Below are 66207 nucleotides of genomic sequence, written 5' to 3' on the forward strand. Positions count from 1 at the left end.
ACTTTCTGCATATATAGGTGTCTACTCTAAAGTCTAAACTGTAAGGTAAAAGTAAAATATAACAACAAAACAAACAAACAGACAGTTACATTGCCCTTAATTGGTCGTTACTTAATAGATTTTAAAATCTTGCAGGCAGCAAAGGAGTTTGAGTCCGAGATTAAAAAGGAACCTGATTCTACAGAAGAGAACCCTACTGCTGCTGAGAAACCAATTGCTGCGAGTAAACAGGAGGAGCAAGAGACTAAGGTGTCTACTAAAGATAATGTATGAGATGTAGTAGAGCAGACATATTTTGGTAAAAACCCTGGTGGACTTATACATTTAAAAGAAACATTATTCTAAAATTGACATTTAATAGTTTTGCTTTTCCAGAGTGGAATCAAGTCGTGTTTTCTGTAGTGCAAGTATTCTTTAATTTTCTTTCTTTCTAACTATCAATCGGAAACAACCATGGGATAGCTGCACTTTTACAAATGAAGGAGGAAGAACAGAGTTGTATGACTTGTGAATATGACCATGCTTCTTAGAATTTGTGTTTAAACTTAATTCAAACCTAAAAACTAGCTTACCGGGGAATAGGGATTGTGATTGTGACACTTAACTGAGACACGTGACAAATCATGAAAATCAGAAATTGAAGGATCTAAAAGCGAAGAACTGTCCATTTCAAGCATTAGACAGTTCTACCTTGAAGACAATCATAAGTAAATAAAGACACATCAATGAAAATTTGAGACTCTGAATCAGAAATATCGAGGTACAATACGAGTCAAATGTGCTCATTTGCAAGCATTACAAAAGGAGTTTGAAGTGCTCTGCTTGCACTTGTTATCGTCAACAAGATGAAAGCCATGGGTCTTAATGAGGGAGTGTTAGCCCATATTTTCGACGGGCTAAAATATGCTCTAAGTATGCATGGGATATCGTCTCGAGGTTCGAAGCGTATTACAGAGCAAGAGTATGGTCAGGACCTGCTCGAATCGAAAAGAGAGGAGAGTCTTTAAGAAGGAATTCCCAGGTTCAAAGGAGTATTTACGAAGTACAAAGCTAAGACAAGAAAGAGGACTTCGAGTTATTGGGCAATTCGAACTGGTGTATGGACGAGTCGAAGTCGAGGCAGCAAGAGTTCTGGACTTAGCGTAATTTCTGAACAAATCTTCACCGAATCAGTTCGATCTCGAGCAATGTGGATAACCGTTCTAAGGAGCAGTTATGTGCATGTGAAATGTACGTGGCAGGACACTTGGCATTAGGATAGTGTTCGACCGTTAGGGCAGTTTATTTTCGAATGCCTATATATAGCAATTTTTAGTTAGATTTCAAGGTCGCAAATCATTTCTACAGAATCCTTACACTCAAAGTACCCAGCGCAGAGAGAAACGAGTACACAAGGAGAATGTATGTTTGTTTGTGAACCATTTTAAATTTCTGTAAACTTTACGTTTCGAATGCAATGCAATTTACGCTTCACTTTAGAATTCCTCTTTTAAATGGTTCATTCGATCGAGTGAACTAACTGCTCCTTTACATTCTGCAATTTTCCTCCCTTGTTAATTTACTTCCAGCATTTCGATTCTGTCAAAGAATTTTCCTTTCCTTGCCTAGTTATTTCCAGCATTTCGATTTCTGTTAAACAATTTTACTTTCTGCAAATTTCGAACCAGTGAGTGTTTGTTGCAATGATGAACATTAACGGTTTTATGTTTAAAGCAAACACGCAAATGACATGCTCCTGAGATTCACTAGTTGGTCTCGCAAGCAATTAACTTAGACTAGCGGTTGTTTACCAAATTCCAGTGTAAACAAATTGGCACGCCCAGTGGGACGGGTCAATTGTGTGTTTTGGTTTTAAATTATTTTTAAAGTTTTGTTTGTTGCAGTTGGTTTATTGCCTTCTTAATTGTTTTGATTTTGTATGCATTTAAGAAGTGGGAAATCTGTTCCACACTTAACAGAATTCAAAACTCGTACAAGGATGGCTAGACCACCCCCAAGCAATCGAAACAATGACCTTCCAAATATGGAGGGGCAACCAACGCAAACATCTGTCAGTAATGCCAATATAAATTCTGGTATAGGAGCAATTCCTGACCAAACTGTTGGCACGATTAGTTCAACCGCTTCGACGGTTATGAATCAAACAGGGGTAACCTCTCCCATGACCAACATGACGTTGGCAAGTTCGACCACGTCAGCATCTGCTTTTGCCCCTTGGAACAACCCTAGTTTAGGGAATCCCAGTGGAAGTCCCTTTCGACCGCCTCAAAACCCTCTATATGGCATGCCTACATCTTTGATGGTAGGGTTGCAAAATTCTCAACCAAACATAGAGAATCTTAATATGTCCTCTCCATCAGGATCTGTAGCGGGCAATCAAGGTAGGGTAATTCCGCAACATTTAACTAATACATCCGTTTTGTCACTCAGACAACAAATGGATGAAAGTAACCATGATATGGTTAACATGTTAACACAACAAATAGGAACTGTTATTAACCCTTTAATTCAAAATACAAATGACAGTTACCAAACGTTAACAAATCAAATAAGTCGAATTGCTGACTTTTTTGGGGCACCACCCATACAACAACCACCAATTCGACAGATCCAAATACAGGCGCCTGTCCAAGAGATACAGATGCCTAATAACCCCGGGATGCAAATGGCTCAAGCACCACAACCAGCGGCACGCATAGAGCCACCAGTCCAACAGGTCGAACCAAACCCTGGTATAGTATTGGTAAATAGGAACCAAAATGCTGATGAAGTAATAGGGAATATTCAACAAAACCGTTTCGATATGCAGAATAACCTAGCCCAAATGGTCGAAACGATTTTGGTGCAGAATGGTTTGAACTTAGGCTTACACAGGCCTAATTTTGTGTCTCCATTATCTGAGTATGTGTTACAGACAGAATTACCAAGGGGTGTGAAAATCCCTAAGTTTACCAAGTTTGCGGGAGAGACAAATGAGTCCACTGTCGAACACGTTGCTAGATATTTGGTTGAAGCAGGGGATTTGGCTAATAATGAAAATTTAAGAATGAAATTTTTCCCTAGTTCCTTGACTAAAAATGCTTTTACATGGTTTACAACCCTTCCTCCTCATTCCATACATAATTGGAACCAATTGGAAAGGATTTTCCATGAGCAATTTTATATGGGACAGTCTAAGATCAGCCTTAAAGAGTTAGCCAGCGTTCGACGCAAGGCACTTGAATCAATTGATGATTATTTGAACAGATTCAGACTCTTAAAGGCAAGGTGTTTCACCCAAGTCCCTGAACATGAATTAGTCGAAATGGCTGCTGGTGGCCTAGACTATTCGATTAGAAAGAAATTAGATACCCAGTATTTAAGGGATATGGCTCAATTGGCTGATAGAGTTCGACAACTCGAACGGTTGAAGGCCGAAAAGGCTAGAAATTCTAAATTCCACAAGAAGGAAAAGGTTGCTTATATCGAAACCAATGACAGTGACCAGGAGTTCGATATTATATATGAAGATATCGAAGACAGTGAGGTTGATTTAGCAGAATTAAAACCTGGACCTCCTTATGTTTGTAAACTCCTTAGACCTTCCAATGGAAAAAACCCTGTTGAACCTAAAAATGATAAATTTATGTCTAAAACTTATACATTTGACATAACTAAATGTGATGAAATATTTGATTTATTAGTCACAGATGGCCAGATTGTTGTTCCTAAGGGCTTGAAAGTACCCCCAATCGAACAACAGAAAAAAAGGGGTTATTGTAAATTTCATAATTTCCTTGGCCATAAAACCTCACGTTGTGTTCTTTTCAGGGATTTGGTTCAAAAGGCTCTTGACGAAGGAAGGCTAAAATTTGGTGAGAAACCAAAGGTTGTTCAGGCAAATGCTGAAACATCCAAAGCTGCCGAAACTCTCTATGCGGAGCCCCAAGAAATAATGATGGTCGAAACAATGGAGGTGTCCCATGTGCAAGTTCAGGATGTATCTGAAGAGGATTACAACGAACAGATGAAGGTTGTTTATCCTCAGGCTGAGGAGGAGTTAATTGATTTCTTGAACAGATGCAAACTCGAAAACAAGATTGTGATGCTCTGCCCTCGCTGCAGTGCAGTATGTGATAAGGAGGCTACTGAGGGCCTCAAGAAATACCAAGTTGTTAACAAGGGGGCAAGGCAGAACCAACGTTTCGATAAAGGCAAAAGAGTTATGGTGCAGTCGAATACTAATCAGAAGTCGGGTCGAAGGAATACTTTCGCTCCTCCTGGTTCAGTGCCGGTCGAAAAATGGATGCACCAGGGACTCATAAGGTTCAACAAAGGGATTATGGAAGTAGGTGGTTCGAGTGGAACGAAGCAAATTGGCCCACAGGAGGCCAATAGGTACTCGTATAGGAACAATTACAAAGGAAAGAATCCTATGACGAGGACCCAATGGCGTAGGTTCCAGCGTCAGAAGAAATTGGCCCAGCAGAACCCGCAAATGGGCCAATATAAAGAAGTATCTAGGAGGCCAGTAAAGGAGAGACTCCTGCCTCCAGTGGATGAAGACAAGATGGAGGATGAGGATCTACTGGATTCTGAGCCAGATTTCGATGTCATCTGTGTGGTATCTATCTTGCCATCTGAATATGATGTCCAATCTGAAGTTACTGAGATCGAAAGTGAGTTCGATCATTTTGATATGGCTGACCCAAAGCCAGTATGTTACTATGTTATGAATAATGGCTGTGTGGAAGAGCAGTTAGCTTATTTCGAAAAGCCAGATTTTCAGATGAAAAGTCATCTCAAACCTCTTTTCATCAGAGCAAAAGTTGAGAATGTTGGAATCAACAAAGTGCTCATTGATGGAGGAGCGGCTGTCAACTTAATGCCTCGATCTATGCTCTACAAGATCGGGAAACATGACACTGATCTATCTGCCCACAACATTGTGCTTTCGAATTATGAGGGCAAAACTGGCTATTCTTTGGGAGCCATTCAAGTAGATGTTGCTGTAGGCAGTATAGTTCGACCAACTCTTTTCCTGGTGATACAGTCTAAGGCTAATTTTAACTTGCTACTAGGAAGGGAGTGGATTCATGGAGTTGGAGCTGTGCCATCTACCCTTCACCAGAAGCTCATTATCTGGAGGGAGGATGGGATTGTGGAAAATATAGAGGCGGATCAAAGCTTCTATAAGTCAGAGGTCGATAATGTTACTGCACAAACCTTTGACAAAAAGTTGGCTAACATAGCGCCTTGTGGTGACAAGGAGGCTGTTGTCGAATTGAGTGACAATGTTGTCCACTCTGTCAAACTCCATCCTACCTATGGGTTTATATGGGAGAGGGAGGAAATTAATGCTGTTCCTTCTGAAGATGGAGTCATTCCACCAACTGGGTGGAATATATATGAAGATTAATATGACTGAGGCCACTGCATGGGCCAGAATTACGGCTTATATGGCCGAAAATAGACTAAATACGGCCTTTGAGGCTGAATTTCAACAAAATATGGCAGATGAAGCCAAGATCGAAGATCATGAAAACAAAGAAACAAAGGATCGAAGATTGGATTGTATTTATGATGATGAGCCGCTGGGTTTTGAGAAAAATCCCATAAGTGAGGCGCCAAAGATGCAGGCTCAAGATCCTTTGGAAGAGGTCGATATTGGAGATGGCTCGATTAAAAGGCCAACTTATATCAGTGCCAATATCACCTCAAGTTTAAAAGAAAAGCTGGTGCCTCTTCTTAGAGAGTTTAAAGACTGTTTTGCTTGGGATTACCACGAAATGCCTGGGTTAAGCAGAGAAATGGTCGAAATGAAGTTACCTATTAAGGAAGGAAAAAGACCAGTAAAACAACTACCGAGAAGATTCGCACCAGAAATCATGTCCAAGATCAAGGAAGAGATCGAAAGGCTGCTGAGGTGTAAATTCATCAGGGCTGCCAGGTATGTCGAATGGTTAGCAAATATAGTCCCTGTCATTAAAAAGAATGGAACTCTTAGAGTATGCATAGATTTTAGGGATCTAAATAATGCTACACCTAAAGATGAATATGCTATGCCAGTAGCAGAAATGTTGGTAGATTCAGCAGCTGGTTTCGAATATTTAAGCATGTTAGATGGTTATTCTGGTTATAACCAAATATTTATTGCTGAAAACGATGTGTCGAAAACAGCATTTCGATGCCCTGGTGCTTTAGGCACTTATGAATGGGTGGTTATGCCCTTTGGGTTAAAAAATGCTGGGGCCACTTATCAAAGGGCCATGAATTCCATGTTTCATGATTTTATTGACACATTTATGCAAATTTATATTGATGATATAATCATCAAATCCTCCTCAGAAGATAGCCATTTGGATTACCTTAGGCAATCTTTCGAACGAATGAGGAAACATGGATTAAAAATGAATCCATTGAAGTGTGCTTTTTGTGTGCGTGCAGGAGATTTCCTAGGTTTTGTGGTGCATAAAAAAGGCATTGAGATAAATCAAAATAAGACAAAGGCTATTCTTGAGACGAAGCCTCCTTCGACCAAAAAACAGCTTCAGTCTTTGCTAGGAAAAATCAACTTCTTGAGGCGATTCATTTCGAATCTAAGTGGCAAAGCTCAAATTTTTTCGCCATTACTTCGACTCAAGAAAGATGAACCATTCAAATGGAATGAAGAGCATCAAAAGGCTTTCGATGAAATTAAAGAATATCTGATCAAGCCTCCCGTGTTAATGCCTCCTAGTCGAAACAAGTCCATGAAGTTGTATATTGCTGCGTCTGACAAGACCATTGGTAGCATGTTGGCTCAGGAAGATGATGATAGCATAGAACATGCAATTTATTATCTTAGTCGTGTACTAAATGATGCAGAAACTAGATATACTGCCATAGAAAAACTTTGTCTTTGTCTGTATTTCTCTTGTGCAAAACTTAAGCAATATATAAAGCCTGTTGATGTTTATGTGTATTCTCATTATGATGTTATTAAGCACATGTTGTCAAAACCGATTTTACACAGTAGAATTGGAAAATGGGCTTTAGCATTAACAGAATATTCTTTAACGTACAAGCCTTTGAAATCTGTTAAGGGTCAAATTGTGGCAGATTTTATTGTAGATCACTCAGTGGTCGAAATGTCGCAAGACTATGTCGATACAGAGCCATGGATTTTGTATTTCGATGGTTCGAAACACAAACATGGAACTGGAATTGGAGTTTTAATAATATCCCCCAATAAAATTCCAACTAAATTCAAGTATAAAATCAAAGGGCTTTGTTCTAATAATGAGGCTGAGTATGAAGCTCTAATTACAGGCCTTGAAATTTTAATTAGCCTGGGGGCAAGAAATGTTAATATAAGAGGTGATTCAGAATTAGTGTTGAGGCAATTAACACAAGAATACAAATGTGTTAATGAACACTTAGCAAAATATTTTGTTATAGCAAGTTCTCTTCTGAATCATTTCGATTATATTAACATTGAGCATGTACCTCGACAAGAAAACCGAGAAGCAAATGATTTAGCCCAAATAGCTTCAGGGTACAAAATGTCGAAGGAAAAGTTAACTCAGTTGATCGAAATAAAAGATAAACTGGTGTTACCAGAGCCATTAAGCACTAAATTGCCAATGCCAAAACTTGTGGGGGCAAGTATACCACAAAATAATGAAGATGAAAGTATGAATGATCTTCAGGAAAAAATTCAAATTTTGGCCATTGACAATATGTTAGATAATGATTGGAGAAAGTCCATTATTGAATATTTGGAAAATCCAATAGGCAATGTGGCTCGAAAGATTAAATATAGGGCCTTAAATTACGTGATTATGGGAAATGATTTGTTTAAAAAGACTGCAGAAGGAGTGTTGTTAAAATGTCTAAATGAATCAGAAGCATACTTAGCAGTTTCCCATGTTCACAGTGGGGCTTGTGGATCACATCAAGCAGGCCATAAAATGAAATGGCTTTTATTTCGACAAGGTTTGTATTGGCCTTCGATGTTAAAAGACTGCATAGAATTTGCTAAAGGCTGTCAGGAATGCCAAAAGCATGCAGGGATACAGCATGTACCTGCTAGTGAGTTACATTCCATAATCAAACCTTGGCCTTTCAGAGGATGGGCTTTGGACCTAATTGGTGAAATCAAGCCTGCCTCTTCGAAGAACCAGCGTTATATTATAGTTGGTATCGATTACTTTACAAAATGGATCGAAGCAGTCCCTTTGCCAAATGTTGATCAGGAAGCAGTAATTAGTTTCATTCAAAATTATATTATTTATAGGTTTGGTATTCCCGAAACAATTACCACTGATCAAGGTTCAGTTTTTACTGGACGAAAAATGAAAGAATTTGCCCAAAAAACTGGCTTTCGATTATTAACCTCGACACCATATTATGCGCAAGCAAATGGTCAGGTCGAAGCAGCCAATAAGATTGTAATCAACTTGATTAAAAAACACATTGCCCAAAAGCCAAGAAATTGGAATAAAACGTTAGATCAAGTTCTATGGGCATGTAGAAATTCTCCTAAGGAATCAACTAATACTACCCCATTTCGACTGACTTATGGGCACGATGCTATACTTCCGGTCGAAATACATTTGCAATCAGCTAGAGTACAAAAACAAATGGACATTCCGATCGACCATTATTGGAAAATGATGTCAGATGAGTTAGTTGATTTAGACGAGGAGAGATTAAGAGCATTAGAAGTCTTGACTAAACAAAAAGAAAGAGTTGCTAAAGCTTATAATAAGAAAGTGAAGTCGAAAACTTTTAATGTTGGAGATTTAGTTTGGAAGGTTATCCTGCCCATGGATAGTAAGGATCGAGCTTTGGGCAAATGGTCCCCAAATTGGGAAGGACCGTTTAAAATAATTCAGATCTATTCGAATGGTGCTTATGAATTAGAGGAATTAACCCCTCAGAAACGTACTTTGAGTATAAATGGTAAATATTTGAAAAAATATAAACCAACATTGCTCGAAGTTAAAATAAGCATAGAATAGACAGAAATAATGGAAACATAAAAATGGCGATAACAGTAAAATTGCCACAAAAGGGCATGTGTCAATATTACATCAAAAGTAGAATCGAAATACAGAATTCGAAATAAAGAAATTATAAATTCTACTAATGCAGGACTAAGTCCTCATATAGTTTCTTCAAGGTGGCCATCTCTTTGCTCAAAACCTGGTCAGCACTCTCCATAGCTCTCGCCTCATCTGCTACCGCTTGAGATGCACTAAAGGCCTTCAGGCCTTCCCTCCCTTTTTCGGCAACCAGCTTCTGAATCGAATCAGCAGCCTTCTCCTGGAGTTCTTTGCGTTTGTCCTGCTCTGTTACAATTTTCTGCCTTAGATCATCGACCTGAGACAGCAAATTTGTAATAGTTGCCTCCCAGGAGGAGATGTTATCATCACAGGCTTTGATCTCAGAAGATCCTTCTTTCGCCTCTTTGGTGAGACGCTCGACTTCACGTTGAGCCGCTCGGGCTTTCTCGAGCAGAAGGATATGTGCTTGTTTCTGGGCATCGAGTCTGGCGCCATTTTCGCGTTTTTTCTGCACAGTATTTGCAAATTGATCGATAATGGACTCGATTTGTATAACTTTGCCCAGAATCTCATCAGAAGTAAGGGGGTTATGCAATTTCTTCAAAAAGTTCAGGTGCCCAAAAGCAGCAGAAGGGTTCTCTTCAATGGATTTAAGTACGTCTGCCCGTGCGTATTCCATTGATAACTTCAAAAGCAGGCAATCTTGGCGTACTGTAGAGGTTATATCAGCATCAGATGAGGACGAAGCACCAGGATTCTTTTCACTTGAGGTGTTGGCTTGACTGGTGTTCAGCAGGAGTCGAAGGGCTGCAGCAGGGTCTTCGTCTTGCATTTGAATGAATGTATCCTCTGCGATCCCTATGCTAGCGGAAAGCTTAGATGTCGAAGACGCTGGGAAAATGTCTGAACCTCCAGCTTCAGCCTCTTGTATGGCCTCTTCATCGGAAAAGTGTTCTTCAGATGAACTTCTCTGACTCGATCCCTGAGGACTGCTGGGTCCAATACCTTGACCTTCACCCTGTTCCTCAACATTCACTGCATCCGTCTCAGAAGCAGGAGAGGTGCGAGTACAAGAGGGTATTTCTTCTACAGAAACATTTTGTTGTACCTAATTCGAATTGTCATAGAAAAGGTTAACAAATAGTTTCGTATTAGTTATGATTAAAATCATATTAAGAATGATACCTCGACGGTAGGGTGTTCTTGTGGTAAGTCCGGTTGTTCGACAAGGTTGCCCATCTCAGCAATAGAGGGAGTAGTTTCTGTTTCAGCGCCGCCAACATCAGTCGAAGGTGGTTGGACGTCAACAGGTTGATTCTCACCTTGTTCTTTTGAAGACTTGGTCTTCTTCTTTTTCTTCCTGACTGGCTCACCACCCTCGACCGTCACAGAAGGTTCAGGCTCGATCTGCTTCACTTTCTTTTTCTTCTTAGGCATTTGAGCCTGGGAATCGCCTGCCTCTGTTTGGTCAGCAGATTTGGTCGAAGTCTCAGGTGATTTTCTTTTTCTTACAAGAGGTCTTTCCTCTTCTTCCTGTGTTATGAGGGTAAAGAAATGTCAGAATATAGACTTAAAAGAGTTATAATATTGACATTAGGAATAAAACTTGCATCTTTTTCTTCGTCGAATTCGATGACCACACGCTTCGAGCGTTTTGAGGTCGTGGTAGTCTCGGTGCTATCATCTTTCTTATGATTCTGAAAAAATAAAGAAATATGAGGCAAAGACGTTAAGAGTAAAAGATAAGTTCAGAAGAGTTACCTTCTCTTCTTGTTTCCATTCTTGGATCTTCACCCCAGTGGGTTTCTTGGGTCTCACATCAGCTCGAGATGTTTCAGCAATTTTCTTTGTCATGATTGTTTTGCCTGAAAGTAAGAATATTAGAAAAGGCAAAAATACATATCAATTTAGAAAAATCAAAAGTTAGTACCTCGAGCTTGAAGGTTTGAGCGGATATTCTCGACCGTTGGTTGTGTAAAACCACTCTCAAGTCTGGAGATCATGATAGTTGTGTCTCCAACCGAACGGCCCGAATAATATTTCTCCCACCAGGTAACAAATCCCATGGTGCAGAAGTGGGAATGGTTGAACTCAAAAGGATGCAGGTTATAGTTTTCATCAAGAGAAATCTTCAAAAATTTCTTGAAAGTCTTTTCTGAAAGATTGGCCCCTCTTATGACGTCTCTAGGATCTTCGAACAAGCTTTTGGGACGGATCTGCGAGAGGCCAAATTGTCTTGAAACCAAATTAGGCTGGTATCCAACCAGGCCTAAATAGTTCGATTGAACACCTGTACGACAGGACAGGATCTGTGGATTCAAGTAAAATGACCATATTTCATTCACTTCTTCTTCATTGTCCGGATCGACAGCAGGAAAATCGTCAGTGAACCAGGCCGGGCCGACCTCTCGACTAATGAATGGAGCATGTTGGGGAAGAAACTTGTCAAAACTCAGAAAAATCTTCATGTACTTGAGGAACAGCTTTTGTGGGTTTTGATCGAAGGTCTTGGGTGTTAATCGAAGTGCTCTCTGGCCTTCGATCGAGCGATTGGCAACTTCTTCAGCATAATCTTGTGGGATTATTAATCCCATTTCTTGTTCGAAAGTGGCATTAAGCCACAACTGGAGAAGCCACATAGGCCCAGAAACTAAGAAGGAAGACCCATCCTTCGATTTCTTCAGGTCATCGCATGCCTCACCAAGCGATTCGTATAGTACTGCTAACAAGAGGCGTCCAAATCCAAAGCTTTGACCTTCATGAATTTGTATTGCCATTGGAATAAATCTTTTGGCTACTTGCAAGGATTTTGTGCAAAAGACGTAGTGAGATAGCCATAGGGTCAAGAAGGCTACGTGCTCTTCATCAGAAACTTCCTCTTCGACCGATCCTTTGTGTTCAGCTATATATTTGGAAAAGGTGTTCTCCTTATATACTAGTTTAATATTATCACTAGATTTAGTGGGATCATAAGTTTCTCCGTTAGGCCTAAGGCCTGTGAGAGCGGCTACGTCTAAGAGAGTGGGGGTCATCATACCACATTTAAATTGAAAGGTGTTGGTAGAAGACTCGAAAAAATGCATAGCTGCTATCAGCATTTCTGGTCGATATTCAGGACCAAATCGAGAGAATTGTATTAAGTCAAATATGCCATATGTCTTCCAGAAATCCTCATACGCTTGTTCGACTCGATCAAGCCAAGGTATGTAATCCCTATGGGCTATTGACGGGGCGGATCGAAAGAGTTTGTGGGGTTTGCTTAAACAGTTGAAGTTGTAAGGCTCACTATCAAAAATCCTAGGTTCGCAAGTTGGGTAGCAGGGGAATACCTTGTTCATTGAACTCGAGAGTGACTCTTGGTCTGGCAGAGGTCCACCGAAAGAGTAAACTGTCCTTTCCACTACGAAAGGGATCATCACCTCCGATTCCCAGATTTCTGTGTGTTCGGCGTCGCCTTGTGGTTCTGGAACCACCTTCTCTCCGTCGTTCCTGACTGTAAAACGGTGCCATTTCCCAGCAAACGGAACTGCTTGGCCTTGCGACATTGTGAGAAATCTGAAAAAGGATGATTTTCTCGTGAAGGGTTGGGTAGCTGATAGAATCAGTGAGTAAGAGCTTGGGTTCACGGAGAACAAAGGCAGAACTCAGAGATTCGGTGAGTTTGATGATGAGAGGAATAACGATTATCTGGAAATAGGAAGGTTTCGCCGGAAATAATGGAAGCAAGGAAGAAGAAGAAGGGTTTCAGAAGCAGAGAAGAAGAAGGGTTTCGGGGTTTAGGAAGCAAAGAAGATGAAGGGGTTTCTCTGAGGTTTTTTGGTGCTATTTATGGAGGTTTTACTTTAAAAAAGGGAAAATAATATAATAAGAATCAAGGGTCAGAAATCAATCACATCAGATTTCCCTTTTTACTCCCCAGCGTGACACGTGTCCCACTCTACCTAGAAAGGTGGAATTAATGATGGGTAATGGAGATCGAGGCGACGGTTACACAGTGAACGTGCGATCGTGACGACATTTCAGGAAAGCTGGTAGAAGAAGAGAAAAAATGTCAACTTCTCATCTTCCTTCGATCTCGAATCGAAGCAGACATTTTTTGGGGGCAATTTGTTAGCCCATATTTTCGACGGGCTAAAATATGCTCTAAGTATGCATGGGATATCGTCTCGAGGTTCGAAGCGTATTACAGAGCAAGAGTATGGTCAGGACCTGCTCGAATCGAAAAGAGAGGAGAGTCTTTAAGAAGGAATTCCCAGGTTCAAAGGAGTATTTACGAAGTACAAAGCTAAGACAAGAAAGAGGACTTCGAGTTATTGGGCAATTCGAACTGGTGTATGGACGAGTCGAAGTCGAGGCAGCAAGAGTTCTGGACTTAGCGTAATTTCTGAACAAATCTTCACCGAATCAGTTCGATCTCGAGCAATGTGGATAACCGTTCTAAGGAGCAGTTATGTGCATGTGAAATGTACGTGGCAGGACACTTGGCATTAGGATAGTGTTCGACCGTTAGGGCAGTTTATTTTCGAATGCCTATATATAGCAATTTTAGTTAGATTTCAAGGTCGCAAATCATTTCTACAGAATCCTTACACTCAAAGTACCCAGCGCAGAGAGAAACGAGTACACAAGGAGAATGTATGTTTGTTTGTGAACCATTTTAAATTTCTGTAAACTTTACGTTTCGAATGCAATGCAATTTACGCTTCACTTTAGAATTCCTCTTTTAAATGGTTCATTCGATCGAGTGAACTAACTGCTCCTTTACATTCTGCAATTTTCCTCCCTTGTTAATTTACTTCCAGCATTTCGATTCTGTCAAAGAATTTTCCTTTCCTTGCCTAGTTATTTCCAGCATTTCGATTTCTGTTAAACAATTTTACTTTCTGCAAATTTCGAACCAGTGAGTGTTTGTTGCAATGATGAACATTAACGGTTTTATGTTTAAAGCAAACACGCAAATGACATGCTCCTGAGATTCACTAGTTGGTCTCGCAAGCAATTAACTTAGACTAGCGGTTGTTTACCAAATTCCAGTGTAAACAGGGAGAAACTGCTGTTGTGAAAAAGATTCTAAGGTTAATGTCTCCCAAGTTCAATTATGCTGTGTGCTTCATTGAATAATCCAAGCATATAACTTTAAGTACTGTATCAATCAATGAATTGCAGAGCAGTTTACTTGTGCATGACCAATACATAAGTTACAATGTTGAAGAAAATCTGCTTTGAAGGTGATTCATGAACACCAATCTACAGGACGAGGCAAGGACGAAGGTTGGAAGTTACAGAGGTAGACAAAGCTTCAACAAACAAACGGTAGAATGCTATTCTCGTCATGAGCTTGGGCATTTTCACCAGGAATGTCCAGCTAAGCAAGAAGGAGAGGCTAACTATACAGGAAGTCAAGAACAGGTGTTATTAATGGCATGTTGAAGAAAAAGTGGTCCATTCAACATATGTATGGTTTCTTGACTCAGGTTGTAGTAATCATATGTGCGGAATAATTGAGTATTTTGATGTCACATTCATAGATTCAGTAAAGCTTGACATTCAACAATAACTACAATACGGTGGTTAATGGGAAAGGCAACATCAGGGTGGAGATGAATATCAGCATCATCACATAAGCCTTTTATGTGTCAGAATGGAAGAACAATCTACAGAGTTTTAGACCATTGCAAGAGAAGGTACTGACAGTAATGTTTCAGCACAGGCAATATAAAGTGTATCATCCTGAGAAAGACTTGATTATGAAATAAAATATGTCTGCAAATCAGTTGTTTATTTTATATGCTCTATCTTTGCTTATAGCTCCTACTTGTTTCAACACATTTACTACTTTACAGTTGAGCTTTAAAGTCTTGCACACATTGGGCAGAAAAAAAATGGTGGATGGTTTGTCATTGCTGGAATCTTCCTCAAAGCTATGCAAGGATTGCCTTGTGGGAAGCAACATAGATATCCATTTTTAATAAAAGCACTTGGGAGAGCTTCACGAATGCTGCAATTGGTTCATGTTGAAATATGTGAGCTGATTAAGCCAACCACCAATAGTAAAAAAAGGCATTACAGTTGGTTATAGCATAAAAACATGTTTTTCTTTTTTTTTTTTTTACAGAAAAATCAGAATCCTTTGCTATTTTTATGAGATTCACGATGCACGTTGAGAAAGCAACAAATTCTTCACTAAAAACCTAAAATACAATTCGTGGGGGAGAGTTTGCATCAGATGAATTTGATAGTTTCTGTGATGAACATAGAATACGGAGTCAACTAATTAACAACAACATATTAGCCAATTGCCACAACATAACGGAGTAATAGATAAAAGGAATTGAACCATTAATCGCAGTATCCTATCTGTAAAGAACAGCCAGGAACGTTTTGGCCGGAAGCAGTAAATTGATGTCTTGAATCACAACCCAACATTGGCTGTGAAAGATAAGACACTTAAATTAAAGAAGCTTGGAGAGGACTCAAGCATTTAGTTCATTATTTCAAAATCTTTGGTCGGATGGCTTTATGTTAATGTGCATGACAATACAAGGATTATGCTAGATGGGAAGAATTAAAGAGTTCAAAATTATTATTTATGTTATAGTTTTGGTAATTCCCGAAACAAACCACTAGATCAAAGGTTCAGTTTTAACTTGAACGAAAAATGAAAGAATTTGCCAAAAAACTGCTTTCGATTATTAACCCGACACCACAAATTAAGAACCAGTACAAAGAATGCAGCGGAGCTGTTAGTTACACCCAGCATATTCTCCGTTGTTGTCACGTTCTCTCTGACTCGCGTAGCAATATTGCCGAGTATCATCTTCAGTACACGCAGCGTAAAGCACTGTTCATAACTCAGGTCGCATCTGTCCTGATCAGACTATGTATAATCGCTTCGGCTACATATCATAACACGAAGTAATAACATGCTATTGGTGACACGCTCGTCACAAACGCCACCACCTGGCCTTCTTAGCTCAAATAAGCTACCACTATCGGAATACCGACAGGCTATGCAGGCCGCGTTCAACATCATGCGCTGGCACTAAGGTTACCTAGTCCACCCTCGCAAGCTCCTTCTACTATTAACTCCAACCTTCAGGAACTTCCGGCGGTGATCTAGTCAGTGGCGCCGGGTACACATGTTGGCTAGCGCGTCTCGGCTCGAATCAGACTTTCCGCAAAGCCAACATGGTTCAGGTCATAAGCAGCCAATAAGATTGTAATCAACTTGATTAAAAAACACATTGCCCAAAAGCCAAGAAATTGGAATAAAACGTTAGATCAAGTTCTATGGGCATGTAGAAATTCTCCTAAGGAATCAACTAATACTACCCCATTTCGACTGACTTATGGCACGATGCTATACTTCCGGTCGAAATACATTTGCAATCAGCTAGAGTACAAAAACAAATGGACATTCCGATCGACCATTATTGGAAAATGATGTCAGATGAGTTAGTTGATTTAGACGAGGAGAGATTAAGAGCATTAGAAGTCTTGACTAAACAAAAAGAAAGAGTTGCTAAAGCTTATAATAAGAAAGTGAAGTCGAAAACTTTTAATGTTGGAGATTAGTTTGAAGGTATCCTGCCCATGGATAGTAAGGATCGAGCTTTGGGCAAATGGTCCCCAAATTGGGAGGACCTTTAAAATAATTCAGATCTATTCGAATGGTGCTTATGAATTAGAGGAATTAACCCCTCAGGAAACGTACTTTGAGTATAAATGGTAAATATTTGAAAAAATATAAACCAACATTGCTCGAAGTTAAAATAAGCATAGAATAGACAGAAATAATGGAAACATAAAAATGGCGATAACAGTAAAATTGCCACAAAAGGGCATGTGTCAATATTACATCAAAAGTAGAATCGAAATACAGAATTCGAAATAAAGAAATTATAAATTCTACTAATGCAGGACTAAGTCCTCATATAGTTTCTTCAAGTGGCCATCTCTTTGCTCAAAACCTGGTCAGCACTCTCCATAGCTCTCGCCTCATCTGCTACCGCTTGAGATGCACTAAAGGCCTTCAGGCCTTCCCTCCCTTTTTCGGCAACCAGCTTCTGAATCGAATCAGCAGCCTTCTCCTGGAGTTCTTTGCGTTTGTCCTGCTCTGTTACAATTTTCTGCCTTAGATCATCGACCTGAGACAGCAAATTTGTAATAGTTGCCTCCCAGGAGGAGATGTTATCATCACAGGCTTTGATCTCAGAAGATCCTTCTTTCGCCTCTTTGGTGAGACGCTCGACTTCACGTTGAGCCGCTCGGGCTTTCTCGAGCAGAAGGATATGTGCTTGTTCTGGGCATCGAGTCTGGCGCCATTTTCGCTTTTTTCTGCACAGTATTTGCAAATTGATCGATAATGGACTCGATTTGTTAACTTTGCCCAGAATCTCATCAGAAGTAAGGGGTTATGCAATTTCTTTCAAAAAGTTCAGGTGCCCAAAAGCAGCAGAAGGGTTCTCTTCAATGGATTTAAGTACGTCTCCGTGCGTATTCCATTGATAACTTCAAAAGCAGGCAATCTTGGCGTACTGTAGAGTTATATCAGCATCAGATGAGGACGAAGCACCAGGATTCTTTTCACTTGAGGTGTTGGCTTGACTGGTGTTCAGCAGGAGTCGAAGGGCTGCAGCAGGGTCTTCGTCTTGCATTTGAATGAATGTATCCTCTGCGATCCCTATGCTAGCGGAAAGCTTAGATGTCGAAGACGCTGGGAAAATGTCTGAACCTCCAGCTTCAGCCTCTTGTATGGCCTCTTCATCGGAAAAGTGTTCTTCAGATGAACTTCTCTGACCGATCCCTGAGGACTGCTGGGTCCAATACCTTGACCTTCACCCTGTTCCTCAACATTCACTGCATCCGTCTCAGAAGCAGGAGAGGTGCGAGTACAAGAGGGTATTTCTTCTACAGAAACATTTTGTTGTACCTAATTCGAATTGTCATAGAAAAGGTTAACAAATAGTTTCGTATAGTTATGATTAAAATCATATTAAGAATGATACCTCGACGGTAGGGTGTTCTTGTGGGTAAGTCCGGTTGTTCGACAAGGTTGCCCATCTCAGCAATAGAGGAGTAGTTTTCTGTTTCAGCGCCGCCAACATCAGTCGAAGGTGGTGGACGTCAACAGGTTGATTCTCACCTTGTTTCTTTTGAAGACCTTGGTCTTCTTCTTTTTCTTCCTGACTGGCTCACCACCCTCGACCGTCACAGAAGGTTCAGCTCGATCTGCTTCACTTTCTTTTTCTTCTTAGGCATTTGAGCCTGGGAATCGCCTGCCTCTGTTGTGTCAGCAGATTTGTCGAAGTCTCAGGTGATTTTCTTTTTCTTACAAGAGGTCTTTCCTCTTCTTCCTGTGTTATGAGGGTAAAGAAATGTCAGAATATAGACTTAAAAGAGTTATAATATTGACATTAGGAATAAACTTGCATCTTTTCTTCGTCGAATTCGATGACCACACGCTTCGAGCGTTTTGAGGTCGTGGTAGTCTCGGTGCTATTCATCTTTCTTATGATTCTGAAAAAATAAAGAAATATGAGGCAAAGACGTTAAGAGTAAAAGATAAGTTCAGAAGAGTTACCTTCTCTTCTTGTTTCCATTCTTGGATCTTCACCCCAGTGGGTTTCTTGGGTCTCACATCAGCTCGAGATGTTTCAGCAATTTTCTTTGTCATGATTGTTTTGCCTGAAAGTAAGAATATTAGAAAAGGCAAAAATACATATCAATTTAGAAAATCAAAAGTTAGTACCTCGAGCTTGAAGGTTTGAGCGGATATTCTCGACGTTGGTTGTGTAAAACCACTCTCAAGTCTGGAGATCATGATAGTTGTGTTCTCCAACCGAACGGCCCGAATAATATTTTCTCCCACCAGGTAACAAATCCCATGGTGCAGAAGTGGGAATGGTTGAACTCAAAAGGATGCAGGTTATAGTTTTCATCAAGAGAAATCTTCAAAAATTTCTTGAAAGTCTTTCTGAAAGATTGGCCCCTCTTATGACGTCTCTAGGATCTTCGAACAAGCTTTTGGGACGGATCTGCGAGAGGGCCAAATTGTCTTGAAACCAAATTAGGCTGGTATCCAACCAGGCCTAAATAGTTCGATTGAACACCTGTACGACAGGACAGGATCTGTGGATTCAAGTAAAATGACCATATTTCATTCACTTTTCTTCATTGTCCGGATCGACAGCAGGAAAATCGTCAGTGAACCAGGCCGGGCCGACCTCTCGACTAATGAATGGAGCATGTTGGGGAAGAAACTTGTCAAAACTCAGAAAAATCTTCATGTACTTGAGGAACAGCTTTTGTGGGTTTTGATCGAAGGTCTTGGTGTTAATCGAAGTGCTCTCGGCCTTCGATCGAGCGATTGGCAACTTCTTCAGCATAATCTTGTGGGATTATTAATCCCATTTCTTGTTCGAAAGTGGCATTAAGCCACAACTGGAGAAGCCACATAGGCCCAGAAACTAAGAAGGAAGACCCATCCTTCGATTTCTTCAGGTCATCGCATGCCTCACCAAGCGATTCGTATAGTACTGCTAACAAGAGGCGTCCAAATCCAAAGCTTTGACCTTCATGAATTTGTATTGCCATTGAATAAATCTTTTGGCTACTTGCAAGGATTTTGTGCAAAAGACGTAGTGAGATAGCCATAGGTCAAGAAGGCTACGTGCTCTCATCAGAAACTTCCTCTTCGACCGATCCTTTGTGTTCAGCTATATATTTGGAAAAGGTGTTCTCCTTATATACTAGTTTAATATTATCACTAGATTTAGTGGGATCATAAGTTTCTCCGTTAGGCCTAAGGCCTGTGAGAGCCGGCTACGTCTAAGAGAGTGGGGGTCATCATACCACATTTAAATTGAAAGGTGTTGGTAGAAGACTCGAAAAAATGCATAGCTGCTATCAGCATTTCTGGTCGATATTCAGGACCAAATCGAGAGAATTGTATTAAGTCAAATATGCCATATGTCTTCCAGAAATCCTCATACGCTTTGTTCGACTCGATCAAGCCAAGGTATGTAATCCCTATGGGCTATTGACGGGGCGGATCGAAAGAGTTTGTGGGGTTTGCTTAAACAGTTTAAGTTGTAAGGCTCACTATCAAAAATCCTAGGTTCGCAAGTTGGGTAGCAGGGGAATACCTTGTTCATTGAACTCGAGAGTGACTCTTGGTCTGGCAGAGGTCCACCGAAAGAGTAAACTGTCCTTTCCACTACGAAAGGATCATCACCTCCGATTCCCAGATTTCTGTTGTGGTTCGGCGTCGCCTTGTGGTTCTGGAACCACCTTCTCTCCGTCGTTCCTGACTGTATAAACGGTGCCATTTCCCAGCAAACGGAACTGCTTGGCCTTGCGACATTGTAGAAATCTGAAAAAGGATGATTTTCTCGTGAAGGGTTGGGTAGCTGATAGAATCAGTGAGTAAGAGCTTGGGTTCACGGAGAACAAAGGCAGAACTCAGAGATTCGGTGAGTTTGATGATGAGAGGATAACGATTATCTGGAAATAGGAAGGTTTCGCCGGAAATAATGGAAGCAAGGAAGAAGAAGAAGGGTTTCAGAAGCAGAGAAGAAGAAGGGTTTCGGGGTTTAGGAAGCAAAGAAGATGAAGGGGTTTCTCTGAGGTTTTTTGGTGCTATTTATGGAGGTTTTACTTTAAAAAAGGGAAAATAATATAATAAGAATCAAGGGTCAGAAATCAATCACATCAGATTTCCCTTTTTACTCCCAGCGTGACACGTGTCCCACTCTACCTAGAAAGGTGGAATTAATGATGGGTAATGGAGATCGAGGCGACGGTTACACAGTGAACGTGCGATCGTGACGACATTTCAGGAAAGCTGGTAGAAGAGAGAAAAAATGTCAACTTCTCATCTTCCTTCGATATTACCACGAAATGCCTGGGTTAAGCAGAGAAATGGTCGAAATGAAGTTACCTATTAAGGAAGGAAAAAGACCAGTAAAACAACTACCGAGAAGATTCGCACCAGAAATCATGTCCAAGATCAAGGAAGAGATCGAAAGGCTGCTGAGGTGTAAATTCATCAGGGCTGCCAGGTATGTCGAATGGTTAGCAAATATAGTCCCTGTCATTAAAAAGAATGGAACTCTTAGAGTATGCATAGATTTTAGGGATCTAAATAATGCTACACCTAAAGATGAATATGCTATGCCAGTAGCAGAAATGTTGGTAGATTCAGCAGCTGGTTTCGAATATTTAAGCATGTTAGATGGTTATTCTGGTTATAACCAAATATTTATTGCTGAAAACGATGTGTCGAAAACAGCATTTCGATGCCCTGGTGCTTTAGGCACTTATGAATGGGTGGTTATGCCCTTTGGGTTAAAAAATGCTGGGGCCACTTATCAAAGGGCCATGAATTCCATGTTTCATGATTTTATTGACACATTTATGCAAATTTATATTGATGATATAATCATCAAATCCTCCTCAGAAGATAGCCATTTGGATTACCTTAGGCAATCTTTCGAACGAATGAGGAAACATGGATTAAAAATGAATCCATTGAAGTGTGCTTTTTGTGTGCGTGCAGGAGATTTCCTAGGTTTTGTGGTGCATAAAAAAGGCATTGAGATAAATCAAAATAAGACAAAGGCTATTCTTGAGACGAAGCCTCCTTCGACCAAAAAACAGCTTCAGTCTTTGCTAGGAAAAATCAACTTCTTGAGGCGATTCATTTCGAATCTAAGTGGCAAAGCTCAAATTTTTTCGCCATTACTTCGACTCAAGAAAGATGAACCATTCAAATGGAATGAAGAGCATCAAAAGGCTTTCGATGAAATTAAAGAATATCTGATCAAGCCTCCCGTGTTAATGCCTCCTAGTCGAAACAAGTCCATGAAGTTGTATATTGCTGCGTCTGACAAGACCATTGGTAGCATGTTGGCTCAGGAAGATGATGATAGCATAGAACATGCAATTTATTATCTTAGTCGTGTACTAAATGATGCAGAAACTAGATATACTGCCATAGAAAAACTTTGTCTTTGTCTGTATTTCTCTTGTGCAAAACTTAAGCAATATATAAAGCCTGTTGATGTTTATGTGTATTCTCATTATGATGTTATTAAGCACATGTTGTCAAAACCGATTTTACACAGTAGAATTGGAAAATGGGCTTTAGCATTAACAGAATATTCTTTAACGTACAAGCCTTTGAAATCTGTTAAGGGTCAAATTGTGGCAGATTTTATTGTAGATCACTCAGTGGTCGAAATGTCGCAAGACTATGTCGATACAGAGCCATGGATTTTGTATTTCGATGGTTCGAAACACAAACATGGAACTGGAATTGGAGTTTTAATAATATCCCCCAATAAAATTCCAACTAAATTCAAGTATAAAATCAAAGGGCTTTGTTCTAATAATGAGGCTGAGTATGAAGCTCTAATTACAGGCCTTGAAATTTTAATTAGCCTGGGGGCAAGAAATGTTAATATAAGAGGTGATTCAGAATTAGTGTTGAGGCAATTAACACAAGAATACAAATGTGTTAATGAACACTTAGCAAAATATTTTGTTATAGCAAGTTCTCTTCTGAATCATTTCGATTATATTAACATTGAGCATGTACCTCGACAAGAAAACCGAGAAGCAAATGATTTAGCCCAAATAGCTTCAGGGTACAAAATGTCGAAGGAAAAGTTAACTCAGTTGATCGAAATAAAAGATAAACTGGTGTTACCAGAGCCATTAAGCACTAAATTGCCAATGCCAAAACTTGTGGGGGCAAGTATACCACAAAATAATGAAGATGAAAGTATGAATGATCTTCAGGAAAAAATTCAAATTTTGGCCATTGACAATATGTTAGATAATGATTGGAGAAAGTCCATTATTGAATATTTGGAAAATCCAATAGGCAATGTGGCTCGAAAGATTAAATATAGGGCCTTAAATTACGTGATTATGGGAAATGATTTGTTTAAAAAGACTGCAGAAGGAGTGTTGTTAAAATGTCTAAATGAATCAGAAGCATACTTAGCAGTTTCCCATGTTCACAGTGGGGCTTGTGGATCACATCAAGCAGGCCATAAAATGAAATGGCTTTTATTTCGACAAGGTTTGTATTGGCCTTCGATGTTAAAAGACTGCATAGAATTTGCTAAAGGCTGTCAGGAATGCCAAAAGCATGCAGGGATACAGCATGTACCTGCTAGTGAGTTACATTCCATAATCAAACCTTGGCCTTTCAGAGGATGGGCTTTGGACCTAATTGGTGAAATCAAGCCTGCCTCTTCGAAGAACCAGCGTTATATTATAGTTGGTATCGATTACTTTACAAAATGGATCGAAGCAGTCCCTTTGCCAAATGTTGATCAGGAAGCAGTAATTAGTTTCATTCAAAATTATATTATTTATAGGTTTGGTATTCCCGAAACAATTACCACTGATCAAGGTTCAGTTTTTACTGGACGAAAAATGAAAGAATTTGCCCAAAAAACTGGCTTTCGATTATTAACCTCGACACCATATTATGCGCAAGCAAATGGTCAGGTCGAAGCAGCCAATAAGATTGTAATCAACTTGATTAAAAAACACATTGCCCAAAAGCCAAGAAATTGGAATAAAACGTTAGATCAAGTTCTATGGGCATGTAGAAATTCTCCTAAGGAATCAACTAATACTACCCCATTTCGACTGACTTATGGGCACGATGCTATACTTCCGGTCGAAATACATTTGCAATCAGCTAGAGTACAAAAACAAATGGACATTCCGATCGACCATTATTGGAAAATGATGTCAGATGAGTTAGTTGATTTAGACGAGGAGAGATTAAGAGCATTAGAAGTCTTGACTAAACAAAAAGAAAGAGTTGCTAAAGCTTATAATAAGAAAGTGAAGTCGAAAACTTTTAATGTTGGAGATTTAGTTTGGAAGGTTATCCTGCCCATGGATAGTAAGGATCGAGCTTTGGGCAAATGGTCCCCAAATTGGGAAGGACCGTTTAAAATAATTCAGATCTATTCGAATGGTGCTTATGAATTAGAGGAATTAACCCCTCAGAAACGTACTTTGAGTATAAATGGTAAATATTTGAAAAAATATAAACCAACATTGCTCGAAGTTAAAATAAGCATAGAATAGACAGAAATAATGGAAACATAAAAATGGCGATAACAGTAAAATTGCCACAAAAGGGCATGTGTCAATATTACATCAAAAGTAGAATCGAAATACAGAATTCGAAATAAAGAAATTATAAATTCTACTAATGCAGGACTAAGTCCTCATATAGTTTCTTCAAGGTGGCCATCTCTTTGCTCAAAACCTGGTCAGCACTCTCCATAGCTCTCGCCTCATCTGCTACCGCTTGAGATGCACTAAAGGCCTTCAGGCCTTCCCTCCCTTTTTCGGCAACCAGCTTCTGAATCGAATCAGCAGCCTTCTCCTGGAGTTCTTTGCGTTTGTCCTGCTCTGTTACAATTTTCTGCCTTAGATCATCGACCTGAGACAGCAAATTTGTAATAGTTGCCTCCCAGGAGGAGATGTTATCATCACAGGCTTTGATCTCAGAAGATCCTTCTTTCGCCTCTTTGGTGAGACGCTCGACTTCACGTTGAGCCGCTCGGGCTTTCTCGAGCAGAAGGATATGTGCTTGTTTCTGGGCATCGAGTCTGGCGCCATTTTCGCGTTTTTTCTGCACAGTATTTGCAAATTGATCGATAATGGACTCGATTTGTATAACTTTGCCCAGAATCTCATCAGAAGTAAGGGGGTTATGCAATTTCTTCAAAAAGTTCAGGTGCCCAAAAGCAGCAGAAGGGTTCTCTTCAATGGATTTAAGTACGTCTGCCCGTGCGTATTCCATTGATAACTTCAAAAGCAGGCAATCTTGGCGTACTGTAGAGGTTATATCAGCATCAGATGAGGACGAAGCACCAGGATTCTTTTCACTTGAGGTGTTGGCTTGACTGGTGTTCAGCAGGAGTCGAAGGGCTGCAGCAGGGTCTTCGTCTTGCATTTGAATGAATGTATCCTCTGCGATCCCTATGCTAGCGGAAAGCTTAGATGTCGAAGACGCTGGGAAAATGTCTGAACCTCCAGCTTCAGCCTCTTGTATGGCCTCTTCATCGGAAAAGTGTTCTTCAGATGAACTTCTCTGACTCGATCCCTGAGGACTGCTGGGTCCAATACCTTGACCTTCACCCTGTTCCTCAACATTCACTGCATCCGTCTCAGAAGCAGGAGAGGTGCGAGTACAAGAGGGTATTTCTTCTACAGAAACATTTTGTTGTACCTAATTCGAATTGTCATAGAAAAGGTTAACAAATAGTTTCGTATTAGTTATGATTAAAATCATATTAAGAATGATACCTCGACGGTAGGGTGTTCTTGTGGTAAGTCCGGTTGTTCGACAAGGTTGCCCATCTCAGCAATAGAGGGAGTAGTTTCTGTTTCAGCGCCGCCAACATCAGTCGAAGGTGGTTGGACGTCAACAGGTTGATTCTCACCTTGTTCTTTTGAAGACTTGGTCTTCTTCTTTTTCTTCCTGACTGGCTCACCACCCTCGACCGTCACAGAAGGTTCAGGCTCGATCTGCTTCACTTTCTTTTTCTTCTTAGGCATTTGAGCCTGGGAATCGCCTGCCTCTGTTTGGTCAGCAGATTTGGTCGAAGTCTCAGGTGATTTTCTTTTTCTTACAAGAGGTCTTTCCTCTTCTTCCTGTGTTATGAGGGTAAAGAAATGTCAGAATATAGACTTAAAAGAGTTATAATATTGACATTAGGAATAAAACTTGCATCTTTTTCTTCGTCGAATTCGATGACCACACGCTTCGAGCGTTTTGAGGTCGTGGTAGTCTCGGTGCTATCATCTTTCTTATGATTCTGAAAAAATAAAGAAATATGAGGCAAAGACGTTAAGAGTAAAAGATAAGTTCAGAAGAGTTACCTTCTCTTCTTGTTTCCATTCTTGGATCTTCACCCCAGTGGGTTTCTTGGGTCTCACATCAGCTCGAGATGTTTCAGCAATTTTCTTTGTCATGATTGTTTTGCCTGAAAGTAAGAATATTAGAAAAGGCAAAAATACATATCAATTTAGAAAAATCAAAAGTTAGTACCTCGAGCTTGAAGGTTTGAGCGGATATTCTCGACCGTTGGTTGTGTAAAACCACTCTCAAGTCTGGAGATCATGATAGTTGTGTCTCCAACCGAACGGCCCGAATAATATTTCTCCCACCAGGTAACAAATCCCATGGTGCAGAAGTGGGAATGGTTGAACTCAAAAGGATGCAGGTTATAGTTTTCATCAAGAGAAATCTTCAAAAATTTCTTGAAAGTCTTTTCTGAAAGATTGGCCCCTCTTATGACGTCTCTAGGATCTTCGAACAAGCTTTTGGGACGGATCTGCGAGAGGCCAAATTGTCTTGAAACCAAATTAGGCTGGTATCCAACCAGGCCTAAATAGTTCGATTGAACACCTGTACGACAGGACAGGATCTGTGGATTCAAGTAAAATGACCATATTTCATTCACTTCTTCTTCATTGTCCGGATCGACAGCAGGAAAATCGTCAGTGAACCAGGCCGGGCCGACCTCTCGACTAATGAATGGAGCATGTTGGGGAAGAAACTTGTCAAAACTCAGAAAAATCTTCATGTACTTGAGGAACAGCTTTTGTGGGTTTTGATCGAAGGTCTTGGGTGTTAATCGAAGTGCTCTCTGGCCTTCGATCGAGCGATTGGCAACTTCTTCAGCATAATCTTGTGGGATTATTAATCCCATTTCTTGTTCGAAAGTGGCATTAAGCCACAACTGGAGAAGCCACATAGGCCCAGAAACTAAGAAGGAAGACCCATCCTTCGATTTCTTCAGGTCATCGCATGCCTCACCAAGCGATTCGTATAGTACTGCTAACAAGAGGCGTCCAAATCCAAAGCTTTGACCTTCATGAATTTGTATTGCCATTGGAATAAATCTTTTGGCTACTTGCAAGGATTTTGTGCAAAAGACGTAGTGAGATAGCCATAGGGTCAAGAAGGCTACGTGCTCTTCATCAGAAACTTCCTCTTCGACCGATCCTTTGTGTTCAGCTATATATTTGGAAAAGGTGTTCTCCTTATATACTAGTTTAATATTATCACTAGATTTAGTGGGATCATAAGTTTCTCCGTTAGGCCTAAGGCCTGTGAGAGCGGCTACGTCTAAGAGAGTGGGGGTCATCATACCACATTTAAATTGAAAGGTGTTGGTAGAAGACTCGAAAAAATGCATAGCTGCTATCAGCATTTCTGGTCGATATTCAGGACCAAATCGAGAGAATTGTATTAAGTCAAATATGCCATATGTCTTCCAGAAATCCTCATACGCTTGTTCGACTCGATCAAGCCAAGGTATGTAATCCCTATGGGCTATTGACGGGGCGGATCGAAAGAGTTTGTGGGGTTTGCTTAAACAGTTGAAGTTGTAAGGCTCACTATCAAAAATCCTAGGTTCGCAAGTTGGGTAGCAGGGGAATACCTTGTTCATTGAACTCGAGAGTGACTCTTGGTCTGGCAGAGGTCCACCGAAAGAGTAAACTGTCCTTTCCACTACGAAAGGGATCATCACCTCCGATTCCCAGATTTCTGTGTGTTCGGCGTCGCCTTGTGGTTCTGGAACCACCTTCTCTCCGTCGTTCCTGACTGTAAAACGGTGCCATTTCCCAGCAAACGGAACTGCTTGGCCTTGCGACATTGTGAGAAATCTGAAAAAGGATGATTTTCTCGTGAAGGGTTGGGTAGCTGATAGAATCAGTGAGTAAGAGCTTGGGTTCACGGAGAACAAAGGCAGAACTCAGAGATTCGGTGAGTTTGATGATGAGAGGAATAACGATTATCTGGAAATAGGAAGGTTTCGCCGGAAATAATGGAAGCAAGGAAGAAGAAGAAGGGTTTCAGAAGCAGAGAAGAAGAAGGGTTTCGGGGTTTAGGAAGCAAAGAAGATGAAGGGGTTTCTCTGAGGTTTTTTGGTGCTATTTATGGAGGTTTTACTTTAAAAAAGGGAAAATAATATAATAAGAATCAAGGGTCAGAAATCAATCACATCAGATTTCCCTTTTTACTCCCCAGCGTGACACGTGTCCCACTCTACCTAGAAAGGTGGAATTAATGATGGGTAATGGAGATCGAGGCGACGGTTACACAGTGAACGTGCGATCGTGACGACATTTCAGGAAAGCTGGTAGAAGAAGAGAAAAAATGTCAACTTCTCATCTTCCTTCGATCTCGAATCGAAGCAGACATTTTTTGGGGGCAATTTGTTAGCCCATATTTTCGACGGGCTAAAATATGCTCTAAGTATGCATGGGATATCGTCTCGAGGTTCGAAGCGTATTACAGAGCAAGAGTATGGTCAGGACCTGCTCGAATCGAAAAGAGAGGAGAGTCTTTAAGAAGGAATTCCCAGGTTCAAAGGAGTATTTACGAAGTACAAAGCTAAGACAAGAAAGAGGACTTCGAGTTATTGGGCAATTCGAACTGGTGTATGGACGAGTCGAAGTCGAGGCAGCAAGAGTTCTGGACTTAGCGTAATTTCTGAACAAATCTTCACCGAATCAGTTCGATCTCGAGCAATGTGGATAACCGTTCTAAGGAGCAGTTATGTGCATGTGAAATGTACGTGGCAGGACACTTGGCATTAGGATAGTGTTCGACCGTTAGGGCAGTTTATTTTCGAATGCCTATATATAGCAATTTTTAGTTAGATTTCAAGGTCGCAAATCATTTCTACAGAATCCTTACACTCAAAGTACCCAGCGCAGAGAGAAACGAGTACACAAGGAGAATGTATGTTTGTTTGTGAACCATTTTAAATTTCTGTAAACTTTACGTTTCGAATGCAATGCAATTTACGCTTCACTTTAGAATTCCTCTTTTAAATGGTTCATTCGATCGAGTGAACTAACTGCTCCTTTACATTCTGCAATTTTCCTCCCTTGTTAATTTACTTCCAGCATTTCGATTCTGTCAAAGAATTTTCCTTTCCTTGCCTAGTTATTTCCAGCATTTCGATTTCTGTTAAACAATTTTACTTTCTGCAAATTTCGAACCAGTGAGTGTTTGTTGCAATGATGAACATTAACGGTTTTATGTTTAAAGCAAACACGCAAATGACATGCTCCTGAGATTCACTAGTTGGTCTCGCAAGCAATTAACTTAGACTAGCGGTTGTTTACCAAATTCCAGTGTAAACAGGGAGAAACTGCTGTTGTGAAAAAGATTCTAAGGTTAATGTCTCCCAAGTTCAATTATGCTGTGTGCTTCATTGAATAATCCAAGCATATAACTTTAAGTACTGTATCAATCAATGAATTGCAGAGCAGTTTACTTGTGCATGACCAATACATAAGTTACAATGTTGAAGAAAATCTGCTTTGAAGGTGATTCATGAACACCAATCTACAGGACGAGGCAAGGACGAAGGTTGGAAGTTACAGAGGTAGACAAAGCTTCAACAAACAAACGGTAGAATGCTATTCTCGTCATGAGCTTGGGCATTTTCACCAGGAATGTCCAGCTAAGCAAGAAGGAGAGGCTAACTATACAGGAAGTCAAGAACAGGTGTTATTAATGGCATGTTGAAGAAAAAGTGGTCCATTCAACATATGTATGGTTTCTTGACTCAGGTTGTAGTAATCATATGTGCGGAATAATTGAGTATTTTGATGTCACATTCATAGATTCAGTAAAGCTTGACATTCAACAATAACTACAATACGGTGGTTAATGGGAAAGGCAACATCAGGGTGGAGATGAATATCAGCATCATCACATAAGCCTTTTATGTGTCAGAATGGAAGAACAATCTACAGAGTTTTAGACCATTGCAAGAGAAGGTACTGACAGTAATGTTTCAGCACAGGCAATATAAAGTGTATCATCCTGAGAAAGACTTGATTATGAAATAAAATATGTCTGCAAATCAGTTGTTTATTTTATATGCTCTATCTTTGCTTATAGCTCCTACTTGTTTCAACACATTTACTACTTTACAGTTGAGCTTTAAAGTCTTGCACACATTGGGCAGAAAAAAATGGTGGATGGTTTGTCATTGCTGGAATCTTCCTCAAAGCTATGCAAGGATTGCCTTGTGGGAAGCAACATAGATATCCATTTTTAATAAAAGCACTTGGGAGAGCTTCACGAATGCTGCAATTGGTTCATGTTGAAATATGTGAGCTGATTAAGCCAACCACCAATAGTAAAAAAAGGCATTACAGTTGGTTATAGCATAAAAACATGTTTTTCTTTTTTTTTTTTTTACAGAAAAATCAGAATCCTTTGCTATTTTTATGAGATTCACGATGCACGTTGAGAAAGCAACAAATTCTTCACTAAAAACCTAAAATACAATTCGTGGGGGAGAGTTTGCATCAGATGAATTTGATAGTTTCTGTGATGAACATAGAATACGGAGTCAACTAATTAACAACAACATATTAGCCAATTGCCACAACATAACGGAGTAATAGATAAAAGGAATTGAACCATTAATCGCAGTATCCTATCTGTAAAGAACAGCCAGGAACGTTTTGGCCGGAAGCAGTAAATTGATGTCTTGAATCACAACCCAACATTGGCTGTGAAAGATAAGACACTTAAATTAAAGAAGCTTGGAGAGGACTCAAGCATTTAGTTCATTATTTCAAAATCTTTGGTCGGATGGCTTTATGTTAATGTGCATGACAATACAAGGATTATGCTAGATGGGAAGAATTAAAGAGTGTTTTACTTGGAGTTATTGAGGAGTCGAAAAATTATAGGATTTATAACTCAATTTCAACAAGGATTATAATCAGTATGGATGCAGTATTTGAAGAAAATGAAAAGTGGGAGTGAGATAAGAAATATGAAGCATAAATTTTGCATGAACTCGAGTGGAAAGAAAATGAAAAGGAGGAAGCTGAAAAACATTTGGAAGAAGTAAATACTATCAATGCAGAATTATAAGAAACCTCTCCTACGAATGAACAATTTTGTGGTCTTCATTCTTATAAACAAAACAGTGAATTCATTCTCTCAAAAACTTACGTAGTTTTTTTTAAACAAAATTAGGACATATATATTTCACACTCTCAATAGAGTGATGTATAAATTGTTATATTTAGTTAAAGATTATTTCATGAATTAATGAATAAAATCTTATTATATAACATATTTAATAATTAATTAAGATATAAACTATATCTTTACTATTATTAAAATTTCAATAATTTAATTAATAATTTTTTGTCTACCAACAACTTCTTAGTAGTCGTAATAACTAAACATAGGAAATACATTATATAAAGTGACAAAAAAAGTACACGTGTCGGTATAATAATAAACACCAATTTCATAGAATGTAAATGTAATTACTTGCAACTTCAAGATTCATTAATAACCTAAGCTTAAATAGCATGTAGGTTAAAAACAATGACGGATTGGACCCAGTTTCTTTTAAAAGTGTGATGCGTTGTACGCCACTTTCATTTCATATCCTTTTTTTTATATCATTCTTTATGAACAAAGATTAATTTCCATTTAAGGTGTAGTATTTTATGAACATATTTGTAGAAGTTCATTGATACGTGTCATTAAGCTGATGTAAATAAGATTTCGATCCTTTAGTAGATAGTAAAGTCCTTTAAAAAAAAGTAGACACTGTAGGAGTAAAGTAAAATCCACTATTGTGTCCTTAATATTGAGTTAAACCTTAGAACTTCAATCATCAAATGCTAATTCCCTAGATACTCCAAAAAAAAAAAAAAACACGTTATCGTGCAAACTTGAATCTACTTGGGGGTTCACATAGTGAATTCGGTTCAAAATCTATATCAAGAGAAGAAAAAAAGGGTGCACGCGTGCGCGTGTACGTAACAAGCACGATTGTCGTTTGTCCTTCTTTCTTTTATTGCCTGCTTATTTGTCTTCCTACGTTTATGTTTTGAGTCAGCTCGTCTCTCTTAATCTCTTATAGTAGTATTTTTTTTCAAGTCAATATCTAATATTTTTTTGTATACTATGTGATAAAAAGAGAAAATTTATTTATATAATAACCTCATACAAAATTTGTTCATAATTTAAAAAGGAAATGGAAAAAAATTGAGAAAACTATAATTTTTTTAACAATATGATAAAATGAAATAAAATTTATTGAATAAAATTTAATTAGAATATATCTTATAGAAATTATTTTATAACGCATTAAAGTTGATTTAGCGGTAAGATCTAAATTAGATAAATTTATGAGGACTTACATAAAAAATATTTTATATATTATTATCTAATAAGAGTATATATAATAATTTTTATGTGAATATTTAAAAATCGCACTTAAAATAATTTATAATATAAAAAATAATTAGAATCAGATTTAATGAAAATGAATTTTTTAATGTATATGTATGGTTATTACTCTTAATAAAAGGCAAAGCGCACTCAGCGCGTTGTCTTGTGTTCTCCGTGAGTGGTCAGAAGAACTGAGACGAAGCAAAAGCTGAAAAGCTTATACTGCTGCGAAATATAAAGACCCATCCAAAAGCACTATACGAAATCCAATCCCACCACTCTCTTTTTCTTCTTCCTTTTTCTGCTCTCTCTCTCTCTCTCTCAGTTCTCAAATTCCACACGAGACGAGGACAAAAGAAAACATTCTAGGGAAGCGTAACCCAAAATTCCATTCCCAGCATTTTTAGAGACCAAAACAAAACAAAAGAAAGCAACAAGCTTCCTTGTTTTCCGCTCTTGGTGTCATATCCCCTAAATGTAATTTTACACACTCGCTGGTTATAGGAAAAAGTTGAGATAGATGGCAGGTAATAGCAGCTCGGAGGGGTTGGTCGATGATTTCTTCGAACAGATCTTAGCAGTGCCTGAAGCTGCTGCTTTCAGAGGAGCTGCTGGGTTAATGCCTCTGGGCTTGAATTTGGAGCAAGCTGGCTTTCTAAGACACCAACACCAAATTAACGTTGACGACGTTGTTCATGTTAATGTTGATGATGCCACCATTCACCACCATCACCTCACTCTCCACAATAACACCACCTCCTCATCACCTTCTTCCACTGCACCAATCACCGTATGTACATATATTATGCTTCCTTCTCTTTAATCATATTACCATGCAGATCAGTGTGAGGACAAGAAATACAACCCTATTTGTTTTTTTTTTTTTTTCATTATAATTTAGTTTTCATGTTGTTTAATTTGTTGTCTGTTGCATGCAGCAGGATAGGGATTCGATGCATATGAGAGGCTTATTTTCCGCGTTTGGACAACTCCATACTCCTACTCTTGCTCACTCTATCCGCCCCACGCTGCCATCGCCTCCACCCCCTCGTCAGCCACAACTCCACCTCCACCATCATAATAACCAACAGGTACTATTATTTATCGTTTTAACATCCATCTTTGAATGACAAATTATCACTACTATATTAACCTTAAAGTTGGATCACTTTACAATGCATAAAGAAGAGATGCCTTTGGGTGTTTATTGAGTGCTTCATCCATGGCCGTTCATTCATTTCTTATTCTATATTAAATACTAATTTACACTACTAATATTTTATCATATGGTCGTATATTATATATGCCTTTCCTTTCTTTTTCTTTTTTCTAAAGCGAAAACTCAGTATTGGGTTTGGAGGCTTTACTTTACAGTTTGACCCTTCTGCCTGTGGATGCGCTCATTCTGTTGATTTATAATTTCACTCCCTCAAGGCCAATATTCGCATTCGCAGAATCATTGGCTTTTTTTCTTCATTCCTATTTTAAAAATTCATAGATTTTGTTTTATACTCTCTTTTTTTTTATGTTATTATATTTTTTAAGTACCAAGTTTGTTGGATGTGTTTTGCAATTTTAGGAGCATATCGTTGCACTTTTTTTTCCCTCTTTACGAGCTACTCTCTTCTTTATTTTTTCCTCTACTGTTTTGGAGTTTTGCAATCAGCGATGGAGACTACTTATTAGTTATTGGTACTACTTTCCGCCAACGCGTTTTCTGTGCTTGTTTTCATTAATTGGTAGATTGTATACTTTTCACCACGCGTTTTCTTTGCTCGTTTTCATTGGTAGATTATATACTTTTAAAAAGAAATATATAATTAAAAAATTTACTTTGAATGAAAATATATAATTAAATTGAATGATGGTGTAAAAACTACATTTCAATCACACCACTGATCTCCAATGTTTCTCTTTATTGTTTATAAAAAAAAAAGTCATGCACATTTCTATTATGCAAATACAACTTGTCAAATCTCAAGTAAGTATCGCTCTCGCCCCATGGCAGACGCAATAGGCGCGCAACACTGCAACAGCTGACTTCGTTTCAATTTCAACGACGCCCTTAACCAGGTGTGGGTGGGACCCGTATTTACATATTTCTATTTTGTTATTCAATGTAAAAGAATCATTTTGTATCTTTGAATCATTTTTTTCTTGGTGTCATGATATCATATAAAATATAATAATTTTTGTTATTTTTACTATAATTGTAGAATTAATATGAATTTTTAGATTTTATTTGAACAGAAAAAAGAAACAAAATCTCTCTTTTTTTCTCAAATAATATTAAAAATAATTTTTTCTTATAAAAATGAAATTTTTAAGAGTTTTTTCCCCTAAAATTCAATCTTCACATATGAAAAACTCTTACCAAGAATAATATTAGATTTGGTGGAGATTTTGCAATGGTAGCAAATGACTTCATTAATCAACGTTGCATATTGGATCCTTCATCTTGACTTTAACGGTGGAACCCTAACCTAAATTCAACATTTAAACATTTTATTTTTTGAGAAACTGAAATAAAAAAGAAAAAAAAAATATTTTGAAAATTGATATTATTTAAATAAAAGTAGAATAACTCAATTTTTTTTAGTGAAGTCCACACAAGTCATGAAACACGGACACTCCAATGAAGGCTGATGTTTCCTACTCTTGTGGATTCGCACGAATCAAATACTCGTTGTGTACCTGTGCTGTGTTTATGCCCGTGTCAAGTATTATTTACGTGTGCATGCAGCATGCCTACAAAACCTCTTGGGAGAGAGTCGACCCCATGACCAGAGTCTAGCTCTCATCTACATTAAAAAGGATTAGTATATACAAATCATTGAAAACAATTTTTTATTTAATCAGTATCAGTCCCTCATATGGTAATGTTTGCACATAAATTGCTTACTATTTAAAAATAATAATAATGCTCAAAGTAATAATTTGGATATGGATGAATTATATTTGTGATGTTGTTTAGTTAATGATGAATCCCGTTGCAGCAGTTTCAGGGCCAACCAGCTGCAGCTCCAGCATCAATGGCTGCTATGCCACAACCACCTGGGATCCGCCCTCGTGTGAGAGCAAGAAGAGGACAAGCCACAGATCCCCACAGTATTGCTGAGCGGGTAATTAATTAAGGACATGTTTTTTTATAGATGTTAATTGATGTGTTTCTTCTCATTCATTTGTATTATATTGGATGTAGTTGCGTCGTGAAAGAATCGCAGAAAGAATGAAGGCATTGCAGGAATTAGTTCCCAGCATCAATAAGGTTCGTGGTTTTGCAATGCTATAACAATATTAACACTTTTGGCAAATGAATTTTGTTTACTTATATATTTATAAACACAATTTACATTTTCTATTAACTTGGAACTTATCATTTCTTTATGCTTCATAAGATACTTCCATTTATAAATAAACATCAAATTAAAACTTTTTAATAGTCTACACATGGGTGTTTATTTATCTATAAATTAAAGTCATCTATCCAGTACTTTCTTATAAAGTATTCAAAATAGTGGATTACATAGAGAAAGTAAATATACGGCTTAATTTGTAGGTAATGGATCATCTACTGTTAAAAAATGTGCATTCTTTTGTGCTTAATATTATGAAATTGTGGTTGTAGACGGACAGAGCGGCGATGCTTGATGAAATTGTTGACTATGTGAAGTTCCTAAGGCTCCAGGTTAAGGTATGAAAGCTCCTATTGCATGCGCATTCCTATTTCATTTCCTGAACTACTGAATCTATATTCCAAATTTCTTCCGATAGAAAAGTTATGTTGAACTTTCATTTGTGTCTTTTGAAATCAGGCATTATAAGACCTTTTACTGAATCTATTTTTTTGACTTAGTATACATGTTTGTTAGGCTTAATAGTTAATACCGTGAAATATCCATACTCACCTGTTAGTGCATGATAGACACATTTTGTCGTGTGTGATATATATTCCTATTGCAATGAGATCTCAATTGAATAAGAGATCTCTACTAGATCTTTTTAACCTGCTTAATTTCTTTGTACCAATTATCAAAAGTAAATAGAGCCTTCTGTCCTTTTCATATCACTAAATTTTGTTGGCATTTTCAAACAGGTCCTGAGCATGAGTAGACTGGGAGGAGCTGGTGCAGTTGCTCAGCTTGTTGCTGATGTTCCCCTTTCTGCAGTGGAGGTGATAAATACTCGAAAGATGTTTTGAAATGCTACTTTTTTTTTTCATACCCTTTTTATCATGTCAATCTACCTTTACTTTATTTTCATCAAGCACTGCACTACACTACACTTGAAAATTTTTGTACCACGGTACGTATCTAAACCGGGATATGATCACAGATTAAATCATAGCAATCCACTGCACAACACATGTAAATTTGTGTTCTTTTGTTTTTTTATGATGTCTACTTTGCTTTAAATATTGTATGTGTGTATTCCATTTTGATTATTACATTGGTTATATACTTATATAGTGATTCTATGAGCAGGGGGATCAGGACATAGAAGGTGTATCCAATGAGCAAGCCTGGGACAAGTGGTCCAATGATGGCACAGAACAACAGGTGGCTAAGCTTATGGAAGAAGATGTTGGAGCAGCTATGCAATTTCTTCAGTCCAAGGCACTTTGTATCATGCCAATATCTCTAGCCTCATCCATTTTCTGCATGCCTCAATCGGAAGCATCAACAGGCATCAAACCTGAATCTAACAGTCACTGATATTAGTGATAGAACCGAAACAAAATTAAAGTATCATGACAGACATTACATAATTAAATTTCTTCATCCTTTATGACAAGGGTATTCTACTTTCTTGTATAATTTTCCTGATTGGAGGGAGAAGGATCTAGTCGGTGCAGCTGGTTCACTCTTCTCAAGTTTTGTCAAACAAGGAGTAATTGTTATTCCTATTAAGTAAAATCGGAGGAGCCCAGCAAATGTCTTTTTTCATGGTGAAGATCAATATTTTCAATGGCCTAATTGATGTTTTTTCTTCCAAATATCTGTAGGTGGGGTTGGTGGTGGAAGACCAAAATATTTGTAGTGGAAGCTCTTTCCAAAGTTTTTTTATTTTTAGTCAGTGGGAAGTGGGACCATTTAAAAGGAAAGGATGGGTACGCATGATGTATCGGGAGAAAACTTTAATACAAGTTGAATTAAAATATGGTTAGTTACCTTGTAAAGATGTTTTGGAAGCATCTGACAATTGGAAAAGCTAAAGATATTTTAAAATAATCGTACATTTTGAGTTTTGTTTGCTTCTAAAACAAGTGATCAATTCAATCAAAAAATTAGGTGAGAGATTACTGAACCGACTGCTTGCCGAGAAAGTGGAAAATGACAGTTTGTTAATTTACAAAACAAAACCTTATCTTCTCAGTTCTTACTAATATATATTATATATATATATATATATATATTTAAAGTTATGCTCAATGATAGAATAGAATTGCTAGTTAATACTATTGGTTGTTCGATCACAAATTTGAAAAATACTTGAGATAAGAGCAAGAATTGAATGAGGTCGCTGGATCTCCACCGAAGTCGGTGGAAATTGGTGGATGAAAGCAAATCACCATGGAGAACAGTGGCGGTGATGACCACCATAAAAATATTTTGGGGCTCTAATTAGTATGTTCAAGAGATTAGCATGTAAACGCTCTAATTATTGCAGACTTTCATCCGACTTCATAAGTTCAAGGATCAATAACTTGAGAAAGATTATAATATATCAATTGAGTTATTTTCTTGGTAAAATACAAAACTGCTTGCAAAATATTGTTTTGATTATAATTAATGGATTGTAACGTTTAAGTTTAATGATTATAGACTCATGGTATAAAGTAATTCGATCATAAATTACGTTGATATTATTTTTTAAATAATTATCATATAAGTTAATAAATTTATGGTATATAATAGATTTTGATTAAATAAGGATAATGTAAAATAATTTAATTTTTTGCAGTTAGTTCAAACACATCCTAAATAATTGTGCAGTTATTGATTGTAACGACCCAGGATAATTAGTTCATTATGTCCTTAATCAGTTAGTTATTGAGTTAATGATCTTCATGACTTCATGAGAGTGGAATGTGTTTAAATATTTTGTTTTTGCCAGTAAAAAAAATATTTTTAAAAACACGGCATACTGCTACAGGCTACAGCCACTGAGCCACACTTTCGGGTTCCTGGGCCTGAGGATACGAACTCTAGTGTTTGAGGTTGCTGGACCTTGGCTTTCTTTATGGAAGGCTTTTTGTTTTCTAGCCCAATGATGCATTCATAGTGTGTAGTTTACTATAATCCTTTGGGTTATTCTTCCTGCACCATTCAATTTTTTTCTACACCCAGCCAATTTTGTGAAATTTCCATTTTTCCCTTTTGTGTGTTGCATGTTCATTTGAAATTTTTGGCACGTCCCTTGGTCTCCTCCTCCTCCTCGAAGCTGGTGTTGGAATTGTTCACAGTGTGTGTTTGTTGTTCGTGGCTTCTACCTAGTTTCTCCTCCAGCAATTTCCTTATCGTTCTCCACGAGTTTCCTCTCCTCCGCCGTCATGAGTAGCGTTGCGTCATGGATGATAAGTGTTTTTTTTGCCTTCGTTTACTCCATATGTAGGCTGAATTGGGCTAAAGTAAACCCAACCCAACCTATTTTTTATCACCCATATAATTTGCTTGATACCATTCAATTTTCTTCCACACCCAACCAATTTCCTTCTACAACACACAAAAGGGCAAAATGGGAATTTCACAAAATTGGTTGGGTATAGAAGAAAATTGAATGGTATTAAGCAAATTATATGGGTGATAAAAATTAGGTTGGGTTGGGTTTACTTTAGCCCAATTCAGCCTACATTTATGTTGATTTTTTTAAACTTTGATATTACATTACATTAAAATAACTTGGACTATAGTCTTGAACCTAATTGGGTTATGATTCGATAAATTTAAAATTATACATAAGTAAGGGATAATAATTAGAAGTAATAAGCATATACGACTTTTTAAATGTAAAGATAATCATGGTTATCAAATTCTCCAGTTAACTTGTTAGCTCTTATGAGTTTACGAGTCCACTTGTACTTTGCGAGTTGACTCTTAAGTAAACTCTTTTTTTAGTAAACTCTAGGTAAACTCTATAAACTTTAAGTAAACTCGATAGACTCTTGAATTTATCACTGTGTCAATGCGTTAACAAGTTAAAAATATTATATCAAAATATAAGTCACTTTTAATTGTTTTCTGTCTATTTAACATTCACCATACCTTTCATTTAGCGTGTTATTCTCAAATACAAAATTATCACCTTTAATAATATCAAATTATTGTTCTCTAATAACATCAAACCTTCGATAAGAATGATCTACTATTACTATAACATCTACAAGTTATTGTCTAGTAGTGATGTATTATTATTAAACTTGATTATTTAAATATTCTGAACTTTATGATTTATTATTTTGTTTTATTATATTGTTGAAATATTTCATTAATATGTTATTTATAGATATTTTGTTATTATTTTTATATGAAGTAAACTCTTATAAGTCTGCGAGTCAAATCTATGAAACTCTCACGAATTTACATAAACTCTTGAGTTTGATAGCCTTGAATAATACAACAATAAACCAACTCGGCCACATCCTTTCCTCCACCGAACCTATCCTCATTCTTACCTTTCATATGTCACCATGGGCACTTTAGGATACCACGAAAATATAAATATAGTAGAAAATTATTAACTTAAGTGATTTGATATTTGTGTTTTTTAATTAAGGATTGAAGTTCGTGCTCGAGAGTTGAGTTGCATGTATAGGTATCACTTTACCTTCAAATAAGTTGACTTGATGGAAAGAAAATTAGACAAATATCAAATAAAAAGTCTCATATACATCTGATTAATAAATTTGTGCATTTATAAAGATTGAAAATAGAATGACTTCAATTCTCAATCAATTTTAAGCAAATAATACAAAAAGAAGTTAAATAATGTCATTTGATTACAAATGACATCATTTATAACTTTTAAAATAATCATAAGAGATTATAGAAGAAAAATCTATTAAAAAACAAATAAAAGTTAATAATTTTATCTAAAAAGAAAAAATGTAACTATTTGTATAATAAAAACTATAAAAAAACCAATATTTATCTAAAACGAGAAAAATATCATTATTTTCACAACTATATAAACATTCCTTAGAAAAAAAATTACAGTCCTAATTAAGGTTTATCTTCCATCGCATTTGCTTTATCACATACTAGTTGAAAAACAGGCACTTCGTGCCCTGTGCTTTAACTGTCTTTTTTGTTGTTTTTAGTTAGATATAATTATAATAATTGTCATGTTAAAAAGCTATTAGACCGTAACTACTTATAATTGTGAGTAATTTTTAAAAGTTGTTGAAGGATAAATTAGGAATAATAAATGTATAAACAAAAGGAATAATTATCTTTATTAATAATTATAGATAATAAATGTCATGTTAGAAAGCTATTAGACAGTGACTATTTTTTACGATGAGTGATTTTTAAAAGTAATTAAAGGATAAATTTAAAATAATAAATATGTACATCAAATAATAAGATAATTATGTTTAGTTATGGGTGAAAGGTTAACAAATATTTACTAGTTAACAATTTTACATCAGTGTTATACTTAGAGGAAACGGTAATTTGTTAGCACTTTTTAGTCTAGGAATTAAAATTGAAACTTTTTTTTGAATAAAAACCAACTTAAAAGATAGTATTACATATAATCGTCAAGATACTGATGAATATATATATATATATATATATATAGTGTTATTATAAAAAAATGATAAAAGTGAAATGATCTGTTTTTGAGGTAAAAATACATTATTGGTTCATCGCACTCTCATCACACTAATGTCATTCGTGTGGTGTAATAGCTGGTACATGGGATTAAATAGTACTAATAGTACTTAGAAATAAAGGCCTACAAGGAGAGACCAGGGAGGCCAGGCACGTAGGACCAATGGATGGGGTCAATTCCACACGAGAATCAGTGGGATTGGTTGGTATTAAGGAATGGGACCAATGGGTCCTCTGTGTCACTTGAGTAATAACTTCAATTCTCATCCATATATTTGCTAAGTAATTATATATTCATACTTGCATTTGCCATTTGATTTCACTCAAGTGAAAAATCAATATACAGATGAAAAAAAAATATATACAACTGATAATCATTTAATTGCAAATAAGATTATTTACAGTCTTCAAATTTGTCATAGTAGATAAAAAAAATATTTACCTAAAAATATTATTATCTCTACAATAAATATTATAAACAATAATAAATGTATATAAAAAATATATCATTACTTTCACAAGAAATACTAGAAATTTCGTTAGATTTACATATTTTTCGGGACATTCCTCACCTCCATTTCGGGTTATGTATCACCCTTATTGCAAGTCCTGGATCACCAACTACCAAGATTCCCCTGTTTCATTCAAATCACCATCACAGCTATAAAGAAAATCATTCGAGAGATTCGTATCCCGTCATGGCAATTCCTTTACTCCACCACTGCATAATGTTACTTGCTGACAATTTAATTAACTTACGTGATGTGGAGAAAATCATTGCATTTACTTTGTTAATAGCTTGTAAATTTCGAGCATCCAACACATTTTGCATTGTTGTTTTTCTATTGGTGGTTGGAGAGTCGGTGGACAAGATTAGTTCAGTGTCCCAAATAAAAAAAGCTCTTATCCTAATCTCATCAAAATGTCATTTCACATATGGTTTTGCCAATATTGAATCATTTCTACAAACTTTATATCAGCACCTATATCTTGACACTTTTGAATAAAGAAAAAAAAAATGAGAAATTAGGGACTTGAGCATATTATTTTGGCTAACGATAGGCACACAGATATATGCCAATGTTAATTTTTTGTTTGAAAAAAAATTATAAATAACAAAACCAAATTTGTTAAATGGTTACTGTACGTATCTAATTCTCTGGGTTAAACTCTACCGGATGACCCCTTCAATCTTAATTTATTTATATTTATGCACTCGAGATTATGATTGTGTATCTTTTTAGTCTTTTCTTACATATTTAATCTTTTCATATCTTTTATGAAATCAGACAATGTATCATTCGATTTTTATTGGATCAACTCGTCTAAGATTCATTAACTCGAATGTTAAACCATCAAACTCAAATTAACTCGAATGTTAAACCATCAAACTCAAATACTTTATATAACTCATATTAGACTTAAAAGATAACGAGATTTACACTTTAAAATTTAAATATTTTTAGACTATATCTCCTTCCTTAGGCATGATCTAACTACATGATCAGTTACATAAGTTTTCCATTTTCCTTTTTTTCAGCCATTAACTCGTTTGAATGTCTAATTAATGGTGTTTTGTGATAGCGTATGAATAGTCACAATGGAAGAAAATTCGACAATCGTCTCAACGCAACGACAGATTGTTATAATTGCGTTGCCAACTCAGTGTTCAGCATGTCAATTATCAAATACAGTAATTAATAGGAAGCAGAGCAGACTCGGAAGAAATTAAAAGCAAGTAACAATACTCTACCTAATTTGAAAATTTGAGACACGATACAAAATTATTTAACCCATGTTTTTTCCGTACAAATTATTTAAACCAACCTATGTTGATGAAACCGAAGACAACGAAACTTTTAATGCAGAACTGGGGTTGGACCCCTCTCTCGAGGGTCACTGCGAAAAGTGAACAAAACATTAGTGCTGTAATTAAAATGATTCAATGCTAGTCATAATAATAGGAAAGCTTATCTCTCTTTTTCTACACATTACATATGATCCTTAATTGTAAACTCTATCCTTTTTTATACTAATTGTGATTTTTGTTAGAATATTTCTAAAACCTCGAAACAAATAGACAAGCTCAAAGGGAGTAGTACTACCATACCTACCAATAAAAAACGGAGTAGTAGTACTAGTACTATAATGAAAAAAGATTCCCTCATTGATGATGTTCCTCTAGTAAATTCAGACTAGTTTACGGCAATGATTAAATATTCGATAAAATATTAGGAATTATTATCTTCGTAAATGTATCCTTATATTTATTTAATTTTTAAATATTTATTATAAATGATAAATACAATAATAAGACACTAAAAATAACTTAAATATGAATAAAGATATTAGTTCCATATTTTAATCAGAATTTTTTTTAAGTAAAAAGATAATAAAAAAAATGGATGAAAAGTTAAAAAGTTGAGATTGTAAAAAAAAGAAAGTGAAAAAGTTGAAAAGGAAAGAAATAATTGTAAATTGGTGGTGTGGAGGCCAGGAAGCAAATACTAGTAAAAGGCAGGCAGGGGCACAATGCCAAACTGGGATGTCCACTACCCGCACCACAATCATTCCTATCATTACATCATCCGTGACGTCACCACCCGACAACCCACGGATGATCCAACAACGGAAAACCGCAACACGTGGCAGCATCTTAGCGGCGCGGTTCCCTCGCCCCACTGCACCCCATATTATTATCACCAAAACCATCGTTCAAGGCAAGACTTCTTTCCATTTCCCATTTTCTCATTCTCTGTTTCGCTTTCACCGAGTAACTTCACTTTCCCCAACTCCACCTGAGAAAAAGATACCCATAATTCGCACGCACGCACGCACTTGTTCTGACTTGTGTTGGACGCAGAAGAACCAGAAAAGAAAAACAAGCACGAGGAGATGATTAACTTCGAAGAAACCGAGTTGCGACTCGGCCTCCCTGGCGGGTCTGCGAGTGATCACAACGAGTCAACAACGGTCAAGGGCAGTGGTGGAAAGAGAGGCTTCCCTGAAACTGCTTCTGTTGATTTGAAGCTTAATCTTTCTTCCAGTGATGACTCTGCCTCAGATTCACCTTCATCTGCGTCTACAGAGAAGACTACCACTGCTGCACCTCTTCCTCCTTCTCGAGCCAACGACCCTGCAAAACCACCTGCAAAGTAAGTTCTTCTCCTCCTTATGCCTTCCCTTCATTTCAATTCCATATGGATGTTCCCATAGAAAATTTGGTTCTTTTTTTTTCTGTTGATATGAAGTTTTAGTTTGAGACTAAAATTTGAGGAATCTGTTTTCTGCTTTGCTGTGACTTTTTTCTTTTATCTTGTCATATGATCTATAGCCTGTTAGATACATATTTAGATTTTGTCTGAGACATAGAAAGGGTAATATATAGCTGTTGAAATTTTTTTAATATTTTACTTGTTTTTGAAATAAAATTAGGGTTTGTTTGGATAGAGAATTTTAACGGAGGAAAGTAATTTATTAGAAAATTTGGATTTCTGTAATTTAGAATTTATTGTTGGGATGTTTTTTAGGAAGAATTTAGAATTTTAGAATTTTAAAACAGAATTTTAAACAACTAAAAATCTCTGGAAATTCAATTTCCTTCTAAAAAGTGAGAAATTGAAATTTTCTTCCTACATTCTTCTTCAAGAAAGTATTCTTCAAAAAAAACATCGTCTTGAACTCCTAAAATATTGATCGGGTGTGAACATAGAGGAATACGTATAACTAATACACCAATCATATCTTTTTTTTCTTTTTCATTCATTTTTTTCATCCTTATAATTTTAATTTTTTTTATTCAAATATAAAATTTTAAAAATAAAAGAATTTTAATTGAATCATTTAAAATTCATAAAATTTAAAATTTATCAAAATTTTAAATTTCTACGTCCAAACACACTCTCAAAGAAATTAGCAGATTTTGTTCAATCTCTGAACCGATGATGCACAGAAAATTACTTATGAGAAGAACGAGGAATTCTTGTTTAGAGATTTTGAGGAGGGAGAAAGAAAAAGAAACTGATTGATTTAACTTTCAATTGAAAAAGATAATAATACAAAGATGCAGCTGTAAGTTACTTAGAAGTTTGTTTCTGATTGAAAAGGTGCAGTTGAGTAATTAACTAGTTATTATATTTCTTATTGCTGATCTCTGCCTAGCTTTACTGTCAACTTGGTATTTTAAACATGTTCGAATTTGATTGTAAGAAAATAAAACTAAAAATTCGATTGTAAATTTTCTTTAATTCGAAGTTGTATTTTTTTTTTGCATGTTATAAAGTATGATTGCTTCTCAAAGTATTTTGAAAAATTATTTTGTAATAATTTTGAAGTGTAATTTGTAAGATTTTAGTTTAATTCACTTGGAGTCTAATTGATACGGCATACCATTAAATAACTGTCTAAATTTGTCTAATGTCAATAGTACATTAAAATTGAATTATACTACTACGTATTTGATATTTTTTTCTAAAATTATTAAACCTTGACTTTAAAACCTTTTTTATTTGATTTCTACCATGAAAATTACTAATTTAAAGACTATAATGAATTGAGATCGCACATAATTTTGATAGACGTTGATGTTTTTATTTAAAATCCCTTTGGGGTAGTTTATATAGTAATTAAAAAGTAATAAAACGTAGAGTGGGTGTGCAAATTAGGCATTTGAGTCATGGAGTGTGAAAAGAAAATTGTCATCCTGATAATGAGCAAGGAAAAAGTGTTGAAGGATGGCGGAATAGAATGGCAAGCAAGTTGATTTTTCTTTTGCGGATTGCATGGTTGGTTGTCGGGTAGACAGAGGAAAAGGACAAGACACATGGAATCTTTACTTTTTCCGTCCATTCAATTCAACTCTTTGAAAGGGTGAATTCCAGCAAAAACACCAAAATAATGCGGAAAGAGGATAATATAGTCCACCACGCCCCCCTGTCCTGTCACCTAACACATTGCACATACCCATTTGCTATATAAAATTTGGTGGCTGAAATTAGTCTTTTAGCGAGTTGGGTGATATCCAAGAAAAAAAATAATTATGATGAAGCAGTAATGCTAATAAAATTGAAATTATTAGTAAGAGTGATTAAGAGGAAGAAATATTGATGGTGATCAATGTTGAAATTGCAGGGCACAAGTGGTGGGTTGGCCACCAGTTAGGTCATTTAGAAAGAACATAGTTCAAAGGAACAAGAATGAAGAGGAAGCAGCTTTCGTGAAGGTGAGCATGGATGGTGCACCGTATCTACGAAAGGTGGACATAAAGTTGTACAAGAGCTACCAGGAGCTGTCAGATGCGCTGGCTAAGATGTTCAGTTCCTTCACGATTGAAAAATGTGGGTCCCAAGGGATGAAGGACTTTATGAATGAGACCAAATTGATAGACCTTTTGAACGGCTCTGATTATGTACCCACTTATCAAGACAAGGACGGAGACTGGATGCTCGTCGGTGACGTGCCCTGGGAGTCAGTTCCCCTCTTCATTCCCTTATTTCCCTTTTTCTTTCTTTAGTTTATCATTCCCTTATACTACTCTTTTTCACAATTTCACAGAATGTTCGTTGAATCATGCCAGCGCCTTCGCATAATGAAAGGTTCTGAGGCTATCGGCCTTGGTTAGTCATCATACAACTTACTCTTAATTCATTACTATAAGTCAGAAGAAAATTATTATCCTAAAATTGTTTATTTCTTATTCACAGCACCAAGAGCCGTGGAAAAGTGCAAGAACAGAAGCTGAAGTGATTTTAGGGTTCGGCCACAACAATCGGCTTGGTTGTTCATCTGTGTCACAAGGAAGCAAATGTACTCGAGCAAGATCGAGTCTCTTTTAGGAATAAGAGTTTAATTATAATTATTATTATTATGTGTCTTTGTAATTTTCTTATATGTGTATTATACGAATGAGAAAATAGTTGGAAATTCGTTAGGGACAAGAAATAATATAGAAGATGTTTATATGATCCCGTTTTTGTTTCCAGGTAAAAATATGTGACTTTGTCCATTCTATTGCCTGCTTAATGATAATGTCAATGTTTCCAGTTTATCTTAACAGGGTTTTGTCCCCTCCCATTTTCATTCAATTAAGTACTGTGCAAGATTCCTTCTCATTATGATCAAAGCTCTCTTGTCTGTCAAATTATAAGAAGCGTAGTTGGTTAAGGAGTTAGGTACCTTCGGATCTCTAAACAAAGAGATAAGGTGGACCCGGGCCATGTGCTTCCTGCTAGTCTGTTACGAACTACGTCGAGGGATCCACTATTTATTCACATGTTCCCTCTTTTTTTATTTATTCTTTCTGGTCTCTCAAATACAATAGGAAAAAAATTAATTAATTTCATTTAAAAATATATTATCGTTTAGTGAAATTTGATATCAAAAAGGAAAGTAATTAAAAATATATGGACGGGTTAATTTTTACTTTTGTTATTTTTTTTTTATTTTTTAATGTTTTGTGTACAAATTTTAAAAATAGGAAACAAATTAAAAACAACGTGACAATTTTATAATTAAAAATAAAATAAAATAATACAAATACAAATAAACGTTCCCTTATATCAATTAAACAATGTCTACATTAAGAATGATAGGTGGAATTAGTTGATATATATATATATATATATATATATATATTAAGTCACCGGAACTCAATTATGGGGTGATGAAAAGACCTCACCTTTCTCTTTGGTTCTTTGTATTTTTTTTTCATCCGCAAGGATTACTTTTTATATAAATAAATGAGTACTAGAGATACTAAAATACAAATGTATAAATACCCATGATAATGGTTCCGACTCAGACTGAATGGAGTCTAGATTGGAACCACAGCCAGGACAGTACATATTAGTAAAATCTAGTGACATTCTATGTTGCTAATCTTTACTGATACAAAATCTCTATTCTAAGGTTACTAGTCCATTGATTGAAATGCATTGAAAAGTCTTTCTTCATATGCCTCAGTCATGTCCACAACAGGAAAGCTGCCTTATCCATCACTTTGTTGTTGTCGAATGATTTATTGGAGAATATCATCTTGTTCCTTTGTTGCCACATAGTCCAAGTCACGGCCAGCCACCAACACTTCCATCTATTAGCCCTAGTCCCCTCATTCAATATATATTCATGGTGTAGGAAATGTTGTCTTGGATCATTCAGCAAGGCTGCAGAATTATTCACCCAGGATAATGTTTCCCACCAGATAGGTATGACTTTACTGCAGTGGAAGAACATATGTCTTGCTTCCTCTTCCATACTTGTACAAAATGGGCAGCTTCTATCCATGAGCTCTACTTGTCTCCTATGTAAGTTTATTTTAGTAGGCAGCCTATCTCTAAGTAGCCTCCATACAAACACTCCATATTTAAGTGGCACCTTCAACTTTCACAGCTCCTCAAAAGCCTGATCCTGAATCCCCTCAACTGTTGTCTCCCTCATCCATTTGTAAGTTGTTTGTGCCGTGTATCTCCCACTTGGATATGCCTTCCACTCCCACTCATCTCTTCTATGTGTGTGGATAGTCTTCCCTTCAATGTCTTGTAGGAAATTAACAACCATTGGGATCTCATTATCGAACAATGGCCTCCTCCATGATAAATTCCACTCCCAACCCCCTTCCTTATGGCCTCCCATCTGCTGGATTAATTTATTTTGCTGGCACGAAATTAGGAACAGTCTAGGATATTTCATTACCAGTGAGGTCTCTCCATCTAACCACTTATCCTCCCAAAATTTGATCCTATCACCACACCCAATCCTTCATTGTACACCTTTTTTTACATCCTCACCTTGTTGTGTTGTTTGGAAAACCGACTTTAGGTCTCTCCACCACAATGACTCATAATTATCACCGACAGTCTCATCTAAACCCATCCACCCACCATACTTAGACACCAGTATCTTCGCCCACAACTGTCCTTCATTATGAAATAGGTTCCATCTCCATTTGCCAAGCATAGTCAGGTCGAAAGTGTGTATGTCTTTGATACCTAATCCACTTTTTTTCTTTTGGAAGACATATTGTCTCCTACTTGATCAAAACAATCTTGTTTGTTTCTGTTTCTCCTCTCCATAGGAATCTGCGTTGCAGGCTGACTAACTTGTCCTTCACCTTCTTGGGAATCCTGAAAAAAGATAAAAAGTAAATGGGAATAGAAGTTAAGACTGACTGGATAAGGGTCATTCTCCCTCAAAGGAAAGATATCTCTGCTTCCACTTAGATAAGGCTCTCTCACACTTTTTAATGATAGGGTCCCACAGTTGCTCTCTCCTTTGATTTGCACCTATAGTTATACCCAGATAGACAAATGGGATGGACAACAAATCACAGTTCAAACAACTGGCTGCATCAAAGTTCCACCTCTCCGACATACCAATTGCACCAAAACTACTTTTTGAAAAATTAATTTTCAGGCCTGATGCAAGTTCAAATGACCTCAGAATTGCTTTAAGTGCTTTCAAATTCTCCATTGATGCCTCTCCAAAAAATATTGTATCATCCGCACATTGGAGTATGCTTATATCCACGTTGTTTGAGCCCACTTTGAATCCCCGAAATAAGTTTTTGCTACATGCCTCTCTCACCAGTCCAGTCAGTGCCTCCGCCACAATATTGAAGAGAAATGGTGCTAGTGGATCTCCTTGTCTTAGCCTTCTTTGTGGGGAGAACCTATACGAGGGGCTACCATTTACCAATACCAAAATAGATGCGGATTTCAAGCACCCCTCTATCCACTGTATCCATTTGGAGCAAAATCCCAACCTTCTAAGCATATAGAAAAGAAATTTCCAAGATATCGAGTCATATGCCTTCTCATAATCCACTTTGAGGACAATACACGGCTTTTGTCTTCTTTTTGCCTCATCAACCACCTCATTTGCTATCAATGCACTCTGTAACAGATGTCTATCCTCTATGAAGGCGGACTACCTCTCATCTATTATACTTGACATAATCTTTTTTAGTCTGTTGGCTAATAGCTTGGTTACTATCTTATACATATATCCAATCAGTGATACCGGTCTGTAGTCATCCAGAGCCTGGGGATTTGCCACCTTGGGGATTAAAACTATGAATGAAGCATTGCACCCCCTTGGAATGATTCCATTGATGTGAAATTCATCCAAGAATCGCAGGACATCAGGTTTTATTAGATTCCAGAATGTCTTGATGAATTTGAAATTAATTCCATCTGGGGCCTGGGCTTTTTTGGCTCCCGCATCCCCAAACTACCTCTTTTACCTCCTCCTCCTGAAATCTGGCCGTTAGCATATCATTTTGCTGATTGCTAATGGTCTAAAAGCTAATACCATCCAACCGGGGTCTATGCTGATCAGTCTTTTGGAATCTATGCAAGAAAAATAGTCTGGCTACCTCTTTTACCCTCACCGGCTCTTCAATCCATGCTTCATTGATCCATACTCTATTCAGATTGTTATTTCGACGACTTGCATTAACCAACAAATGGGAAAATCTTGAGTTACAATCACCTTCTTTGACCCATGTAACTCTTGCCTTCTGTCTTAGTAAAGATTCATGAGATTGTGCAGCTATCCACAGATCTTGAAGTTGTTTTCTAATTATCATCTGTTGAAGAGAAAGTTGTCTGTCAGCCAAGTTCACCTCCAACTAGTTTAGTTCTCCCTCAATCTTCTTATATTTCTTAAAAGTATCCCTAAACTGGTATTTATTCCATGTCTTCAGTCTTTCCTTCAACTTCTTTATTTTTTCTTTAAGCATGAAGCCACCCCACCCACTCTGATGTTGGGACAGCCAACATTCCTTCACTATTGACTTGAAAGATTTGTCCAAGAGTCAGCAATCAAGAATCCAGAATGGCTTTGGACCTCAATCTACAAACTTTGACCTAAACAAAACGGGCAATGGTTGGAAAAATTTCTATCCAATGGGTGTTGGATAACTACCTGGCCATTTTGTAAGCCACTCTAGAGAGACTAAAAATCTATCCAACTTGCTTCTTGCAACACCATTGGGTCTAAATCATGTAAATTTTCTTCCAACCCATGGCACTTCCACCACCTCCATTCATTAAATTCCCTGATACTTTTTCCTCCATCCCCCTTTGACAGACTCCCATCCTTTTCACTAGATCTCTGATGTTGTTAAAATCCCCCATAATGCACCACAGTTCCCCCTGGTTGGCTATTTTCAGTTGTTTGATATTTTCCCATAGTATTCTTTTACTCTGCGTGTCACATGGTGAGTATATATTTACAATATGAACCTGCAATGCCTCCTTAATCCATAGGCCTGTCAAGCAAATGAAGCCATTCCCCACTACTTTCCTTTGTAATGTGAATGTATTTTCAGTCCACATACATAGCAGTCCCCCTGCAGAATTAATTGCTTGCTGCACCTCCCAAGAGACTGTTGTATCCCCCCACATTGCCTGGCACATTGATCTCTCTATACTTTCTTTCTTGGTTTCCTGAATACAAATCATGTCCAGCTTCTCTTTTTTTACCAATCTCCTTATTGCAGCCCACTTCACCCTTCTCCCTAACCCTCTTACATTGTATGTGATAATATTCACGAGTTATGACTCATATTCCCCACTTTCTCTGCCTCTTTTTTGTCTCTATCCTCCATTTGCATGAATTTCTCCACTATCCTTCCCTGTTCTTCAATCCCAGTTACTCCCAAATTATTTGCTATTTCCCATATCATTTTTGCTTCATGCTCCTTGTTTTCCGCTACACGTGGCATGTCCACAACCCCTTGGTCTATTGGCTCTCCTCTTTGCTCAGCTTTGTGTTGGGTGAGCAGATTTTCATCCTCATTATCCCGAATCTGCTCTTGTTGAGGGATTATTACAGTTTCTTGCACATGGGTATTTGGTCTTTTAATTGCCGAGCCATTTGTTTGGGCTTCAGAATGTGCCTCTGCTCCCTTCATTTGCTTTTAGCACATCCTTTTTCTAGAGTACACCTGGTATGCTGTAGCTTCCGCTGTTTTTTTATATTTTGGGGGTTGTGGGGGGGGGGGGGGTATGGATAGGAAAAGTCATTTGATTTGCGGTTTCGACCTGTGGTGTTTGGGCTTGCAGCATGTGGTATTGTGGTTGTTGGGGGCTGTAGCCTTTTCTTTTTCTTTATATTTTGGGCTTTGGTGGTCCTTTTTGTCATCACCTTTTTTATTTTTCTTCGAACTACTCTCCCCTGTCACGTTCGCGCTTCTCCTTACAGACCCATGCTCCTATACAAAGCTCGCAAACTTGCCCGCTTTATCATTGTCCTCCCAACAACCTTCGAGGTACCCACTAGGTTCCTTTCCTCTAATAGCCTATGTTCCCTTGTCCCCCTCGATTTTCCCCCTACCCGTTTTGCACCTCCTTCTCCGACCTCCTCTGCAGTGCCTTTTGTGCACTTCGAAATTATCCGTCGGTCGCAACCAATAACCCAGTGGTCCTTATGGTTCATTTGAACCACTGGGTAACGTCGCACCCCGTGCGTAGTTGTCTCTGTCGTTTGAGGTTGTGTCTTCCTGTTGCGGGCCATCAGAGTTTGGTCGTTCCTGTCGCCTCCCCATATCTTCTATCTCCGACGGCTCTGTTTCCTTCGGCATCGGCGACCCCATGCAGCTACCATCGGAGTTGATTTCTTCCAAGGACGACGCGATGCTACTTCTCCTCCATTGATACTTGTCTGCGTTACCACCTCGTTCCTCCATAATACGTACCTCGTACACCTCTACACCTATGTGTACTTCAACGGTGTGCTGTATGGCCGGTTTCCATGGTGTTTTCACAAGTGCCCGCGCTCTATCCAGCTGCCAACGTTCATCGGCATCGTCATTGATCTCCACCAGATCACCCAGCACCCCCACTATCTTCTTGATGGAGATTGTATCCCAGGCTATCACCGGGATTCCCTAACACTGCACCCAGGCCAACCTGTAGCCCGGCGGCAAGTTATGCATCCATTTTTGAATCGAATAGAATAGAGGCGGCGTTCCATGGCAATCTTCATGCAACAAATTTTCTGCTTTTGCATCATTCAGTCCAAGCAATAGTACCATGTCGCCTCCCAGGTACTTAGCTGAGATATCCACCCCATAATCCCACCACATTCGTCTTCCACCTTATCAAACATCGTCGAGTTCGACAATCTCCCTACCCACGCGTCTTTAAGCCACTTCAACATTTCGTCGAAGGGCTCGAGGTATATTGAGGATGACCCCCCTTCGCGGCTCTTTGCTGCAATTCTTCTCCCTGCTACCACTTCCGTGTAAGATGGTTGACTTGCTCCTTCACCTCTCTGTTTATGGCTCCATGCTTCAATTTTGTTCACCTGTTGTTGCTCTTGCTGTTTGACATCTGGATTTCTATTTCCTCCCCTCCGCCTCCCAAATCATGGAAGATTGACATATAGCTTCATTCCTCCAATCACTATATTGTCCAGTTGCCTCTCCAGCATGTATTCGTCGTTTACGTCTTTGTAATACACGAAACCGTACCTTCTACCATTCTTGTTGGTTTGCTTGGAGATGAACACCTCCCTGACGTCTCCCCACCTCTTAAAATTGCTGCCACAAATCCTTCTCAGTGATGTCGTCAGAGAATCGTGTGAAATAATAGGATGATATCCCTCTTCGATCTCGCCAGTTTGTCTGGTTGTTGTGGTGATGTTGTCCATCCCTCGTCCTGGTGCCTATCCGTTGAGGGCCCGTTCGGAATCTCTCTCTATGCCTAACTCTCTCCCACCCCCTATGTCTCTCTCCTCTCTCGCCTCTCATTCTAACTCAGAAACAAGTTAGATTGTCATAAATCTTGGTTCCTTGCATGGTTTCATGTTCATGATAATTGGCAATCCACCTGTTATTGGAAATTATAGTAGGTGCTTAAAAAAAATAGGTAATACGTAAGACAGATCCTACTTGTTCTAAAAGAAGTACAGAGAAATTAAACCCAAGCAGCCATGTTTTACACAGATCTGACTCTAGCACATAATGGCTAGTCTATGGCATACCTGACTAGTGACTAGAGTCTACTACAATCTTCATTGATGTAGATAATCAAATCCACTCGAAAATCTGGTTCAACATGGGTCCTAATCGACTAATCGTGCTAAACTCAAGATCCAGACAGCACATATGGCAAGGCTCCCAGACAAATAAAATTCAGATTAGTTAGGAATAACTGAAACAGACATAATTTTCAGTTTGCTTTGGTGTAGAACTGTCAGCAGCAACAATACATCATTTAGATGCTTATTGCTCTTCCATCTGCAACGTCCTGGAACTTCCAGTCCCAATTGTTGAAAGTGAAAGCTTGATTAAACAAAATTAACATCCAATTTTAGACGCTTAAACGACACTTAACAAAAACCTTTTAAGTAAAGTTTCAATCGCAGTTTAAAATTAAAAAGTACGGGCTTAAATTAACATCTCAAGTTCTCAATAACTATATAACCCAATAACTAAACTAATTATACATCATTTTCACCATAGAATGTTACAGACTTGCAGTATAATCGAACAGGGAAATATAACTTACAGCAAAATATGGCTTTGTACGGCGAAATCCTGAGTTAACTAATAGATGCTCGGCATGACATTTAAGAAAATCGTTTTCAACACATTCTAGTTTACCTTGAAAATTGAACAAAAACGAAGAATTATACGTTACTTCTCCCATACTTTTTGGGTTCTAGGATCACAGGTATCTTCTAAAGAAATCAAGATTATTTTATTCAAATTTTAATTTTAACCTTTCAGTTAAATCCAAAGACTAAGATTTACTCCTCTTACACCTCACTGGATAATATATTAATATCCTATATATATGTGGGGATTAATGATCCCTAATCCACCATGTTGTGGAGAATGCTGCCATAGAGCATTGGCGTTGGCAATACTCTCAATATGTATTTAAATTTTAAATGCACACAATTATAGCAAGGAGGCTTTTCTATCTTTAGAAAAAGAAATAGGATTAGACAATATAAGAAGAAATAAGTTACTAAAATTACAAAAGATAGAAACAATGAAAGGGAAGAAACAATAAGAATGATAGACTACACAAAGAGTCACATTGTCAAGTAATATTTGTTCAGTTTGATTAGATATTCAATACAGAAAATAACAGATTATCATGATCAGATATTGCAAAAAGACAATAACGATAATTCTTAAAAAAATGAACGAAAGAAAAAAGAAAATTATGCAAGGTGTACTTAAGCAAGGGCAATTTCACAGAAAATACATTGATCTGCCACATGTAATTTCAACAAAACAGTATTCACTCTTCAATTATATCGACATAATAAAGTCTCCATAATGAGTACAATACCTGAAAAGTTTCAACAAGGTCCATGGTATGAGCTAGAATACATCCAAGACCTTTATCTCCCGACTTCACTTTTCTGATTGACTGCATTTTCGCGCATGAATCATATTCCAACAATATGCAAATGTGAAACAAATTAAATTTTAGAAAAATCCAAATCCAAAGAGACAAACAAACTCCATGTAAGAACTTCAAAGATGATTTTAAAATGGCAATAAACCCATACAAATCATCAAATAAGTTTGCGAAATTGAGATACACATTCCAAAAATCAAGAGAGAACGGAAAGTAAGATGCTTTTCAAACCACCTTTATTTTCTTAATCATTATCTGAACATATTAATACAAGAATGACCATAGTGAAAAAGTATGTTTAGAGGTAAGCATCACTAACATTCAGTCCTTGGCATTAGTTGTTAAGTCTCAACTATAAAATGGTCGATGATTACAGTTAATGAGCATCATCAGTAAAAAAAACAAAAAAAAACAACATATGAGCCATGGTGTTGCAGGAAATCAAAATAGTCATATGCGGCTCAAAGAGACAATCAGCAATCTCAGGATGAGAAGCATGACCATGTGGTACACATCACGATTGCTAATTAGACATTCAAGGAAATGACCAAGTCATAGGAATTTGGATCAAAATAGCACATTGAGTGCTGTCAATTAATTAAGCCTGTAATGATTACTTCGCCTGATTCTTTAAACATTTGGTGCAGAATAACATCTTGGTTTAACACTATAATCTGACGTGCAGCTTCTTGTTCTATATACTACAAAGTGAGTTGTTACAATCTGCACTGCGCTTAAGCTTTATGCTTGCCTTTTCAGTTTCAAATGCTGAAAATTCAGCAATAAACCTTCCAGCAAAGCATTGGATATTAGCTTATGAATGGGACAGACTATGGCAAGAGACAAATACATAACAAAAATCAGATTAAACTGAGACATCGTTTGATTATTCAATTAGCAATTCCAGTTTTTTCTGCTACTTTGGGCATTAAGACCTCTCATACCTTAATAGATTAAATTTTTCAGCTTTTGACTCCAAACTCTGAATTCTCTCAACAGCTAATTGTTGCACACATTTAATTTATCGTTTAGTTTGTACCCTTTCTTGATGTAAATGTCAATAATTCATTAAGAAGCCCATCATACATCTCCCAGAAGCAGAACCAACATAAAGCAGCAAGTACAAAAAATTATTTCTGAATATGTGGCGGCATATATGTCCTAGAGAGGAGCCATTTCCATACAAAGATTTATCTCTGAATATGCAAAACTAACAATGAGACAAAGAAAACGATGATTAAATAGGGAAATATATTCCAAAACCTTTAAAGTACAAAAAATGATCAACGACCCATCACTCGTTTGGGCTTCTTCACATAACTCAGCCGAATCTGTTTCAGGCGGCTTCTCTTCCTAGCCATTTTCTCAGGCAAGGTTTCCCTCTTCTTCACACCCTTGACAACCTTCTTCTTCTTCTTCAAATACCTCGGGTCAACAGCATACTCTTTGAGTATCACAGGCAACCCTCTACTCTTTGCTTCATTGAATAGAGCATTAACCTTATCAATACGATTGTGGGCACCCAATTTCCCCATCAACAAGTCATAAGTTATAACCCCGGGTTCACACCCATCATCCTTCATCATAGCAAACACACTCAAAGCATGATCAACCCTCTCAATGCCACACAAAATCTTGAGGAACTGATAGTAAGCCTTCTTATCAAGAAACTCACCAAAGCCAGCAGATCTCATCCTATCAATCATTTCATCCCCCTCTTCCAATCTAGCTGCCTGATACAAACTCCTAATCAGAACAAGAAAAGTAGTCTCATTAGGGTAACACCCCCACTCTCCCATGCTGCGCAACAACCCCAAAGCATCCTCAGTCTTCCTAATTTTACACAAATTCGTTATCAACACATTGAATGTCTCCGTATTCCTTGGAACGCCGCGGTACTCCATCTCCACCAGCACTTTCTCCGCCTCCGAATGAAGCTGAAACGGATCCTTCTCGCGACAAAGCTTGCACACGCAATCAAGCATGGCATTGTAAGCCCCTACACCAAGGTCAAATCCTCCACGATACATTTCACCAGCGAGCCTTTGAGCTTCATCGAGCTTCCCATCAATGCACCACCCTCTGATCAACATATCACACGTGGCTTCGTCGGGGAAAAACTCCCTCGCCAAATCCTTCACCATTTTTTCCGCGTAACTAGCGAAACCCTCCGAACACAGCTTCTCTACGACCACCTTTAAGGAATCACGATCACGCTTCAGCCCGTAGTCTCTCTCCATTCGCTCGAAGAACTGAACCGCCTGGCTGGACCGGCCCGCGCGGACGAGGCGGTCGATCGCGGAGGCTAGGGTTTTGGGGCCGGCGGCGGGGGAAGCGGCGGCGAGGACGTCGTGCGTGGCCTTGAAGTCCTTGCGGCGGCCGAAGTAGTCGACGAAGTATGAAAGAGTGTCGTCGGTGTGGGAGAATTGAGGGTTGGAAGAGAGCCATTGGTGGAACCCTAATACAGTGCGGCCAGCTTGAGGGGAGAGGTTTAGGGTTTGGAGAATTAAATTGGGGGTTGGAGTGATGTGGGAGAAGCTCAGGTTGAGGCGCTGCGAGACGGAGAGAGCGTCCGAGTCTGGCTCTTTGAGAAGCTCTGAGGAGAGGGAGCTAGCAATCTCATCCGTTTGGGTTTCCGATGAGAAATGTCTTGTTATGAAGAACGAAGGGGTGAAGAGAGTTCGAGAATAGAAATGGGAAGAGGAATGTCGGGGAAACAGAGGAGGGTGATGAATCGGAGAGGGAGATGTGAATGGTAAGGAACGAGAACGGAGTAAGAGCCTCCGAAGTTGCAGAGACGCTAATGGCGGCATGATTAGGGTTTCAGAGTGAATAAGAACGGGATGAGAAAGGAGGAGGAAGAAGCTACAAGGTAATCGTGGCAACCGCAAGTTAGCCCAATTCAATTTTGGGCTTTTCGGCTTTGTTGGGCAGTGGGGTAAATTATTCTCCCTTATTCTTCCTACACCTAACAATTTTTTTTATTTTTTTTACAGTATGACATAATTGCACAAAATAACACAATCAGGTCCATTTAATACTTATTAAGGTAAAACACAAGAAGAGTAACATAAACTAATTGTTTGATCTACAAGACAACCTTTTTTATTTTGTGAATTGCTTGGGGATAATGAACATCACAAGTGAAAAACAATATCAAATTTATTATATATTTTTTTCACTATTAATTATTTTGATGCAATTCATATTTTATTATTATAATGGTTATAGATAATAATAATAAAAATAATACTATATATATATATGTGTGTGTGTGTGTGAGAGAGAGAGATAAGAGATCAAATTATACTATTATAACTTTGATAATTATTATACCATTTTTATTAATTTTTATTGATTTAACCATTAAATTATATTTATGCATTATCAAAATTGAATAAGAAAAAAGTAATTAAATGATTCATATTTTAATATATTTTAAAATATTTATATTATGTTAAATTTAATTTATATGAAAGATGTAATAAATGATTTTAGATTAAAATAAAATTTCATTTAAGTGATTTATGTGAAATGAACTTTCAATTTAATGGTAAGTTTAAAAAATAAATTATGAAATTGAAAGTTATAAAATGATATAATAATTATAAAATATATAATTTGATCTTTTTTTATATATATAAATAGAGAGTCAAAGAGAAATAGAGAGGGTAAAAAGTTGACCTGAAAATTAAGGAGGGAGTATTAGATGAACCAGATTAATTTAACGGCAAGAAAAAATGAACGGAGATTGAGTGGTTAGTACGCCAAAATGTGACAAATTGGGCATGAGACCAGAAGTCTTGGCAGCCTCATCGTTTTATAATCATCCAACCCAACCCACAGTGGCTTAGATTTGTTTACGTACTAATCTCGTTGGGTTGAGATTGTTTTCTAATAGTGCGTTTCTGGATAAAATAAAGAATTTAATAAAAAAAATCGTGTACCCTATACTAATTTTCTTTTACATTTCTTTTTAATCATGTTTGTCAAATTTCACTTGCATTCAAACAATTGCTGCTTTGTTATCTGGAAAGAAATTTAAAATATTATCAATACACTTTTTAATAAAATATTTCTAACAACTCTTTACTGTTGTTTAAAATTTATTACAAAATTACGAAAGATATTCATCGTAAGAAGTGATGAGACTTATAAAATTTTATAATTTTTAATAACTAAATTAATTAATAAGATAGAATATTTTAAAAGAATACATTCCTAACGTTTCTAATTCATCAATGAATACTTAAATAATTATTGTTTTTCAAAAATAAAATAGTGTGATAAAATATTAATTATTTTTCTTTGCATATTTTTAAAAATCTTATATACTTTATAAAAACTTTCAATTCAACTAATTGAATAACTAAAATCCTATTCTATAAAGTTATTAAGTAATATAAATGTGTAAGTTTGAATGACACTTCATAACTTTTTATACATTTCGAAATTTATCAATTCAACCTTTAAATCATTTAATACTATTTTCTAATTAAGTACATCAAATTTCACTTGATTCAGATATTTGTTGCTTTATTATCAATAATAGACATCTACTCGTATTTTAAATAATTATTATTCGGCAAAATAAAATTAATTAATACAGAATAATTTGTGATTAGTTGAGAGTATAAAATTTCATATATGGAAATATATAAAAATTAAACTCCAAAATAAAGAAAAATATAAAATATATTTCATTACAAATATTTTTACACACAAAAATGATCGAGTATTCTAGCGGCAAGTGCTCTGTTGCTATATATAGGTACAACAGCCTCAACTCTTTTACACACAAAAACTAGAACAAGATGAGAATTGTAGAGAGTAGAGAATGCAGAGCGGCTTAAGGTTATTGGGTGTGGTGTGTGATGATGCTAACAACAAGAGTGTTTGGAACTTGCTCACTGTCAGTGCCTACTGTTCTACCTGGGATGCCAACAAAAATATATGTCTACTAGTCTCGAACCCGTACACATGCACAGATTATTTGGTAAGCGAGTTTACAAACATTGATTAATAGCAAAATAAAGTTAAAGTTAAAGTCAAATACATAAAAATGCAAACCTATAGCCATAGAAGTAGGAATAATGACACAAGGAATGACATTGTTTTCATAAAATAGACATCGAGAAACAGACTCACGAATAGCATCAATATCTACCGGAGGGGCAGCAAACAAAAACTACAAAACAGATCCCTCACAACAATACTCACATCTTCGTCTGAAGTAAAGAGATAAGCTACTTTTTTCTCTTAAAAATAAAAAAAAGAACAAATAAGATAAATCCAATTGCAAATGATGTAAGCACTGCCACAACTATAGAGAACTTTGCAGCTTGTGAGGTCCCTCTTCCAAGTTCATTTACCACTCTAACATTGCAAAGAGTCTAGGATACAATGCTCTAATAAGATGTGACATTAAAGATTAATTTTTATTTTAACTGCATGATGTTATTTTATTTTATTTTACCTCTTTTATCTTAATTGAATAAAATCATTTTAGTTAATTCCACCTTTTTATATGTTTTTCTTATTTATATGTATATGGGGATAGAGGGTGTCACAAAACAAGTCTCTTAGTGGTGTATTATTTTGTCTATGAATAAAGGATCATGAGTTCAATTCTCATTAAGATATTTTTTATTTTTCATTTTATTTAATCTTTTTTCTAGACCAAAATTGTTTATTTTGAAAAATAAGATGACTAAATATCTTGATTTAAAAATAGAAAAACCAAAATTATAGATTTAAAATTATAAGAGGATCAAAATTATAATTTAATCTAAAAAAAATTATGAACCTTCATGTTAATTAAAAGAGACCCAAAAAGGAAAAAAAACAACAAAGAAAGAATAATGTAGATGTGATAGATGATCTAACGTAACAATATAAGAAAGATATTCAGCCCAAAAAAAATAACAATATAAGAAAGATAAAACAAGATGATAGGTATCAATGTAATATTTACATCCTACCCAAAAAAATATATTTACATTATTGATCAGGTTTTCAAACATAGTTATTTATAAAATAAAATAAAAGCTGTACAGAATACAAGGTTATTTAGTTAAAAGCCAAAATGAAGCCTGCTTTAGATCCCATATAATACACTCGAGTTTTTTCATATGTGAAAAACAAAATCCAAGCTCTTTGATATGGTTAAGAGACCATGAACATATAACTGGACAAGACAACATAGCCTTGGAGAACTACTCTTTTTTGTGTCAATTCCTTATTCATATTCTAAAGACAAGAAATGCGCAATTTGCGGCTAGGCTAGCTCTAATTTTTTGTCTCTGAACCTTTTGTCCAATCTCAATCCAGTGAAAATTGCATCATATGCTAAGTCATAGGCATAGCTCTAGAAGATAGTAATTATTATAATTAAACTACAAAGTGGAACCAATCAATGTTTAAATGAAATTGCAGATAGGATTGCAGAAACATATATACATTGTCCAAGCTGCATGTGCGTGATTGTGAGATTTAATTAAGGGACAAATACTCAGGTATTGACATACAAGTGATAAGTTCTTTTGAGAGTTTTTCTACTGGATATATACTCTATATTTTAAGTAGAGAAGCTCTCAAAAAGAAGTTATGACTTATATCCAAACAAGCACATATTGAATTGAGAGTTATATATTGATAGTCGTTGCGTGCAAGGGAAAAAATCATATCTTTTCTATTTTAGGCTGAAAATTTCAACGTAAATCAACTTCTTAATATGATCACCATCATTCAGTTTATTCCACAAAATTTTCAACCACAATCTTTGATCCAGATGGGAATTTTTTTAAAAAAAAGAATGGTTTTACTGGTATTAATCAACAATATGTAATATCTTATTCTCATTTTAATTTAAATAAGTGGACATATATAAGAACTTCCAACTTTCAGTAAAAAAAAAAAAATCCAACTTTAAGATAGCTTATCAATTAAATTTAGACAAATTCTAGAGTGTACAAGTGTTGTAGGTCTCACACCGTGCACAAATAACAAAAGATGTTAGATTTAAGCTGGTGGCTAGGATAAAAGTATGTAATAATAGTCTTTTAACACACATGATTATATTTGTTTATCCATCAAAAGACATACTCAGGTGTAGAGCTGTCATCCCTGGTCCATATGGATTAGGACCATATAGTCCACAATGTTTTATGGGCTAGGACCGGTCCATGAGAATTTTTTTTTTCTTTAATTCTCATAATTCAAATATATATTTTAGTATAATATTTTTTATTTTTGTATAAAGGAAGTTGACCGAAATCAGTCAAAATTAACTTAGTTAAGATTGGCCGAAATCAATCAAAATTTATAACATACTGTTTTAAAAATATATAAAATAGAAAAAAAAGCACTGTAACAAAAAAAATGTCCTCTACTTAAATACTTTCTTTTATTCTTTCTGTTATTTCAAAAAAATTTAGTGAAAGAATTTTTCATTTTATGAACCTATATATTTCCGGCATGCAAATAAACGAGAATGACCCGTCTAAGTAGAGTGATATCTTACAAGCTTAAATTTTAAAAGGTTAAATTATAATTCTAATCTTTCAACAATCCTTAATTCATAATTTTAATCTTTCTTTTTGTTAGATTTTGGTATTTTTATTTTAAAAAATTTATAATTTTTGTGAAATCTTCAATTATATATATATATATATATTATTTTGGTTCAGTTAAACTTTAAACTTAACATATTCATTTAAGATACTATAAAAATAATAAATAAAAAACAAAAGAAATAAATGAATGGAATATTAAGAGTCGGATGAAAATTATAAATTTTATAAAATAGGGTCAAAATTAAAAAAAAAATGAAATGAGCACAAGATGAATTCCGTGCATCTTATTAGGCATGTGTTTTTTTTAAGACAAAGGAATGAGGGGTGAACTTACTCCGATGATGGTTTGTCTTCACAGCAAAAGCTTCTCACTGATTTGGAAGTTTTTTAATATCATATTCAATATTCAGTTCAATCTAAAAAAGAAAGAGTAAGCAGCATGCGAGTGCGTCTTTTTATGGGCAAACAAATACAATTAGATGTATTGAAAACCACCATTACATACTTTTATCATAATCACCCGCTTAACACTTGTGTAGCTTATTATTCGCCTTAATTTTATTCCATATATTAGGTATATAAGACTTTTTTTTCTTTCCCTATTTGGTAGGTTAGATTAATCTCTCTCTATCTATATAAACTGTCCCGTCATATCTATGTGTTGTTGGTTGGACTTAGGGCGGGTAAATGGGCTAAGTCCATGGATCAATTCACGGGATTTATGTTTTACGCCAATTATGAACGAATTTTTGTTTTTAAAAATTTATGGTTATATAAAATTTTGGGCTCAGCCTACACAATCCACCAGTTATGCGGATTTAGCCTGCGAGTTGACCCGCGGGTTAGCCCGCAAACTTACAATCACCAGTTAAGTCCATTTTAAATCCAATTAATCTTAAAAGTTCAGTCCAATTTTTTTTTACATTTATGTTAAAAATTTATTTGATTGTGTTAAAATTTTTGTAATTAAGTATTTGTTAAAGATTTATTAAAATTTTTTAATATATATATAAAATTGAGTGTAATTGATTTTTTTTAAGAGAAAAAAATATTTATTTTAAAATTGCATTTTTTTAAAGAAAAAATAGGTCCTCAGACCAACTTGTTTGGCTCGTAAGATCCCCGGATAAGGACAGACCAATATTTTAAATCTATTTAAGAGTGCGGGATGAGTTGACTCGATTTGTACCAATGCGGGCTTATACAAGTTGACCTTATGGGATGCAGGTCAACCCGTTTACCCACCCCTAGTTGGACTAGTATTACTAATATATTATCTTTTTTTACTTGCTTCTTTTACTCTTTCTCTTTATTTTTTTTAACTGTGTTTTCTTTTTTTCTTCGATGCAAAGCACGGGCACCGCATGCTAGTATAAATTATACTAATTATTGCATCATTAATAAATTGATCATTCCTTTAAAAAGAAATTAATCATTAATAATTTTATATGAAATATAATTTTTATTAAACCAAACCTTACTACAAACATTCTTATTAAATACAACTAGATTTAGTTACTTATACCCACAATTAACCCTTGTAATAAGAAATTACTAATACAAATATTAAAAAATAATTTATAATTATTCATTGTTGATATAAAATTATTTTATATGATAACAAAAGATATATTGTTTATATCATTAGTGTGTTGCTCACATTTCTATTATAAATTATTATATATTATAACTGTATAATAAATAAATAAATAAATAAATAAATGATTTTACAAATTAACTTGTATATAATTAACTATATGTTTTAATTTTGATTATACTCACTGTTATTCTAAAATTATTTTATATTATAATTTAATCATTTCATATTTCATAGTATAGTTTAACCTCCCTAATACTAATATTATATAGTCAAATTACTCAAAAAAAAAAAATTATATTGACATCAGTTCTTAATTAGAATACTATTTCTTACACTTACGGTTTTTTGATATTTTCTCTTCTTTCTTCTATCTTCTGTCTAGAATGATTAACTAATTTACCGCATTAATTATTTTCGATCTGAAGATTGAATATTCCTTCAAAATATAAAATATTAGTCCCGAATTGCGTTAAAGACTATGTAAAATATTGTAATGCATGTAATTCCAATGTTACACGAGGAAACAAAATATCAGTTTGCAATTTGCATAAGCTTTGATTTTTACTATAGTGATTGGTGCCGGCCTCAATGAAACCTATAAATGCAAGCACATTTAATTCGATCAACAGCAAGGCAAATTAAACTGCCAAATTAATCGAGCTTAACATTATAACAATGATGACAAAGCTTACCCTATTTGTCTTGTCCATGGTGTGTGTACTAGCTTTGGCCTCTGCGCAAAGTGCCATTGTGCAGTCTACATATCATTTATACCAACCTGAGCAGCATAATTGGGACTTGCTTGCTGTGAGTGCATATTGCGCCACTTGGGATGCAAACCAGCCATTCTCATGGCGCAGCAAATATGGTTGGACAGCCTTCTGTGGACCTGCTGGACCTCAAGGCCAACCTTCTTGTGGCAGGTGCTTGAGGGTACGTATGCTCCACTCCCTCGTTATAGAATCACGAGTATTTCTTAATCTATTGAATTATAAATTAATTTTGTTTGTGATATGTGATTATTGTTAAAATTTTACACATGATAAAAATCAAACATAAATTCTCTTATTAAATATATCGTTCACATGTAAACGCAAATTGGATCAATCATTTGATTTATAGATTCTACTGCTAATTGACCCCATAAAAAATGTTATTACTTATCTTTACAGGATTTAACTTTAATTAACATACAAATCATAAATTTTCTATCTTTCTTTCTTTATTTTTGCTTTTGATTAATCAAGAAAGCATAATTATTTATATGTTGTTGATGGGGGGTTGTAGGTGACAAACACTCGAACAGGAGATCAGCAAATAGCAAGAATTGTGGATCAATGCAAAAATGGGGGGTTGGACTTGGACGTTAGTGTGTTCCAAAGACTTGACTCCGACGGAAGTGGAAATGCTCAAGGCCATCTTATTGTCCACTATGAGTTTGTGGACTGCGCTGACTAAACATGTCTTTGATTTGTAACTGAGCAAATATATTAATTGTAAGGGGCTAAGGG

The 66207-nt window shown here is 36.6% G+C and overlaps 7 protein-coding genes and 2 long non-coding RNA genes across 12 annotated transcripts in view; 6 read left to right on the forward strand and 3 right to left on the reverse strand.

Moving 5' to 3' along the window:
* Positions 1 to 401, forward strand: part of LOC114372571 (sec-independent protein translocase protein TATA, chloroplastic-like) — a 1513-nt gene extending 1112 nt beyond the window's left edge. The window contains exon 2 of the mRNA XM_028330209.1: positions 136 to 401. Coding sequence (XP_028186010.1) covers positions 136 to 273 — 138 coding nt within the window. The 3' untranslated portion in view covers positions 274 to 401. The remainder of the gene's footprint in view (positions 1 to 135) is intronic.
* Positions 402 to 9108: 8707 nt separating this feature from the next.
* On the reverse strand, positions 9109 to 12574 carry LOC114371767. Its single transcript, XM_028329109.1, has 5 exons — positions 10960 to 12574; positions 10791 to 10894; positions 10640 to 10726; positions 10215 to 10562; positions 9109 to 10137 (listed from the first exon to the last, which is right to left on the reverse strand). Exons 1-5 carry the CDS (start codon positions 12572 to 12574, stop codon positions 9109 to 9111), a joined length of 3183 nt encoding a protein of 1060 aa, XP_028184910.1.
* A 1496-nt stretch (positions 12575 to 14070) lies between these two features.
* On the forward strand, positions 14071 to 14815 carry LOC114372572. The gene is made up of 2 exons (XR_003658221.1): positions 14071 to 14104; positions 14196 to 14815. It is a non-coding gene; the product is annotated as an uncharacterized LOC114372572 (long non-coding RNA).
* Positions 14816 to 24270: 9455 nt separating this feature from the next.
* LOC114371768 lies at positions 24271 to 27736 on the reverse strand. Its single transcript, XM_028329111.1, has 5 exons — positions 26122 to 27736; positions 25953 to 26056; positions 25802 to 25888; positions 25377 to 25724; positions 24271 to 25299 (listed from the first exon to the last, which is right to left on the reverse strand). The coding sequence occupies exons 1-5, from the start codon at positions 27734 to 27736 to the stop codon at positions 24271 to 24273; spliced, it is 3183 nt and encodes a 1060-aa protein (XP_028184912.1).
* Positions 27737 to 29228: 1492 nt separating this feature from the next.
* On the forward strand, positions 29229 to 29978 carry LOC114370894. Its single transcript, XR_003657945.1, has 2 exons — positions 29229 to 29267; positions 29359 to 29978. It is a non-coding gene; the product is annotated as an uncharacterized LOC114370894 (long non-coding RNA).
* A 2490-nt stretch (positions 29979 to 32468) lies between these two features.
* LOC114372186 (transcription factor UNE12-like) lies at positions 32469 to 37546 on the forward strand. Of its 4 annotated transcripts, none has more exons than XM_028329635.1 (7): positions 32469 to 33100; positions 33249 to 33401; positions 35307 to 35432; positions 35513 to 35578; positions 35939 to 36004; positions 36407 to 36484; positions 36795 to 37546. In XM_028329635.1, exons 1-7 carry the CDS (start codon positions 32831 to 32833, stop codon positions 37023 to 37025), a joined length of 990 nt encoding a protein of 329 aa, XP_028185436.1. In that variant the 5' UTR covers positions 32469 to 32830; the 3' UTR covers positions 37026 to 37546. The 4 variants fall into 4 exon arrangements, with proteins under 4 accessions (XP_028185436.1, XP_028185437.1, XP_028185438.1 ...); XM_028329636.1 differs by having other exon boundaries at positions 35310 to 35432; XM_028329637.1 differs by having other exon boundaries at positions 33252 to 33401.
* Positions 37547 to 43852: 6306 nt separating this feature from the next.
* Positions 43853 to 47196, forward strand: LOC114372266 (auxin-responsive protein IAA16-like). Its single transcript, XM_028329746.1, has 4 exons — positions 43853 to 44299; positions 46275 to 46610; positions 46698 to 46759; positions 46847 to 47196. Exons 1-4 carry the CDS (start codon positions 44040 to 44042, stop codon positions 46882 to 46884), a joined length of 696 nt encoding a protein of 231 aa, XP_028185547.1. The 5' UTR covers positions 43853 to 44039; the 3' UTR covers positions 46885 to 47196.
* Positions 47197 to 55311: 8115 nt separating this feature from the next.
* Positions 55312 to 58456, reverse strand: LOC114372249 (pentatricopeptide repeat-containing protein PNM1, mitochondrial-like). Its single transcript, XM_028329726.1, has 2 exons — positions 56786 to 58456; positions 55312 to 55531 (listed from the first exon to the last, which is right to left on the reverse strand). The coding sequence occupies exon 1, from the start codon at positions 58333 to 58335 to the stop codon at positions 56806 to 56808; it is 1530 nt and encodes a 509-aa protein (XP_028185527.1). The 5' UTR covers positions 58336 to 58456; the 3' UTR covers positions 55312 to 55531; positions 56786 to 56805.
* A 6885-nt stretch (positions 58457 to 65341) lies between these two features.
* Positions 65342 to 66207, forward strand: part of LOC114369562 (pathogenesis-related protein PR-4-like) — a 1043-nt gene continuing 177 nt past the window's right edge. The window contains exons 1-2 of the mRNA XM_028326791.1: positions 65342 to 65629; positions 65984 to 66207. The exon at positions 65984 to 66207 is cut by the window's right edge and continues 177 nt beyond it. Of these exons, the coding sequence (XP_028182592.1) occupies positions 65372 to 65629; positions 65984 to 66154 (429 nt within the window). The 5' untranslated portion in view covers positions 65342 to 65371 and the 3' untranslated portion in view covers positions 66155 to 66207. The remainder of the gene's footprint in view (positions 65630 to 65983) is intronic.

The sequence above is a fragment of the Glycine soja genome, chromosome 10 (genome assembly GCF_004193775.1).
Source record: "Glycine soja cultivar W05 chromosome 10, ASM419377v2, whole genome shotgun sequence".
Taxonomy (NCBI): domain Eukaryota; kingdom Viridiplantae; phylum Streptophyta; class Magnoliopsida; order Fabales; family Fabaceae; genus Glycine; species Glycine soja.

Bases quoted from the DNA above. Each gene is read 5' to 3' on its own strand.
- LOC114372186 (XM_028329635.1), top strand. From the start codon at position 32,831: ATGGCAGGTAATAGCAGCTCGGAGGGGTTGGTCGATGATTTCTTCGAA. The intron at 33,402-35,306 runs GTACTATTATTT...ATCCCGTTGCAG, and splicing joins ACCATCATAATAACCAACAG to CAGTTTCAGGGCCAACCAGC. The intron at 36,485-36,794 runs GTGATAAATACT...TTCTATGAGCAG, and splicing joins TTCCCCTTTCTGCAGTGGAG to GGGGATCAGGACATAGAAGG.
- LOC114372249 (XM_028329726.1), bottom strand. From the start codon at position 58,335: ATGCCGCCATTAGCGTCTCTGCAACTTCGGAGGCTCTTACTCCGTTCT.
- LOC114372266 (XM_028329746.1), top strand. From the start codon at position 44,040: ATGATTAACTTCGAAGAAACCGAGTTGCGACTCGGCCTCCCTGGCGGG. The intron at 44,300-46,274 runs GTAAGTTCTTCT...TTGAAATTGCAG, and splicing joins CCTGCAAAACCACCTGCAAA to GGCACAAGTGGTGGGTTGGC. The intron at 46,760-46,846 runs GTTAGTCATCAT...TCTTATTCACAG, and splicing joins TTCTGAGGCTATCGGCCTTG to CACCAAGAGCCGTGGAAAAG.
- LOC114371768 (XM_028329111.1), bottom strand. From the start codon at position 27,736: ATGTCGCAAGGCCAAGCAGTTCCGTTTGCTGGGAAATGGCACCGTTTT. The intron at 26,057-26,121 runs GTACTAACTTTT...TCTTACTTTCAG, and splicing joins CTCAAACCTTCAAGCTCGAG to GCAAAACAATCATGACAAAG. The intron at 25,725-25,801 runs GCAAGTTTTATT...CTCATAACACAG, and splicing joins AATTCGACGAAGAAAAAGAT to GAAGAAGAGGAAAGACCTCT.
- LOC114371767 (XM_028329109.1), bottom strand. From the start codon at position 12,574: ATGTCGCAAGGCCAAGCAGTTCCGTTTGCTGGGAAATGGCACCGTTTT. The intron at 10,895-10,959 runs GTACTAACTTTT...TCTTACTTTCAG, and splicing joins CTCAAACCTTCAAGCTCGAG to GCAAAACAATCATGACAAAG. The intron at 10,727-10,790 runs GTAACTCTTCTG...TTATTTTTTCAG, and splicing joins AATGGAAACAAGAAGAGAAG to AATCATAAGAAAGATGATAG.